The 67,986-nt window shown below is 34.3% G+C and overlaps 3 protein-coding genes and 2 long non-coding RNA genes across 9 annotated transcripts; all 5 read left to right on the top strand.

Annotated features, from left to right (window-relative positions):
- Positions 1-719: 719 nt before the first annotated feature.
- LOC132632331 (transcription factor BC1-like) lies at positions 720-4,230 on the top strand. Its single transcript, XM_060348218.1, has 7 exons — positions 720-1,395; positions 1,500-1,643; positions 2,003-2,068; positions 2,219-2,287; positions 2,376-2,465; positions 2,587-2,751; positions 3,440-4,230. Exons 1-7 carry the CDS (start codon positions 991-993, stop codon positions 3,530-3,532), a joined length of 1,032 nt encoding a protein of 343 aa, XP_060204201.1. The 5' UTR covers positions 720-990; the 3' UTR covers positions 3,533-4,230.
- Positions 4,231-4,335: 105 nt separating this feature from the next.
- On the top strand, positions 4,336-6,040 carry LOC132632332 (uncharacterized). The gene has a single exon (XM_060348219.1). It carries the CDS (start codon positions 4,336-4,338, stop codon positions 5,194-5,196), a length of 861 nt encoding a protein of 286 aa, XP_060204202.1. The 3' UTR covers positions 5,197-6,040.
- Positions 6,041-33,949: 27,909 nt separating this feature from the next.
- LOC132632330 (uncharacterized) lies at positions 33,950-41,515 on the top strand. 4 transcript variants are annotated; one of them, XR_009579313.1, is made up of 4 exons: positions 33,950-38,763; positions 38,850-39,077; positions 39,168-39,844; positions 39,929-41,514. XR_009579313.1 is itself a non-coding variant. In XM_060348216.1 (2 exons), the coding sequence occupies exons 1-2, from the start codon at positions 34,128-34,130 to the stop codon at positions 39,517-39,519; spliced, it is 459 nt and encodes a 152-aa protein (XP_060204199.1). In that variant the 5' UTR covers positions 33,950-34,127; the 3' UTR covers positions 39,520-41,513. The 4 variants fall into 4 exon arrangements, 1 of the variants encoding a protein (XP_060204199.1); XR_009579314.1 differs by having other exon boundaries at positions 33,950-34,234; positions 39,168-41,515; XR_009579312.1 differs by having other exon boundaries at positions 39,168-41,515.
- A 15,398-nt stretch (positions 41,516-56,913) lies between these two features.
- On the top strand, positions 56,914-58,572 carry LOC132634134 (uncharacterized). 2 transcript variants are annotated; one of them, XR_009580050.1, is made up of 3 exons: positions 56,914-57,408; positions 57,702-58,014; positions 58,114-58,572. It is a non-coding gene; the product is annotated as an uncharacterized LOC132634134 (long non-coding RNA). The 2 variants fall into 2 exon arrangements; XR_009580051.1 differs by having other exon boundaries at positions 57,692-58,014.
- Positions 58,573-60,606: 2,034 nt separating this feature from the next.
- LOC132634133 (uncharacterized) lies at positions 60,607-62,709 on the top strand. The gene is made up of 3 exons (XR_009580049.1): positions 60,607-60,832; positions 61,595-61,666; positions 62,393-62,709. It is a non-coding gene; the product is annotated as an uncharacterized LOC132634133 (long non-coding RNA).
- The last annotated feature ends 5,277 nt before the right edge of the window (positions 62,710-67,986 follow it).

The raw sequence follows: 67,986 nt of genomic DNA, 5'->3' as shown, positions 1-67,986 counted from the left end.
AATTGTGTATCTATTTAATTAACATGGTAAAAATTTTAACGACGGGGTGTCAATTAACACTCTTTGAACAAGACTCCGTCATTGGAAGACATAGTTACTGTTAATAAGTTGCACATTTAAACCCGATTTCATTTTTAAACCTGCTCTATTTAAACCCGACCCAACTACATAAAAAACCCATATGCGACCAACTTGTTCCCGAGTCCTACATCTAGAGCCACTAGACACAGGAGCCGGTAACCCATATGTGTCTTTTATTTAGTTGGATCGGGTTTAAATCGAGCGAGTTTAAAAATGAAATTGTGTTATGTTGGGGATTTCGTTAAGACAGGGGTATATTTGAAAACTTTAATGACTGGAGGGGTATTTGTGACCCAAATTTGTAATGGAGAATATTTTTAGCCATTTTTCCAAAGTAGAGGGGCATTTTTGACCATTTTTTCTACTTTTTATGTAGTTTTCAAATATGCAAATTTATTATAAAATACTCGAAGAATCTATATTTAAATTTAAGTCAAAGAAAAATCTGTTTGACTCTCAAACTGATCAACTTTCAAACAAATTGGGACGGAGGGAGTAGCACTATTCTGACATCATTAGCTGCTTAATTAGTTAATACTTATACTAGTATATGTCAAACAGAAATTTCATTTATTTATTTTCTTATATAAAAAGAGAGTTCTATAAGCTACTAGCCTACTAGCATATTTAGAAGCCCCCACCTTCCCCCAAACTTGATAAGACCAGTCAAATGCAAGGGAATGAGCCAGAAAAAAAGATTTAAACTTTGGCCAATTTTTTTTTGTCATATCTGTCTCTTCATATTTATATAAACCTGGCCCTTTGGGATTTTCATTTTCTCAAACCCAATGTTATTTTCTCTCTTGGCTACATCCTAATATCATATATTTTTACGATTTCTTTTGAAGCCTTCCACTGGATTCCAAAACAAATCATAAACTAAACAAAGAAGATATATTTAACAAAAAGATGGCTGCTTTTTCATCATATCAATTACAGCACACGAACTCTTCTCTTCTTGACACAGTATTTTTGCCAAGTTCTCCCATAAAGATGTCTGGCTTTTTGACAGAACAAAACAATTCTTGTACAATCCAGAATTGTTTTTCTCAATTTTACCAACCAGAATTCCCTGCCAATGTGATTGTTCATGAAAATAGCCCAAATGTTACTACTACTACTGCTGCTACTCTTAGCCAAAATGAGCCTTATTCTGTCACCAACAAAAGTAGCAGCAGTAGCAGCTTGGATATGGATTCTTCCTCTGTTACTGATAAAATTGAAAGTGAGAATAATAAGCCTAATGTCACTCCTATGGACAAGAAAAGAAAATCCAGAGAAGGGTCTCCTTCTACTAGTTCTGCTCATTCCAAGGTAATTGAAATTTCCATATATGTCCTCCAATTTTTCATCTTCTTGATCAATTTCTTGGATTTGAGATTAACAATACTCTGTTTTTTTCCCACAATTTAACACAGGGTGATAATGGCAAAAAGACGAAGAGCAATAGCAAATTAGTAGTCAAAGAGGAGAAGAAAGCTAATGAAGAGGCACCAACAGACTATATTCATGTTAGAGCAAGAAGGGGCCAGGCAACTGACAGCCATAGTCTTGCTGAAAGGGTACAATATTTTATTTTCCCCTTTAGCTCTAACTAAAATTTACCAATGTGCGTATGGATTTTTTCTTTTTGTTACCCCGTGTTCGCTATCACATTGGGCTCGATTAAATCCGATTTCGCGCCGGAAGGTCCCTATTGGTTTAAAGCACTTTTCATGAAAGACGATTTCATAACCGGTTCTCGTTGAACACGAGACTTATGATTAAGAACAAAGGAGTACTTACCATTTCATAGTATTTGCCGAATAGAAATTATCAATTCTATAATTTTTTTTTTTTTATCAATTCTATAAAAATTATTACTTACTACTGTATCACGTGCAACAGTTTTCTTACTGTTTAAATTGTGATATGATCTCAGGTGAGGAGACAGAAAATAAGTGAAAGGATGAAGAAATTGCAATCTCTTGTTCCTGGTTGTGACAAGGTGAATAACAAATTTAGTTCAGTAATTTTGTTTTCTTTTTGTCTTTCCATGTAAGGTGGAATGACACTTTTTCAAGGTAGTAGTATTTAAATCTTTTTTTTTTTTTTAATAATTCTTCTGAAAAATTTCATGTGACTTGAATGAGATCAGGTAACTGGGAAGGCCCTCGTGTTGGATGAGATAATCAATTATGTCCAAACTTTGCAAAACCAAGTTGAGGTAAAAAGAGAATAATTAATATTTTCCTTTAATTAGCATTGTATAATTAAAATATTACTAATCATATTATGTGTTTCCCATGTTTCAGTTTCTCTCAACGAAACTTGCTTCTTTAAATCCAATGTACAATGACTTTGGCATGGACTTAGATGCACTCATGGACAGTCCTGATGACCAGGTATATATAAACACAGAAAATGGGTTCAGTTTATGGATTTCCTTCAAATATTCACTAGTTTCATTTAATACTATTGGTTTTTTTTTTTTTTTTTTAAAACTATTATGATTTTTTTTTCCAGAATTTGAGTGGCTTGGAGATACCACTGCCAAATATTCAGCAAGTTAGCCCTACTACATCAAAGGCAGCTGAAGTTATTCCTAACACTAACAGCGGGTATCCTTTTTTGGATAATTCAGCATCACTCATGTTTCAACAAGCCGATTTCCCTAATTCCATTTCTCAGGTAATGCAATATTCATTGAATATGGTCATGATGATCTATAAGACTAATTAATATGCATAATCACCAAATATATAGGGAAACACCTAAAAGACACACTATGATTGAATTGGTATCAGACACTTCGATGACACATTATATATAATGACTAACTTTGTAAAGATTTTTTTTATACAGTTAGTAGATTTTAACATGTGATAGTTGACTAATTATTATTATATCGAGTTATCAACTACTCCCTCTGTCTCACTTCATGTGACATTTTTCGTTTTTCGATAGTCAAACTTCTCAATTAAAAAGCGTACATTTAGAAATAGAATCTTTTAGTTTTTCAAAATAAAATTTACATATTAGGAAACTACATAAAAAGACATATTATATCTAAAAATTTACATATTAGGAAACTACATAAAAAGGCATAATTATACTTAAAATTTACAATAATTAATAATTCAAAATATTTAAAAGGCATATGAAAAAATTGTTATTAAGGAATAATTCGTTTGACTCTCGAAATTCGTGTCATATAAATTGGAACGGTGAGAGTAATACTTATCATAAAGATTTATCTGTAAGTACCACTAAGTCATTGAAAATACTGTAGAATATGATTGAGAAATTAGTATATAGCTAATATACATGAAGTATATTTTTTCTAACATGGAAAAGCACATACTATATCTTTTGTCAGGGTAATGGACAGCTCTTATGGGGTTTGGATGACCAAAAACCAAAAATAATACATCAGTCAGGATTCAGCAACAATTTTTGTTCTTTCCATTAATATAACACCAGGCCCTGTCCTACACAACATCTGGGAAACAGTTCCTAAATATCTTGGATTGTGCAAAAGATATTTAAGGCCAAGGAATACTAGAATATGCAGGATACAATTGGCTAGGTGCAACAAATGGAGAGGTTCTCAACCAAAAAAGTATACCAGAACTGCAAGAGTTACCCGGAGGAGACTTATATGCAATAATCATAGTGCCCAAAAATGAATATTCATTCTCAGGTTGGCTATACATGGAAGATTGTATACCAAAGACAGGATTGCACAATGGGGTATAGATACAAGTTTTATTTGCCCACTCTGTAATGTGGCAAATGAGACCCTGCAACATCTATTCTTTGAATGTTCTATTAAATTACTGGAAACATATGGAGGCAGTTGCTCAAATGGTAGGGCATTCACAGAAGCAACTTGGTATGACATGATGAATTGAACTGGGCTGAAAAAGTGTGCAAAAAGAAGCATTGGAGATGGATATACAAGTTCGCTTTAGCAGCAGCTGTGTACTACCCTGAGGCAGGAAAGTGATAGATTATGTAAAATATTAATTAGAATATTTTGTAGTCTACTATTTTAGGTTAGCTATTTTGTATATTGTGTAATCTCCTATTTTAGGTTAGAATATTTTTCTCCTATTTTGTATGTAAACCAATTCAAGTAATGAAAGGATTCAGAGAAAATATTTCTTACATGGTATCAGATTAGGGTTTCTTTCTTCTTCCTCCTTCTGCTACGCCCTAAATCCCTATTTTTTTCCTCCCTAAGCCGTCGCCCCCTTCTTTTTTTTTTTTCCCATGGCCGACGCACCTACCACCCCGGCTAAGCCCACGTTCCACCCGGCTCTCGCGGTCTCCAATATCAAGAATCACATCTCTGTTACTCTTGAGATGGAAAACTCACAATACGGTACATGGGCCGAGCTTTTCAAAATTCATGCTCGTTCTCACAAGGTCCTTCATCACATCATTCCTCCACCTAAAGGTAAGGAGAAGCCGGCTCCCAAAACTGATGAGGAAGTTGAATTATGGACCACCATTGTCGCCACCGTGCTTCAATGGATTTATTCGACAATTTCGAATGATCTGTTAAACACTATCATCGAACCAGACGCTACTGCCACGGACGCTTGGGATCGCTTGCGTGATATCTTCCAAGATCATCAAACTTCTCGTGCGGTGACTCTCGAACAAGAATTCACAACGACTCGTATGGAGGATTTTCCGAATGCCTCCGCCTATTGTCAACGTCTCAAGATCCTTGCCGATCAACTGAAAAACGTTGGGGCTCCCGTGGCGAATAGCCGCCTTGTCCTTCAACTGGTCTCGGGTCTCACTGAAGCGTACAAAGGGGTTGGGACACAAATTCGCCATGCAAAGCCGCTCCCCCCATTCTCTGAGGCTCGGTGTTTCCTTATTTTGGAAGAACGTGAACTTGCGGCTATGGTGTCTCACGGGTCTGGTTCAGCTATGGTGGCCTCGGTCGACGACGCGCCACTCCCCTCGGACAACACAAGCTCACGCCGAGGGAAATCAAAAAATTCCGGTGGCCAAAATTCTGGAACTGGCCGTAAGGGGGGCTCGGGCCGCGGCTCGGGCAGCGGTAAAACCACGGGTGGCCGCGGTAATTCTGCCCGAAGCAGTGGCGGTCAGCAGTAGTGGACTGGCCATTGGCAGTGGGTCCCCCAGCCCCGCTGGGCTGCTCCTCCCCCTGCCCGTACCCGACAGCTTCTTGGGCTCGTCCGCCGCCAGTCCCGCCATGGCAGCAGGGTACTTTAGGCCCTCCTCCAACTCAGCAGCTCTACACGGCGGCAGTGGCCCCTCCCGGGTCGTATATTCCAACCGACATTGAGTCCGCAATGCACACCATGACCTTGAACCCGCCCGATCAAAATTGGTACATGGACACCGGGGCCACTTCTCATATGACATCCTCGGACGGTAATCTCTCGTCTTATTTTAATTTGAGCAATCAAAATAATGGTATTGTTGTGGGAAATGGTCATTCGATTCCAATTCGTGGTTGTGGTCATACTAGTTTGCCTCCCCCAAACCCCCATTTATCCTTACGCAATGTCTTACATGCTCCTAAACTCATTAAAAATTTAATCTCAGTACGGAAGTTCACTACTGATAATTCTGTGTCTGTTAATTTTGATCCATATGGGTTTTTTGTGAAGGATTTTCAGACGGGGATGCCACTAATGCGGTGTGATAGTCAGGGAGATCTTTATCCGGTCACCACCATCCAATGTCCAACCACCACTCAATCAACCTTTGCGGCGTTGTCTTCTCCTTTTTGGCATGCTCGCTTGGGTCATCCGGGAAATTCTATCTTAGATTGTCCTAGGGTTAATAAAAGCATTAAATGTAATAAATCTAGTCTTTCTAGTATTTGTCGTTCTTGCGTTCTTGGTAAACACATTAAGTTGCCGTTTGATTCTTCTATTTCCGAAACTTTGATGTCATTTGATATTATTCATAGTGATTTGTGGACCTCTCCCGTGTTAAGTTCATTGGGTCATCGATATTATGTTCTTTTTATGGATGATTTTTCGAAGTTTTTATGGACTTTTCCTTTGGCTAAGAAATCCGATGTTTATCCGAAATTCTTAGCTTTAAAAACCCACATTCATACTCAATTTGAACGTCATATTAAAAATGTCCAATGTGATAATGGGAGGGAATATGATAATGGTCAATTCGGAAAATTTTGTGAGTCTAATGGGATTTCATTTCGTCTTTCTTGTCCACATACGTCTTCACAAAATGGGAAAGCCGAAAGAAAAACCCGTTCTATCAATAATATCACTCGGACTCTTCTTGCTCATGCCTTTCTCCCTCCTTCGTTCTGGCATCACGCTTTACAAATGACAACATATCTTCTTAATATTTTACCAAGTAAATTATTAGGTCACGTTTCTCCTCTTCAAGTGCTATACCAAAGAAAGCCATCTTACTCTCATCTTCGAGTTTTTGGGTGTTTATGCTATCCCCTCTTTCCTTCTCCGACTATCCATAAATTGCAAGCCCGGTCTACACTGTGTGTCTTTTTGGGGTATCCTCCGAATCATAGAGGGTATAAGTGTTATGATTTATCGTCCCATAAAATCATTATTTCTCGTCACGTGATTTTTGATGAGAATGTCTTCCCCTTTTACAATTTACATTCTCCCACTTCTATTACTTATGAGTTTTTGGACGATGGCATTTCCCCATTATGGTTGCATCACCTGGCTTCTACTACCCCCTCCCACCGTGACCCAGCCCGGTGCCCAGTCCCCTCCCACCGTGACCCAGCCCGCTGCCTAGTCCCCTCCCATCGTGACCCAGCAGCCCGCTGCCCAGTCCCCTCCCACCGTGACCCAGCCCGCTGCCCCTCCCCCCTCCACTGGCAGTCCCCTCCCACCGTCACCCCAGCCTCCCCCTTCTACCAATCCATCCCGAATGGTGACCCAGAGTCAGCATGGTATTTTTAAGCCAAAACACACGTTTAACTTGAATACCATGGTTACGAAATCCCCTCTCCTCGTAACCCTGTGACCGCCCTTCGCGACCCGAATTGGAAAATGGCTATGGATGATGAATTTGATGCTCTTATTAAAAATAAGACGTGGGAGTTGGTGCCCCGTTCACCTAATGTGAATGTTATTCGTTCTATGTGTATTTTCACTCATAAAGAAAAATCTAATGGTGACTTTGAGAGGCATAAAGCCCGTCTTGTAGGTGATGGTAAGACTCAACAGGTTGGCATTGATTGTGGTGAGACCTTCAGTCCAGTGGTCAAGTCGGCTACGATCCGTACCGTTCTCAGTCTTTCCCTATCAAAGAAATGGCCTATTCATCAACTAGATGTCAAGAATGCTTTCTTACACGGTGAGCTCAAGGAAACAGTGTATATGCATCAACCTTTGGGTTTCAGAGATCCCACTCATCCGGATTATGTATGTTTACTCCGTAAGTCCTTATATGGGCTTAAGCAGGCCCCGAGAGCATGGTACAAGCGTTTTGCAGATTATGTCTCTTCTCTTAGTTTTTCAAACAGCAGATCTGACAATTCTTTGTTCATCTACAAAAAGGGGTCTGATATGGCATACATGCTACTTTATGTTGATGATATTATTCTTACTGCTTCCTCAGATCCTCTCCGATGCTCTATTATGGCTCTCATTGCCTCGGAATTTGCTATGAAGGATCTGGGTCTTTTCAATTATTTCCTTGGCATTCATGTCACTCGACATAAGGATGGCATGTTTCTTTCGCAACGCAAGTATGCCGAAGAAATCATTGATCGAGCTGGGATGTCTTCTTGTAAGGCTACTTCTACTCCGATTGATACTAAACCGAAGGTGAGCGGCACATCGGGTGCTCCTTATGATGACCTGACTCACTATCGCAGTCTCGCAGGTGCCCTTCAGTATCTTACTTTCACGAGGCCGGATATCTCTTATGCTGTTCAACAGGTATGCTTACACATGCATGCACCGCAACAGGTTCATATGCATGCACTTAAGCGTATCATCCGTTACATTCAGGGTACACTTGACTATGGTTTGCATCTTTATCCGTCCTCAGTTACGGACCTTCTTTCCTACACTGATGCGGATTGGGGGGGGGGGGTGGGCTGCCCTGACACACGTCGGTCAACGTCTGGTTACTGTGTCTTTCTTGGGGATAACTTGATATCGTGGTCTTCGAAACACCAACCTACCCTCTCTCGTTCGAGTGCTGAGGCGGAGTATAGGGGGGTTGCTAATGTTGTCTCCGAGTCCTGCTGGCTTCGCAATCTTCTGTTGGAATTACATTGTCATATTCATAAGGCTACTATGGTATATTGGGACAATGTGAGTGCCATTTATCTTTCGGGAAATTCGGTGCAACATCAGCGCACCAAACACATTAAAATGGACATTCACTTTGTTCGTGAGAAGGTTGCGCGCGGACAGGTTCGTGTCCTTCATGTTCCTTCACACTATCAGATTGCCGATATTTTTACCAAGGGACTACCACAGGTCTTATTTGAAGATTTTCGGGACAGTCTCAGCGTTCGTAAACCTCCTGTTTCGACTGTGGGGGTGTGATAGATTATGTAAATATTAATTAGAATATTTTGTAGTCTACTATTTTAGGTTAGCATATTTTGTATATTGTGTAATCTCCTATTTTAGGTTAGAATATTATTCTCCTATTTTGTATATAAACCAATTCAAGTAATGAAAGGATTCAGGAAAAATATTTCTTACAGAAAGGAATAATAGGATCTTCCAACACAAACAGAGGTCTGAGGTTGTAATTGTTGACATGTGAACCTTGTTTTGAAGGAATTTTTTATTTGTGTGATACATGAATTTAGTTAGTTCATGTATTTACGATATTGATGTAAGGATACATGCATATACATTTATTTGGGAAAAAGAGGAATGAATAAAATTAAATGAGTGCATTAGGTACAAGGTAGGATATGATAGTGGCGAAAAAGTATGTCCACTTGTCTTCAAAGAAACAATCATTGATTGAGAAAACAAGTAAAGTGAAGTAAAAAAGAATTATTTTCTCCACTTGTCTACAAAAAAGAATTTGAGTGCTTCTCCTCCCCCGATTTTTCAACAGTAATCACCAGAATGCTGGTTAGTCCAGCAGGTTTAGTACAAAGCTAATTTAATACTAACCGTGCAGTTAAATAGATTAAACCATTATCCAGTCTAGTTTACTACTACTAGTATTTTTACCAGAAGAGGTCATGAGGTAGAGAGGTTTTGTGTAATGTACTGAATAGTTGGGGTTCAAATCTTCACTGTTGTCCTCAGCTTTTTCTTGTCTTTGGGCTGTAAATATTCAAATTTGGTAAATAAATTTTCTAATAACCTACAAAAAAAAAAACAATCGAACTGATTCTCAAAATGATATTAAATGATAAAGGAAATAAAAGTTGCATGGATCTCTTTACTAAAATTAAATACTTGCTGTCGAATTTTTGAAAAATTATTATCTAGTTTGAAATGCACTCCACGCATTCAAATTGAAACTTGTGTACATATGTAACTTCACATCACTTCTCCATTCCATTATGGGCTAAAATCATGAATAAAATAGGGCAATTTACACAAATGACTATATTTTGGGGGATTTTTTTTTAGGCATAGCTACACTTTTGCTAATTACATTACGTAGCTACAGTAACATATATTCAAATTCGGGTGTATTCCAATTCGGATGTGTTCAATTCGACTATATTCACTCGTAACTACTTTTACATTATATTCAACTTATTGTATTTTACATTCGGTTGTATTCAAACAACATAAGTGCAAAAATATAGGGATATTCAACTATATTTAAATTAACTGTATTTATTTGTATATAAAAAAAACTCCTTCGAAAATATAGGAGAAAAATAAATAAAGAAAAAATGTATTTTATACCAAAAAAACAATACACTGAAATACACTCATATTGAGATACAAGAAAAAAAAAATACACTCAAATTTGTGATACAAGAAATAAAATACACTTAAATTTGAGATACAAAAAATAAAATATACTCAGATCTTAAATACACCACTAGAAATTTTTCCGAAACAAACCGTGAGGCAATCTGTGCTTTATGCAGATTGCAAGACATTTAATACAGATCTGAGAATAGATCTGTGCTTTATACAGATTTGTTGAATACAGATCTTAAACAAACATTATTTGCTTTATGAAGAAATAACGCATTTGCGAATCCGTGCGTGGTGTAAGGTTTCAGCCAAACTTCGTGAGGCAACTGAGCGTTAAAGCTCATAGAAAATGATGAGGAGATGGCGGCAGTGGCGGTGTTCTCAGATCTGCGAAGGGGGAGTAGTGGATTTTGCCGGAGCTCCGGCGGCAATGTCAATAGCAAAGAGAACGACACCAGATCTGAGAGCAGTGGGTTTCATCGGAGCTCCGGCGATAATTTCGTGGTGACCGGCGGCGGAGGGAGAAGAAAATCTCGAAGCTAGCCCTAAGATTCTCTATCACAAATAAAAATAATAAAAATAGATATTCTACTTTAAATATATAATGTAACTGTGATAGGTAATTCATATACAATATTTAGTTACTAAATGTAATTAAAATAAAGTATAACTATTAAATATAAATAACTCCTAATAATCTCTACACCATGTAGAATTTCAAGCTCCATCTTCCGTCACACTACGGCCCAAAGGAGAAATCATTTTTCCCCCATCCGATGTTCGTTATTCACATTGAGATCCAACTAAATCCGTAGTCCAGTGGGCCCAAAGGAGAAATCATGATCCTCGAACACATTGATAAATTCCCTTGATACTTTCATTTAAGGCATGTTTGGAAAGCCACCCAGGTAATTGGAATTGGATGTAATTGGGTGTAATTACACAGTTTGACCTGTTTGTTTAACCAGGTAATTACACAGTTAGGTGAGAATTGAGAGGGTGTTATTATTCTAATTTTTGAAACTACATATCTTAATATTAGAAAGAATGAGTCATTAACAAACTTGGCATATAATGAGTGATGTTATTAAAGTACAATTTCGTTGTGAATGAGGTTATATATATACTTATATTTTCCCTTTCTTTTGAATTATAAAAGTATTTACTTATGTTACGTTGAAACATACTTATGTAATGTTGGAATTTGACATAAGAGTATTATGTTAAATTTTTTTCTTTTGGATTTTGAATTTAGGTTAAATTTTCTATTTTAATTTATTTATTTTAGTATCATTGACTTGTTATTTCACATTGCATGTTGTTTATTTTTCACTTAGTTGATAGAATTTTTGGCAAATATTTGAATAATGCTATGGCATTATATTTATAAATATTCCTTTTGTGTCAAACATTCAATCACATGACCTTCTCACAAAAAAAAGTATGCTTTTAAGTTTTATAATAAATTAAAATTAAAATATTATTAATTTGAATTTATATATCAATTATTTTTTACAATGTTAGTTACAAATATGTGATTATTTAATTAACATATTTTCAAGAAACAATGTGTCATTAAATAACTAATTTAATATCTTTTATAAAGGCACATATTTTTTAAATTTTAAATTTTCATTTTTTATAATTAAATTTTATTTTTAAATTAAACTAACTGTGTAATTACACTTGTGCAACCAAACAACAAGCTTGTAATTATACTGTAATTACATTATGACAAACAAAGAGGTCGTTGTAATTACAACACTGTGTAATTACTAGGCTGTGTAATTACTAGGGTAGTAATTACACCAATTCCAATTACCAGGTGGCTTTCCAAACAGACCCTTAATTTACATTGCCGAGAAGTAGTAAAACGTTTTGCCAATACGTGGTGTACGTCTAACATACGACCGCTAAATTCCCCACTGTCGATTTAATCTCCTTTTTCTTAGTCATACGAAAAGGAAAAAGTTTCAATGATGTGAATTCGTGATATTATCTTTGTGCATAAATTAGCTAGTTAGAATATGGATAATTTATATAACCGATCTCAAACTTATATAGGACCGTGACACAATTGATTGATTGATGTATTTATTCATAATATAGCTAGCAAGTGTAAGTGGATATGGCAGCTGGTACTATATATTGATCCAAGCTCTTCTCGTGGAAAACTACACTTTCAAATCCAAGCTAGCCCTTCTTCGTGAAAGCACATATACTGTAGAGCAATTGTGGTTAAAGCTTTATTAGCTTGCTACTAAGAAATACTATAAATAGGGTGTCCATGAGGCGGTTTGACTCGATTTTTATTAAAACTAAACCAAACCAACTATGTATATCGGTTTGGCTCGGTTTGATTTTGTTGGTTTTTTTTTTTATAATCTCATGACTACTATTTCAATCTTATTTTTTGAGTTTTAATAAATCAATATATGTTTAGTAATAATTGACAAACATATGTACTATTCAAGTTATACACTTTGTTTAATTGACGACATGACATACGTGTTCAAACTTAATCAAATTTAATATTAAACACGAAAGTCAACATGAAACCTAAAAAATTGTACACTTTGTTTAATTTTACAAATTAACGATGTATTTGAAGAAAATATACTATTAATTTAATATATCTTGAAATATGAAAATGAAAATGAAAATAACATTTGATAATAAATGAAGCATTATATGAAGTATATAAAAATGGATACACTTTATAGTTCTATTAAATATCCAATGAGGGAATCACAAACATTTTTTGAAATATGTCTTAAGAAAATCAGGTATAGAATTTTAAAAAATATGTAAAACTTATGTTTGGTATTTTCTTGCTCAATACCGTACCAAATTAAACCAAGTCTAATCGGTTTTTTTGTCGGTTTGGTTTGACTTTTGGGTTCGTTTTTTACACCCACTATAAGTATTTTTTTAGTTTCATATAAACTCATATTTACATAATTTAAGTTATATATACTACTAGTCGGTGACTTTACTACTTACTAGAAGCACGAGTTTGGGGCACTTTCGTCGTCCGTTGATGGGCCTCATAAAAAAAAAATTATGGGCCCCATATATATTAAACAACAACTAATATTAAAAAAATAGTGCAAATTAATAATGTCAAAAAAAATAAAAATGCACCCCATATTAAAAAATCAAACAATATTCATGTAATTTTCAAAGTATCTCATTAAGTCAATAATGATGGATTCATTGCCACGTGCGTATTCGTAGCAAACACTAATATAATAAGGTTTTAAATACGGAGCACAAACTACAATGTTATATTAGTAGTAATATATATATATATATATATATATATATATATATATATATATATATATATATATATATATATATATATATATATGCATAAAAATAGTGCAAATTAATAATGTCCAAAAAAAAGTGCACCCCGTAATAAAAAATCAAACAATATTCATGTAATTTTCAAAGTATCTCATTAAGTCATTAATGATGGATTCATTGCCACGTGCGTTTGCTACGTGAATCCCATATTAAAAAAAGTGAATCCCATATTAAAAAAATAAACAATGTCAAAAAAAACAGTGCAGACTTTATATTCATAGCAAACACTAATATAATAAAGTTTTAGATGCGGAGCATAAATTACAATGTTATATCAATCGTGTTTTGAATATAGTATATATATATATATATATATATATATATATATATATATATATATATATATATATATATGCATAAAAATAGTGCAAACTAATAATGTCCAAAAGGGTGGGCCCCATACTAAACAACACCAAGCAATATAAAAAAATTAAAAAAAAAAAAGAAACTATATAAGCATGGGTTTAGACCCATGCTTCGTCGTCCGTTGTCCCTTAAAAAAAAGGGTGGGCCCCATACTAAATAACACCGAGCAATAAAAAAAAAAGGAAGAAAAAAAAGTGTAACTCACCATCTCCGAACTCATGGGAAAAAAAAAGTGCACCCTATATTATCAAAATCAAGCAATATCCAAAAAAAAAAAAAGTGAACCCCATATTAAAAAAAATATAATGTTAAAAAAAAAAGTGTTGGCTTTGTATTCATAGCAAACACTAATATAATAAAGTTTTAGATTCGGAGCACAAACTACAATGTTATATTAATCGTATTTTGAACATAATATATGTATATATATTATATGCATAAAAATAGTACAAACTAATAATATTCAACAAAAGAAAGGGTGCACCCCATAAAGGGTGGACCACATACTAAACAACATCAAGCAATATAATAATAATAAAAAATTGGAACCCACCATCTCCAAACTCACTGTAAAAAAAAGTGAACCCCATATTAACAAAATCAAGCAATATAAAAAAAATAGTATTTCTTCGTCTAAATAGAAAATCAATTTCTACTTTGTTTCGTTTTAAACATGTGAAATTAATTTAATAATTTGAATTAGAATTATCCAAATCAAAATTTGGTAAAAAGAAAAATAGTTTCCTTTTAAACAAGTCTTCTCTTTTAAAAAATATTAATAAATTTGCCGATTTTATATTCGTAACAAACATTAATATAATAAAATTTTAAATACGGAGCACAAACTACAATGTTATATTAATCGTGTTTTGAACATAATATATATATATATATATATATATATATATATATATATATATATATATATATATATATATATATATATATATAATCACTATTCAAAGACAACTACATATATATAGATGAACTATAATCCGAAGTGTTGGGCCCATACGCAACACGGGCATAGGCCGTCTAGTTTAATATATAATAGAGGGTTAATTGCTATTTTTAGTAGGTTACCGATTAATGTTTATCAAATGATTTACTTGTATTACTTTATAAAAATTAAAATCCTAAACACCTTTCAGGTTGTTAATGCATAGAACTTGAAGTCTTTCACTTTAACATGTACGCTTTATAGAAGTTGTAGCCCACACCATACAGGACGATATTAGAGATGAGAACCAATGCAGCATATATTGTCTTTTCAAATCAAGTTAATAGCAAAAGACTTCAATCTTATCACGACATTAGTTACTAGTAGCAGAAAAAGCTTATTTCACCATCAGCTAATTAAATAGCAGTCAGCTAGGATCAACATCATGATCCAGCTGATAAACAACACTGTTTTAAAAGACAGTTTTAGGACTCGCCTCGGGGCTCACCCCGGGGCGGAGCACTAGCAAAATGCCTCAGGGCTCACGTGCTGGGCTTAATTTCTGTGAGGCTTACGCCCTAAGCGCCCGATTGTACGCCCCAAACACGCCTAACGCCCAACGCTCGGGGCTCGCCTAATAGTTGTTACACAGTTATACGTTAAATTCCTTAATTAAAACCGTTGACCCTCATAATTCTTTAATAAATGATTGATACTTAATAATTTTTCATTTACCGAAATAAGAAGATTGGGTATAACTCAAATAACAAGTCGTAATATTGCATATTTACTATATGAGAACATCGTGAGGGTGAATATCACTTAATATTTCTTTTAAGAATACCTAACCGAATTGTGAATTTTCACTTGTCATTGGTCTTTTGTCCTATGTATCAAAATTATCATATTTTATTATTTCTCTATTTGAAAGTAATTTTATTTTTATTCATGAAGGAGTTACGTTTCAATTATAATACTGATAAAATTGTTTATAGAGAGATACAATGAATAGTATGATAGTAATATTGTTTTAACAAATTGTGATTTTTTCATTGTTTGAAAGTTAAGATGTTAGAGTTGATTTGCATTTCATAATAGCTTTTATTTCATTGTATTGTTTATAATTGTAAGGTTATATATATATATATATATATATATATACTTTTCTTTTATTTTTTATGTAATTTTACCTATTTAAAAATATTTATTATAATTATATTATTTTATGAAATACAAAAAATTAAATACCCATGGGGCTTATGCCCCGTGCCAAGACATATGTAAAACGCCCCGCCTTACGCCCCTGCCTTTTTAAACGCTGATGAACAAATGAAGTACGTAACTGTACTACTGCTTCTCTTGTACTGCTACTCATGTCTCTGTCAATGGTTATTAATATTAACGATGGAGACCTCTTAATTTGTCCAATTTATGACAAAATACAACGTACGGCTAGTGGCTATTCTTTTTTGGAAACTTAATAGTCCTACAAAATCACGGCAATATATCCGTTTTGTGTTTTTTCTTTACTTTTGATGAAACCTGTAGTAATCTTCTTTCTTTCACCGGATTGACGTCTCATCTGATATAAAATTGTCATTTTACAATATTGTTTGCATGCAATTTGAAGTACATATACATCAGGCTTTAATTTATTTGCGCGTAAATGGATAAGTGTAGGAAACTGATTTCTGACCATCGGTGTTCAATATTGGTTTGACCTCTCTTGAAGATTAAAATTCATTGTCCGATCTATTGTATTCTTTTGCATGGCTTTGTGGAAGTTTCCTAGTTCAGAAGAAACACAAAGTGAAAAATTCTACTAGGACGGCGAAGTTTCTTTCTTTCTAAAAGAATATTCTGATGGGCTGTAAGTTTTTCATGATGAAAACACCTCCCTGAAGTTTCTTAGTTTAATTCCCTTGTAATTTACTTATCGAATTTAACTTATCTTTACCTGTAGGTAAGCTAGTAATTCATCTTATTTTTAAGATTATAAAATTAACATTTTGAAAAGACTTACAAGAAATATTCTATAGATAATTTGATAGCCTTTTTTTTTTGCACTAACAATGTAGGTAACTTAAAACTCTTTTTCCGTTCCCTATCGTGAGTCCATGTTTCATATCACGACCTACTAACGATTGCTATTTTCCATATGTATAATTATATAAGTAATTCGTCATATGTGGATTTAGAATTTTAAATTTACAAGTTTTGGACATTAATCTTTATTACTTAATGGGTTTTTAATAGATTATTTATATATTAAATGCACTTTTAACACAAATATATACAAGTTTGAGCCGAAATTATTAAGTTCCGCTAAAAAGGTGACTTCAACTTGTACATCCCATAATAACTCCGTAAACTTAAATTAAATATCAAATATCTTGCTTTGACGTTTTAGTTCATGATGATGGCGGCTCTCTATCCCTTGATTGTGATATAGAGCATTACTAGCTAGTAGCCCAAATTCCTCATTTCAAAATTATGCGCAAGTGCTTCAACGTAATTTTAAGAAATGCTTGTGCTATTGGGTTAGATAGTCAGGTGAATTGTTAATGAGGAGCCAAGAATACAGGAAAATTATAATGTCAACATAAAATTGTAAAATAACTAAGGGATAATTATATTTTTGGATCACTCAAAAGAATAATAGTCAGCAAATGTATAGGTTTTGTATATTAAGTATAAATATATATATATAATATGTACATCATATAGATAAATTATACATATAATATACCCAGAGTATACACCAGAGTTAAAAACACATCATTTCTCGGATGCTCGCATATATCTGTTTTGGAAAAGGTTTGTAACCTTTCAAATATGCAGTCTCAAATTTATTTCAACTATATATGTTCTCTATAGAAAGAGACGCCATTTTATATCTTACATTTTAGGTTCAACCGATAACAAGTTTGTTATATCCCAAATTAGTTGTTGTCTGCTAACTCCATACACAGACAATCACTCTTTTGAGACCGTAATGTTATATATAATAACTCCTTAAGCCTACTTTTCTCAAATCAAATTTTCTAACAGTTAAATCCCCATCAAACTGCTAGCTGTTTTTCCCCCATCAGTGTCTTTGTGTTGTAGAATTTCATTCCGATTTCTCTATCAAATTCTCTTCACATGCATAGAAGGGTGGATGCATATGACTCGAAATTTTCTGATACTATAGTCTCAATATGCGTTAGTAGCGACAAAAACAGTACTACATATTTTGGAAATTCAAAGTTTGTAAATGTCGTCTGCCCAGGGTCCGTCCATTTTCAGAAGAAAACAGGAAGAAAAAGGAGACCTTCTTATGAAGTTGACACGAATTTACATTTGAGAGGTCGCAAATATATTGCATTAGGGGACCAGTAGATAATTGGTGTGATTGGAGATATTTCTTTCAGATTTTCGTTACGTCGTTTTGCCTATTTACAAAATGTTAGTATTTCAGTTTGGTGCATAGCTACTCCCTATTAATTCTTGATCTTTTCCTGTCAAGTTGTTGTTTATTTGTTATTACCAAGCAAATTCCTAATATTGTAAAACGAAAGGTGACACATTAAATTTACCTGTTGCTACAACAAGAACAAGATCAAGATATGAGGAAATATATTCTTATCTTTAGAAATAGATATCCAAATAGTTTAAATTAAGAACATTACCTCTAGTTTTAACATTGGATTAGCGAAAAAGAAATCAACCCATAAATATATGAAATTACTTAACCTATATTAGGCACGCCATGAAGTATTTTTCTATATAAATAGTCTATGTTGTTAAATTCTTGCCTAGATTGTCTATTATTTCTAAAAGTAAAATACATAGATTTCCATTTTCATTTTCCTTTCTCCAATAAGGTCGAAACAGTCTATTCCGTAGTTCATTTGTGATCTTGATATTAAAAACAGCTGGGAAAATTGACCCAGAATTTATTGAACCTTTGCATCTCTCCCGTCGCTATTTCTCGGGTCTCTGTGAGTTAAGATGCTAATTATAAGTTGAAGCTAACTGAGCCTAATAAATGAATTTTATTATTTGAGTAACAAATACATAACTCAATCAAGTAATTAAATGGGCTGAAATTAATTTTACCGAAACTAAGCGGAGTCTAGTCTACGTACGACCTCTTGTTAAAAATTCTGATGAACCGAATTAAAATTGTAAAACCAAGCTCAGAATAACAATATAAAGATGACCACATGCAATAGAAACAATATAGGATAACTTTCTTCTTTCTTTCAATTGTGTAATACATCACATATTTTACCCCTATTTATACTACTACATAGAGAGTGGTTACAAGATTGTCTTAACATGACTAGGAATGTACCAAGGAAATCGACTAACCGCACTAAACCGATAATCCGAACCAAACCGAGAAAAAAATCCGACTAGTAGTTTGGTTTTAAAAAAGAAAAATCCGACCACTATTGATTTGGTTTGATTTTAACTTAAAAAAGTCAAATCGAATCAAACCAACCCAACATTACATGTATAAAATTTTAAAAATATTTTATGTATAAAAATAGCTATTATAATGTAATTTATATGTATTTCTCAAAAAAATTCACAGGTTTTTGTCTTTTAACATATTATTTCAAGCTTGGAATTAGAATTTTGAATGGTCCAATAAGTTTTATATGGATAATAATAACTCAAATAAAACCAACAAAAATCAAATCAATACTAATACTAACAAAAGAAATTCAATTCTAACACTAGGAATGACAGTAATTTTGGATATCAATGATCTTTAATTTATATTAGTGGTGAAAATAAATAGCTTAATTTTATTTTTTTCTTTAATACTTATTCATGTAATTAATACTTATTAGCCGTGCTTATTTCAGCACGACTTAGTACTTTTAAATAATGATCATTTTCTATATACATTATAAATTAGCCGTATTTATATAGCAGGACTTAGTACTTTTAGAGTATGATCATTTTATTTTACGCAGTTTCATTACCTTTTTTTTTTTTTGGTTAAATATTTTGGTGCAATAATGTCATCTCTCATTTCACATTTTGTGTCATTTTCTCAAAAACTATCTTAATTAGATAGTGTATCTTACTAGGAATAAAGAAATATTTGAAGTACAAGTTAGATGTTTTGTATGAAGACTTTATCGAAAAAAATCAGAAAAATCCGAGCAACCCGAAAAAACTAAGAAAACCCGAGGTTGAAAAAGCCGACTTTTGTTGGGTTGGTTTGGTTTATAGATTTAAAAACCCGATGTAATTGGTTTGGTTTGGTACTTAAAAAACCCGAACCAACCTGATCAATGTACACCCCTAATCATGACATTAACCTCTTGAAAAGCTGGAGAAGAATATGGGGTTGTGGGAGATGAATGAGAGAGTAGTGGAGGTGTGGCTATAACTACACCTAATGGTGGAATAAGTCCTAGAAGTTATGGACATCCACATAACTTACTAAGAAAACCTTGTAGGAAAAAAATTCCAGTGAAGGAAAAAAAGTGCACATAGTTTGTAATACGCGTTATTTGCTGCCTCGTTAAAAACCTTGTCCCAATAGGAAAAAACCTTGACCAAGGGAAAAAGAGTGCATCGCGTGTCTTTCTCCCGCTGATGAAAAGATCATTTTATTTTTCGGAGACGACGCATCCCAATCTTGTATATCAGCTTCTCAAATGTCGAGATTGGTAATGCTTTAATGAATAGATCCGTCAAATTATCAATCGAGCGAATTTGTTGAACATCTATCTCACCTTTCTTTTCAAGATCATGAGTAAAAAAGAACTTCAGTGAAATGTGTTTTGTTCTGTCTCCTTTAATGTATCCTCCATTCATTTGAGCAATATATGCAACATTATCTTCTTACAGTGTAGTTGGAATATCCCTTTTCAAAGAAAAATCACACATTTCCTGAATATGTTGAGTCATTGATCTCAACCAAACACACTCCCGACTAGCTTCATCAATGGCTATTATCTCCGCATGATTTGAAGAAGTGGCAACTATTGTTTGCTTCATTGAATGTCATGATATAGTTGTACCTCCATATGTAAATAAATAGCCTGTTTGAGATCGGGCTTTATGTGGGCCAGAAAAATATCCTGCATTTGCATAACCATATCATCTCTGACTTGGATTAATTAAAATAAAATAGTCCCATATCAATTGTTCCGTGAAGATATTTGAATATATGCTTAACACCATTCCAGTGTCTTCTTGTTGGAGAGGAGCTGAATCTTGCCAATAAACTCACTGTAAAACATATATCTGGTCAGATATTATTGACTAGATACATTAGGGCCCAAATCGCACTGAGCTATGGAGTTTCATCACCTATGAGCTCTTCATCATTTTCGTGAGGTTGCAATTTATCTTTATTTATGTCAAGCGATCTCACAATCATCGGGATACTTAACGAATGTAATTTATCCATGTAAAATTGCCTTAAAACCTTTTCACTGTATGTTGATTGATGGACAAATATTCCTTTTGTTAAATGATCAATTTGTAGACCAAGACAAAATTTTGTCTTACCTAGATCTTTCATTTCAAATTCTTTCTTCAAACACTTTACAGCTTTGAAAGCTCTTTAGGAGTGCCAATGATATTCAAGTCATCAACATACACAACTATTATGACAAATTTAGACCCAGACCTTCTTATAAAAACACAAGGACAAATAGGATCATTTTTATATCCTTCCTTTAGCAAATATTCACTAAGGCAATTGTACCACATCCGCCCTGATTGTTTCAATCCATATAAGAATTTCTGAAGCTTTATTGAACAAGTTTCCCGCCAACTTTTGTATGCCTCAGGTACTTTGAATCCTTCAGGAATTTTCATAAAAATGTCGTGGTCCAATGAGCCATATAAATAGGCTGTGACAACATCCATCAGCCGCATATCAAGCTTTTTACGAATTGCCAAATTTATTCACTACAAAAAACGCGGGATTTGGCCACACGCAAAACCGTACAACTTTGCCACAGCAGTTTAGCCACGGTTACAAGCGTGCCCATACGGGGCGTCGCTCGCGCATTAGCCACGGTGTTAGCATTCGTGGTTACCTTTATTTAGCCACGGTTGGTTTTACATTTAGCCACGGTCGAACCATGGATAAATTTGGCTGCAGGGAAAAAGAATTATATTTGAAAATTTTAATTACCCATATGAGAACCATGGCTAATTAAGGCATTATGCAATTTGCTTACAAAATCATCATATTTATTTAGCCATGGTTGAACCGTGGCAAATGTGCATTTTATTTTTATTATTATTATTATTATTATTATTTTTGCAAAGCACAATTACGATAGGCATTCACAAATTACACTGGTCATAATACAAAAAGTATTGCTATAAAGATCAAAGTTTCAATTTCTACTTATCATATATACCAAAACATAAGTTTCAAGCCTTGATTATACAAAAAAGATACCACTATTGATAGCATAATGGAAATGCAAAAAGCTAGAGGTTCACCACATAATTAGTGGTTCAAATTCAAAAACATACTATGCACAAAAGGCTAAGAAGAATCTAAGGTGAACTTAGGCAACTCACTACCAAATTTAGCTTGTAAAAACCTATGAAGAGTTGTCAAGTGATTCTCATTTTGCACAAGGCGTTCCTTGGTCTCCACAAGTTGTTCCTTGGTCTCTTCATATCCGGTCAGCTTTCCTTCCAAGGTTTCTACATGCTTCTCTAGGTCTTCAACACGTTGATGAGACATATTACTAGAACCACCAAGATTCACATGACTAATTGAATGTTTAGACATTCCAAAAGCAGTCGAGGGGCAAACATTACCACCTAAACCACGCACACAACCAGAATGTTCAGCTCCATATGCTTTTCCAATGGCGTCATTAGGATGAGCCAATATCTTCAATGGAACATCTAAAGTGGCAGCATGTTCTTGATCTTTAGATAGATGCTACATTATTTTATCCTACAAGTAACATAAAAGAAATGACACATTCTCATACTAACGCTGCTAACATCCCAGGCGAAAAGAAAGCATTATCACTAAATTATAATTACATTGAAGAGTATAAAATGATACAGAGACACAAGCCGGAGTCTCATTGTGCAATCCAGGTGACCACTATTGTGCTTGTTGGGAGAAACTTAAGCATAGAAATAACTGCTTTTCATAATAATAAGCACAGCCATAGTACTTATGATTATGAAAGGTAGTAATGTTACTACTCTTTAATCTCTAGGAATCAAAGGCAGTAATGTCAACACTCTTTAATCTCTAGGAATCTATGTGTAGCTAAAGCAATCCTTACAATATAAGTTTAATATTGTAATGCTTCTTGCTGTTCAATTCCTAATATCTTGTTTTATTAATGATCATATTTCTGAGTTTGGATTCTTCAGTATCTTTAAAAGATGGTAGATCTGCTAGTTTTTATTTCACGCAGTCACAGGAGGCATACACTTAACAGTTAACAGTTCGGCATATCAATTATCGGCTTTTAAATGTACTAATCCGCTAGCCAGCCGACAAGATATCGGTTGGTTTGATATTCGGGTTAACAATTATCGGGCGGCTAGCGGGCTGTGTATTGGCTAGATATAAGAGACAATGAAAATTAAATGTAGTCACAATGAAAATGTCCTAGTTAAAAAATGCTTCCACACACTAAATGGTATTCTTGACCCTTTAGTCAAGAATACCATTTAAAGCTATGGAAAAGGTATTTTGGGAAAAAGAGTCTGAAATGCCAAAACGACCAAATGGGTCGTTACATAAAATGATTATAAATTTAATCAATCAAATTGCTTGAATTAAACGGAGTAAAATATTTGTCAACTTGACACTTGATAATTTGAACAATTAATTGATTAATTGTTTTAAGTTATTCCCTAATTAAGCTTGACAAATGCTTTAAGTAGAGTGTGTTGACACCCAATTTTGTCCCGTCTCCCCCCCAAAATATTTATTTACGCTTTTGATATTTTGGCAACTTTAAAATAATTATTTATATTTTACTATAATTATTAGCTTTTATTAATACCGACATTTCTTTATTCTATTGCAGTCACTAGCTGTTATTATTTTTGTTACTTATCCTTATTATTATTATTATTATTATTATTATTATTATTATTATTATTATTATTATCATTATTATTACTATTATTATTATTATTACCAGTATTATTATAATTCGCAGTGTAGCTATTTCAGCATTTTTACCGCATTATGCACACGCATCGCATTTATTTCCGCACAACTAAATAATAGCCTTTATTTATTGTTGAACTTTTAAAACATTATCGCACGATTATTACGACGTCTTAGTATTTTATCTGAGCACTAATAAATACGTATTTTTATATTAGGTAATACTTTGGCACATGTTAGCATATAGTTAATTAAAGTAGGCCTTTTACTTAAATTTAGAAGTCCATATTTAAGTCCTAAAACCATTTGGGCTAAAAGCCCAATTCGTTGACACCGGCCCACTACAATCTGACCAGCCCACGTCTTTATTCCTCAGTCCACTAACCCACTACAACCCGATCCAGCCCATATTTTTAATACCCGGTCCATTAACCATTCAACCCGACCCGACCCGTGCACTCAACAAAAGAACCATTAGGGTTCCTCTCCTTCTTCTGCGCCGCTCCCCTTCCTCTCTCCTCTCTCTCTCCCCCTTCGTTTCTCTCTCCCTCTTTGATCAAAATAGAAAATCCACAGGTCCCCTTTCGGTTCTCGCAGGCCTTGCACGGTCAAATTGGGAAAGGAAATTAATGCCCTGTACTCCCTCATCAGTGTTCAACCGTTGAAAGAGATGGATTCTTGTCTTTTTCTTGGTGGTCTGTTGACAATCTGAAAGGTTTTTAATTGATTTTGTTCATTTGCGAAATTGAAACCTCTTTCTTATCAGTTGCTTTTTCACTTTTCGGGTACGAAGTCTTAATGGATTTTGTCCATTTTCTTTCTTTTTCTGATCGGGTATTTGAAATCCGAACGTTGATTTGAACCAAAATCCCGCCCAATTTTCAGTTTTAAAACCCTAGCAAATCCTAGAAATCCCATATAAATAATCCTTTTCGGGGTTCATTTGATTAGGTCTCTTAGCGGCGGAAATCCCCCTAAAATATAGATTCTATTGGTCACCGAAATTCCCTAAAAAAATATTAAAGTTTTCAGCCACAAAATTCCCTCTAAACAAAGCATAAGTTTAGCCGCCTAAATTTCTCTAAAATATTAGTTTTCATAATTCCTTTTGATATTGATTCAAAATACTACGTATTTTATTCCCGCTTCGCTGTTTCGAATCCGAGTGCGTGCAAATCCGGAGGTTTGTAGTGTTCGAGTGGATATCGAAGCCCCGCACCCACTTCGCTGCACCCGAAGAAGGTCAGCAAACTTCATACCCTTTTTACTTTCTAGTTCTTATGTCTAGTGTGTTTTCTGTGCTTAATTAGCTGTTTAGTTCAACTGTCATTAGGATGTGCTCAAATGCTTATATGACGTAGTTTGTTGTTTCATTTGGTTATTTGATTGTTAGTTTACTTTCGTTCTGTTTTAGTTTAGTCTAAGACATGTTTGGGTGCTTTTGATTAATGTTTAATTTGCTTTATACGCATAGCATGCCTGCTAAGTTTAAATCTTGTTTATGCTTAGTCCTAATGGTTTTCTTTTTAACCTGTTTTGGCTTTATGCTTGGGCAGCCGAATGAATAATTTAAATGTGGGATTTATCGGATATTGTTGTTTTCTTATAAGCCCAATTATTTTAATTTGGATTAGGCAATTGCTATTTGGCTAAGTGTATGTTAGTTAAACATTGGCCTGTTTTCTTTTGTCACTTAACTTAATCTTTGATTCGTCATATTTACACCCTTATAATTAAGCAAACATGTATATGTGTGTGTGCGTTATTTGAGTATGTTGAAGCCCATGACAGTGTTGTTTTCCTCTGTTTAAAATGGTTCCTCTAAAAAATTGAAGCATTTTGGTACCCTGCTACTTTGCTCGACATATACCCTTGCCATCAAACAAATCTCTGGCCGCGCGTGTTCATGTTCAGTTTGGTTTAACTTCCAGTTTGGTAGTTGGATATGTGTTAGCTTACTTGACTTGAGAAACTGTACCAATGTGAAGAGTAATTGATGACAAATATGTGTTATCACGTATTTGGTTTGGCATTAGTTAAATTAGTTTAATCATAGTTAATAGGTATTAACACCTGAATATATCTGCTCAGCATCGTGTAATAGCAAGCATATGCTCTAAGTGTGCTTGGGATTAGTCTGATTACGACGAACACATGATAGCATGTATTTAACTTGATAGGAATATCTTGATTGCTTTATGATAGGTTGATTAGGCATTCTGAGATTTAAAATAAGTGGTAAAATGCTTACTAATTGTAATCCTCCGTCCTCTCTTTTCATTTTCTATTCTAGCTATGATTTTATTATGATTTGATGTTTGGTTTGTAGTTTTCAGTTCCCGTTTCTGTTTGTCTAAAATTAGTACCAACAACACAACAACAACAACAACAGTGATATGCCCAGTTGGCTGTCTAAAATTAGTATGGGTTAGTTAATTAAACTTCATGGATGTCTAAGCTTTACATTGGCTATGGTATGAGTATGAAATATGAAAGCTGTTCTTTTTCAGTCCTCCATTTCGTTTTAGCTGTCATATGAGTTCAGGACAAAGGCATATGTTGAGGTCTGCTTTAATTTCAGTTGGTGTGACTTGTTATTTTTGATATCGTTTGTATAAGCTAGACTATAGGACTACAATTGTGTTAATTGACCAACTATGTTTGTTAAATCTTGTTGAGTGTGATCCAGCGCATACTTGTCCTGTTTTAATTCAGTATAATGTGATAGCATATCTTGTTATGATGTTTTAGTGTGTTACCGAATCGTACAGTGGCATTCCACCCAGTCATTTGCATATTCCTAGTTTGCTTAAAATGAGTCAGAAGACTTCTGAAATCAGCCTCTATAGCGTGAATGAGTCTGTTTGATGACTTTGTGTCTATGCAAATCTCTATATTCGTACATTACGATGTAATGTGTTGGGATTATATATATTGAGTTTATATTTTTTACATGCTTAACCTTATGAGTTGATCGCATACTAATCCTTATTTCTCCTTTTTATGCATGACCATCGCACACGAGTCCGAGGGACTCGTTTCCTCAGCATTTGGCGTTGGGCTAAAAGCCCAACATAAATCTTCTCTCGGTCCAGCCTTGTCCGCAGCAAAAAATAAAAAGCATAAAATTTTGGGCCAAAGCCCAATAGGCATGAATAGCCCGCAGCAGCAACACATGAAATTTACTGGGCCGAAGCCCAATAGTGGGCAGATCCGCAGCAGTCCCTAGAAAATGGGCCGATCCGTTCGCTCTTCTTTCCCCTCTATCTTATTTTTCGTTGTGTATTCTTGATTCACCTATATGACTAACACTTTATTTTGTCTCTTAGCTTAGATGAATTATAGGAGAATTAGTAGAGTTAGTTTCGTGTAATGGGTAGTTAATTTAAGGAAAACCTATGATTATTATATTTTGCAAATCTTATTTTAAGTAGCATTTTTATTTAAAGCCTTAGCAATATTTATAAGTCTTATTTTAAACAACGTTATTATATTTCCCTTTAAAACCTTAGTAACATTATAACCCCTTTTCTTAAAATTTAAGCACCCTATTTAACATTAATTAATTAACCTAAGTTTGGCCGGATAACCGTAGTTAACGGATCCTAGAGGATGCCTAACCTCTTCCCTTTAGGATAATTAGAACCCTTACCTAGAATCACATTGATTAAGCATACCATTAACGGAGGTTTAGTTAGCTTTACCTTAGTTAATAATTAGGTGCCCTAATTCACCTTAAAATTAATTAGGTGGCGACTCCTTAAAACAAAGCAAAAAATAGGAATCTCCAATATGTTGTACTCCAACTTTAACCCGGTTTAAATGGGGTATAACAGAGTGTACGCAGACCTAACCCCTACCTTGAAAGGTAGGGCGGCTGTTTCCGAAAGACCCTCGGCTCAAGAGAGCTTGAAAGGAAAGATAGCATGATAAAAACTCATTCTTTGTTCTATTTCATGAATGCCATTAAGAACATAGGTGTGGATGAAGGTTGTGCTAACTATTCCCTTGTTGATGTGGACCTTTATCTCTTGAAAAAAGATGAACCTTTGGTTGAGGAAGAATTTGATTTGCTCGATTATTTGCGAAACCCTAAAGATTACTCTTACAATGTTGACATTGATAGTGAGTCCTTGTATGATTCTCCTCCCATTTATGATGATGATATTCATGCTTGGCTTTATTCAAATGACCCATTTCCCGATGAGAACGCTAGTGAGGAAAGTTATCTTCATGCTAAGAGTATACTATCATCCTTGAGTAGCCCTATGTCAATCGATAAGCTTGACTTTGATGTTGTGAGTGATCTCCATGATAGCTATGTTGATGGTATTGCTTTGGTAGATACTTTTCTTGCTAAATTGTTTTCATGTGAAGTTTCTTATGATGATCAAAAGGCATATGCGTCCAATGGGGATTTTACAATTGAGTTTGAGCTAAGAGACACTTTCCTCTACTACTTGTTTGCTTATGATGATTGTCATTATGGGATGATCCTTGCGGATCTCTCTAGTACTAATGAATTTTGTAGTGGAGGCATGTTGTCTTCTTGTTGGATGTGTGTAGGTAACCCCTTAAATTTGAGGACAAATTCTCTTCAAGATGGGGAGAATGATGCAAGCCCATTTGCCTCAAGGCCATTCACAAGGAGCCAAGTCCAGGAACTACAACACTTGCAAGGTCTATTTATGAAGCAGGAGGCTCTTGAGTATACTTTTGATGAGCATCTTGGATCCCAAGTCCATTTGTTTATGAAGATTGCTTGTGGAGAAGAAGAGGAAATAAAAAGTCATCACGATGGCTAAAAGATGAAGAGTTGGTTATTCTTGCAAAGGAAATTTCAAGATTTTGAAGAAGGAAGAATAGCCAAACAAGGCCCTTGTCTCATTAAAAAGGGTGTTTATGGAATTTTACTATCTTTTATTTCTAGCATAGTATAAATAGTTCTCTTCTTTTTCATGGAAGACTTAGATTATTTTGATGAGATATTGAGACTTGTAAAAACTCTAGTATTGAGTGTTTTGAGAGCTTGTGTAAGCTTTTTGGTTGTTTGACTTGTTGAGAAGGTGGTTAATTGGGAAATCAATCCCTTTTGGTCTCCTTAAGAGTTTGGTGTTTTTGAGTAATCTAGTTGAAGGTCTTAACCTTTTATGGTTATTGTTGTCTTTTAGTCTTATTCAATTGTGTCAATCTATTCTATCCTTAGTTTCTTGTCTATTTCTTGTATTTCCGTTTATGTTTATATCAATTTTACACAAAAATATTGTCGACCACAATATCATTTCGGTTCCACCTTTTCACCGCCGAGACATAACTTATTGAGATCTCTTCACTCTCATTGTTATCAAGTATTTAGACCTCATCTGTGGGGATTATCGTTTATTATGTCTCAAGGCTCTCGTTGAGAAATTGCTTCCACATAATGATCATCTTGATCATTTGTTTTTTTTTTTTTTTTGAGGATTTTTATCCGCGGAACCGATTGGTCTTACAACGTTTCAAATATGGTGTAGACTCATTTGCATTAACCATTTGTTCTACTGGGACATCAACTCGAATTGGAGCATTTGCAGCTGGAATATGAGATTTAATAACCCTTGGAAGGTTAGTAAATGCATCTGGTAGTTGATTTGTGACACTTTGCAAATAAATCATCTTTGGAACCTGTTGCTCACATTGATTTGTTCGAGGATCTAAATGAGATAGTGATAATGCATTCCAATCTATCTCTTTTTTGCAACTACTTATGTTCACCCCTAATCTTAGGTATGCTGATTCATCAAAATGACAATCAACAAATCTTGCTGTAAATAAATCTCCAGTCATCGGTTCTAAATATTTTATAATAAGAAGGAGATTTATACCCAACATATACCGCCAACCTTCTTTGGGGACCCATCTTTGCACGTTGTGGTGGAAAAATTGGAACATATACCATACATTCAAAAAATTTAAGATGGGAAATATTTGGCTCCTGAGCAAAAGCCACATGTAATGGGGAGAATTCATGATAACTGGTTGGCCTTATGCGCACAGGTGCTGCTGCATGCAAAATAGCATTCCCCCATATCAAAACAAGAAGTTTTGTCCTCATTAGCAATGGTCTAGCTATCAATTAGAGGCATTTAATCATTGATTCTGCTAGACCATTTCAAGTATGAACATGAGCAACCGGATGTTCAACTATTCCAGTGGCCATACAATAATCATTAAAGGCCTGATGCTCTTAACTTTATTATTTGAGCAAACAATCTAGCAAAAGCCATATTGCGAGTTGATAATTAGCACATGTTGACCACTAATTTTTGACCTCCTAATAAATTGCCCAGAGTTCTTGGATCTCAAACAGAGTGAAATATGCATTGTTTAAATCAAAATGATTTTTTGCAAAATTAGTTCGATATTATTTTGCCAGGTCATTTGGCAAAATAACCTCGAATATATATATATATATATATATATATATATATATATATATATATATATATATATATATATATATATATTGTGAGTCATTTAAAAATATTTTGCCTATTAAGGCATTTGTCAAGCTTAATTAGGGTCAAGCTTAATTAGGGAATAACTTAAAACAATTATTCAATTAATTGTTCAAATTATCAAGTGTCAAGTTGCAAATATTTTACTCCGTTTAATTCAAGAAATTTGATTAATTAAATTTATAATCATTTTATGTAACGACCCGTTTGGTCGTTTTGGCATTTCAGACTCTTTTTCCCAAAATACCCTTTCCGTAGCTTTAAATGATATTCTTGACTTGCGGGAATTGATGACACGGTTATTTAATCGGTGGGTACTTTTTGGAATATATCTATTTAATATGTGTGAATATTTTATTCCTAGGAATTTTATTTGCACATATATAAGATATAAGTTAGTGAAAAATGTAATTGATTAGTGGGGCTAATTTTTACCTTATACATATTGGTTGAGTAAAAAGTTTAATGGGCCAAGCCCATAACTCACTTAATGCCGTATATTACATAGTCATATACAAGAATCAAGTAAATTAGGAGGGTTTGACATTTGGGGGTCATAGCATCAAAAAAAAATTAATCAACAGAGAGCCTTGACACAAAGTGTACCGACCTCAGACACCAAATCCACGGAGAGAGAGAGCACCATTGCTTCAGTTAAGAGAAGCTTAGTTACAAATTTAAATTTGGGTCTAGATTAGTGCTTTGAGAGATTTCTCTTGGCTTTGAATATTATAATATTTTGTTTGTGGGAAAAGAAGTCAACTCCTACTTATTTGACATTCCATAATCTATTTGTTATCGGTACTTATTGAGTTAGGTATCATTCTCGAAATTAAATTCCATAAAAAGGAAAGCTTTTCACACTTCTTTTAATTTAGAAAATTTTATATGACCATGTCTGAATTCAGAGACGTTTCTATTTCGTGGAAACTAGCATTGTACCTCAATTATAGACAAATGAGAACACCTTGGAAAAATTACAAGTCAATTTGATTTGGGACACTAGAATATTCTTAATATATACCTATTGTTTTCACACTTTTGGATGTCATGACGGGGTAATGATTATGAGATGATTAAGAGTAGAATGCTTTTTAACAAATATTGTAGCCATGACCATTAATTTATAAAAATCAGTGGCAAAACGTGAGGAGCAATTGTTGTAATGTCCAATTTCTAATGTTGGGTACTGACGGGAACAATTAATGGCAATAACGATCTTCTATAATAAAATTGTGATGTTTCTCTTTGAGATACATGTGCACTCTTAAACTTATGATATTTGAGATTTGCAAGTAGGATTTATTTCTTAAGTTGCAACTTTGGTTAATTGATCATTTGCGGGCTCACTTTGAATTGTACGGAATGATAATATTTGGAAAGTGGTTTATTTAGGGTACTTAATTGTGCCGAACCCATGATTGGTAGATTTCGATCGTTCAGAGGCTCTCCGCAAAAGGAAGGGGTTGGTTTGATCGTTTGTGGCATCTGCTCGGCATTGAGGTAGGTTACGATTTACTTTATGTCTAGACTCCGGTTAGCGAAACGTATGTAGATAGTAGTGATTGACGGGGAAAGCATGATAGGCCTTGGGGCATGGTGTGAAGGTAAATTCCATCTAGGTTAGTATTGTGAGTTGTTATGTGCGCTTCTCGTCATTATTGTGATACTGTTATGTGGGCTTGTCGCCATTATTGTGATACTGTTATGTGGGCTTGTTGTCATTATTGTGATATTGTTATGTGGGCTTGTTGACATGGTTGTGATTTCATGCACTTGATATAATTGTCTCTCTCTCTCTCTCTCGCTCTCTCTCTCTCTCTCTCTCTCTCTCTCTCTCTCTCTCTCTCTCTCTCTCTCTCTCTCTCTCTCTCTCTTGTTATCTCACTTGTCATATGGAAGATGAAGGTTATTACTTAGAAATTGAATATTGAATTGCATTTCATAGTATGAATCTGTGGAACCTATGATTGCGGTGATTATTGAGGTTGAATTCATGCGAGGCATGCATCCCATATTCCATGTGTTATTTGATGTGATTATCACCTAGTTGTATCTCTGTCACATACTAGCTCACTCATCTCTTGAAAGGGAAGGGTAATATTCATAATTAAACCATGGACAATAATATGACTTGTACTTGTTGATTGCATATTGGTGATATTGTTGGGATTGACATCCTGCATGACATGCTTCCATATTACTCTTATGTTGTCCTGATGGTGAGATGAGTGATTGAGAGATTCCGGGGTCTTTGCCGGAGATTGAGAGCGACAGAGGGACTTCGAGGTCTTTGCCGGAGATTGAGAGTGACAGAGAGACTCCGAGGTCTTTGCTGAAGATTGAGAGTAATTGATAGCCTTCGAGGTTTCTGCCGGAGAGCACGAGTGGTGCATGGACTTCGCGGGTCCCCCATGGGTCATGACTATAAGGCATTGCCATATCATGTGTGTATGAGAGTGGAGCGTGAGCGGTGACTACTGCATTGCACAACATTTGCATAGCACGACATTACACTCCATTTGAGTTGTTATTCATGTCATTGCATGACACATTCTCTGATTGATTCTTGATTGGTGAATTATTGAGTTGTTGTTGTTGTTGTTGTTTGTAAGTATTAATTTTAGAGGCTTGATGGACTCGAGGTTTAGAGATTTCCACCTAGGTTTATAACCTGAGATACTAAAATCCATTGTGACTATCGTTACTGCAAGACTTCCTTATTTACTAGAGTTGTGATTGTGTTTGATAACTTATTTGCTTACTTGTTAGTTGCTTCTTGTTTATATGCGTGAACTAACCATTGTCGGCCTATGATACCTACGAGCCTTGTGTTGTGCTCATACTACTCTTGCTACACACCTTGTGGAGTGTAGCGCTGTTTTCAGGTGATGTTTGGAGTCTCGCGACCGTTTTGAGGCATTCATCAGAGGCGTTTGGGTGAGCTATTTGAGATCTTGCAACCCAGAGTCTCTTTTTAAAATTTTGTTGTTCTTTATCCTTAAACAGAAGTCGTATCCTGTTTGAGTCTGCTATTTAATTCAAATTGTAAACTTCTTAGAACTTTTTGTACAAGTCTAGACCAGGTTTTGGGAGTTTTTCTTATAAAAGTATTTCTTCCGCATTGGTTTTAATAATTAAACTGTTGGAGTGTATTTACATATTGTTATTCCGTATGTTGTATCAAATTGAGGTAGTTAAGGGAAGGGTTCGCTCACCAGGAGGGTTAGTGTGGGTGCCCGCATGATTCGTGATTTGGGTCGTGACATTTTACCTTTTAGTTTTTAATTGCTTGCATAATCAATTTGCAATTTGCAATTTTTAAATTAATCATAATTAATTAAGTGTTTGATTGTGGTTATGTTTGGAAATGTTCAATTATGGCTACACTTGAAGTAATTAAATTGCTAAGTAATTATGGCCAAAATTAAAATAGCCAATTTAATGGTTTAAGTCAATTAGGGCCATATTCGCAATTTAAGTCCTTTCATACAATTTGCCGTGTCGTTAGTTTGATTAATTGGCTACTTAGTTTCAGTTCGGCTATAATTAAAGTGTTTTATTAATTGACATGCTTTTTAATTTTCGCTATTTATTAAAATTTGCATTTTTTCCCCTCCACACACACACACACACTTATATATGTATACATATGTTGAACAAGGCCCCTTTCCCCTTACTTAATCGATCGAGCCCAGTCCAATAGGACTGACTTGACCCAAATCTCAAACGACCCCTTAAGTTTGCAAAAAACACAAGCCAAACGACCCTTATAGGTCTTATTCGTTTGAGACGAAACCCTAGCCGCTCTTGTTTCTATACGATGCTTCGGTCATCAACAGCCGAGAATGACAAATTTTTCATGCGTTTTGCTTTTACACAATCTCTGCGTGGTCATTTGGGGTAAAGCATTCAATGCTTCACCCTCTCTCCACCGCAGCTCAATCCAAACGAGGTATAACCCCTTTTTTTTCTTTCACTTTTTTGCATTTCTAAGGTCAAACGAGTACAACTCTTGATGAGATTTGTCTACTTCTCATTTTTGAATACTCAATTTTTATTGGTTGCTACTAGTTTGAGAGGGTATTCAAGAGAGTTCCCCCAAAAATCACTAGTCCCACATCGAAAATTAGGGTTTAGATTTTTAGATTTGGGGTTCTATAATAGAACCCCATATCTTACAATTTCGACACACCTTCACTGTATACATACACAGAAATATATCTACACATTGACATATTCAAAAACTTGAATTATCTAGGATTTTAGCACTTTGCTAAGATCTTTAATTAGTCAAGTTATTTAAAAAATTTAATATTTGTTTTGTTGATTGTTGTGTGGCTGAGTTGGGGCTTGAGGAGCAAAAGAAGCTTCAATTTCATTCTCAACCAAGGGTTGCACTCCAAAAAGATAATTGCTTATCCTTCGTAGTTTAGTTTTTTAGTTGTTTATGTGATTATGTCGTCAGTCGCCACACAACTGCTATAACTTTACAAATATATGTTCTTAATTTCCTTATATTCCTTAATCCCTTTAATTGGGCCAAGAATATTTTCGTATAAAAAAAAATATGAGCTAGAAGACAAATGTAGAAAACCCTCAAAGTTCATGATGGTAAGTGTACCAAAAGAGAAAGGGAGAGAAAAACAGATAAAATGTACACATGTTATAAGATAGGAGTAGTGTAATATAGGCCCTGATCGACGACATTGCTTCAGAGTTCAATAACATGCATTTTATTTCCTTGTGTATGATTTGATTAATCGCTGGTGGCTTTTCAACGTAGTACTCTCTCTACGCACTCGCTTATGTCCAATATCTTCATTTAATGAAAAAAATTCCTTTCTACAAAATAGAATCGAGGAGCTTGGAGGCATAAGTACTATTACTGCGCCTTTTTATATGAATGCCTTGAATCTTGATATACAAGTACTATAGCTTTATTGCACAAAGATGATGTACAATAAAACACATTGCATTCTGCCAATTATTATTTCTTGATCGATCATCTCGTCCTTCCTTGCCAAGAAAAAATGAAATCCATGTTCTTTAATTTCCAGCTAGAATATTGACCTTATTGTCCATGCATAGTTCAATTCGATCGATCCTAGCTAGCTATAAAACAAGTTCAATGTTTTTAAAACTCCAGTATCTATCCTACGATTTTGCCTATATACATCCAATAGCTTCTACCTAATTGATAATTTTTATTTTTGTGCTAGCTAAGTTCACTTGATTTCTATTTTTGTGACTTCACAAAATGGACATGCAACTGCAAAAGAATTGAGGAATATATATTTTATATCATAGATCTGCCGTCCAGTTCCAGTATAATGCTTCATTAGACAAACTGTGTGACACTTCAATTTTCTCTTCATAAATAAAATAAAATAAAATATACAAAGATATGAAAAGATTCAATAGAAGATATAATTACGTAGACAAAATTATGACTCGTTTTTCTTAATACAAGAAATTGGCCAGCATAAGTTAAAACTAGGATTTCCAGTAAGTGAAATGGTGCTGTTGTTTTCCGGTGAAATCGGGTTTAATCAAAAAATCAGTTAGAGATTTGTTTTATAAGGGTTTGAAGACAAGTGAGATGTATCTAACCCCGAGAAATCCTTTTATGAGCCCGGTCCGGAAAAGTTTAGATCGTGATCCAATCTAATGAACAACAAAAGTAATATAATATGACTAAAATAGATAAAAATGATCAGAAAGTAATGATTCCGTGTATATACTAAGTTCTTTTAAGAGTAGAATGATGTTTACAAGAATGAGTGTGGGAAAAAAGATGCTCCCTTTCTTCTCTCCAAAGATTCCTTATATAAGCCACAACAAGTCTTTTCAAACCATAATGTTCGGGTGATGTGATGCGACGATGTGGCCCAATGTGTGCCTCTGCCACGACACACTGATCGAGGTCTGCGGACATGACCCGAGTTGGTGGGAGTGGAGGACAGTTGTGTGGATACCCCGAACTCTCCAAGCTTCCAGTTCCGAAGGCTCGCTCGGATACGCATTTTATCCATTGTGCCTTCCTTCTTCCCCAAGCTAGGTCTATCTAAGCCACTCCTCCACTTTTCATAATTCCCAAGGTGCAGTGACGTGATCTTTCTGCCATCCCAACGTATATATATTCTTGCAGTGGCACTCTGACCGATGATTGCTGATGTGACGGGAGTTGGTGAGAATGGGAACCAACTGAACAATGCTTGTGACCATAATGAGTACCCGGGTCCGAACACGCTTTTAACCCCATACAATAGTAGTCAGGTATTGTAACAGATTTTTTTCCTATCTAGTAGCTAAATAGAAATTCTTCCATATAAAATTAATGCTCATGCTGTGTTTTACTACTTCTACAGTACTACTACTCTATAAATTTAATTACTCTCTTCGTCCCAATCTGAGTGTTAGCATTTGTCTGGACACAAAATTTAAGAAAAAAATGTTTTTTTTTAAAAAATTTGTGATCTAAAATTAGTCTTAAATTTGTATAGTTATAAAATATCATAAGTATTACTCCTTCTACATCAAAAAGAGTGTCCACTTATTAAATCAAGAATTAACCTTATCTTTCCAGATTTACCGCTATTAAGTGCTATGTGATCAAATCCCAATACCAATTTAATTAGGGGCAGTTTAGCTAAATTACCTATTTTTGTCTAGGAGTTGATATTTTCTTAAGGGCTGTACAAATGACTAAGTGAACACTATTTTTGATCCAGAGGGAGTACTTTATTTCAGGATAGATTAAAATAGAAATTGTATCACATAAATTGCTCCGAGGAAGGAGCCCGGAACTTTTTTAACCCAAAAAATAAATTTTGGAACCAAACTAACTCTTTTAAAAAAAAAGAACCAAACTAGGCTTCACACACAGAATCTATGCGTGAAAGGGCCAAAGTGTATGAAATCCTCTATCCCCTGACCCCAACCTTTATTCTTTGGAAATCAAACTCAAAATTAAGCTTTTTTCCGTACTTTGACCGAAGATTAGTCACGTTTCAAAACACCGGAATATAAATATTTTATATAGAACTTTTTTTTAGCGTACAATAATATCGGCTCATTACATCAAGTATAGTTGTTTGAATTTAATTCATATTGCGCAACATTTCAATGCGCAATATAACATGATTTGACAACACATCATAGTTGAAAATTACAGCTTTTTTATCACACATAAAGGACCGATTTGACAACACATCATGCATGCCAATTTCAGTTTTTTTGTGACACCCATGCTTGATTTGACAATACATCATGCATGCCAATTTCAATTTTTTTATGACACATAAAGGACCGATTTGACAATACAATGCTGCATGTTTTGACCGTTTTATTTGAATTTAATTCATATTGCGCAACATTTCAATGCACAATATAACATGATTTGACAACACATCATGGTTGAAAATTACAGCTTTTTTATCACACATAAAGGAACGATTTGACAACACATCATGCATGCCAATTTCAGCTTTTTTATGACCCCCATACTTGATTTGATAATACATCATGCATGCTAATTTCAGCTTTTTAATGACACATAAAAGACCGATTTGACAATACAATGCTGCATTTTTTGACCGTTTTATTTGAATTTAATTCATATTGTGCAACATTTCAATGCACAATATAACATGATTTGACAACACATTATGGTTGAAAATTACAGCTTTTTTATCACACATAAAGGACCGATTTGACAACACATCATGCATGCCAATTTCAGCTTTTTAATGACACATAAAGGACCGATTTGACAATACAATGCTGCAGTTTTTGACCGATTTGACAATACAAGGCATGGAATGACGAAAATAGTGACTATTGCGCAACATTTCAATGCGCAATAGGGGTCAATATGAATTTATTTAAGAAGAATGTTGGACGAGGTAAAAACTCATCCATTTCATAAGTCTCTTAAGTCATTCAAAAAAACCTCTCTTAAGTCATTCAAAAAAAAAATAAAAAAAAATCAATCTTCATTCAAAAAATGGCTCAAGATATTCCACCAGTTAGTGTTTCACTACATTGGGATGGTATTATCCTTTATGACAATAGTACAGTTTGTTACAATAAAAGACCAAACGTTCATGTTAAATGTCCACTTGAAATGTCTTATGAATCACTAGTCACTTACATACATGAAAAAATGAACATTAGTCCAGATGAGTATGAAATCTCTATAAAAGGCAGATATTCACAATCAGTTTCCCATGGTATAGTGCTTTATGGTATGCATTATATCAATGGTGATGATTTTTTGAGGGATTATTTGAATGCGCCAGAAGAATATAAACATTTAGTCGCCATTAATGTTCTTGAGATGTATGTTGAAAAGATACCCCAAGAGGTCCCCCAAGAACAGCCCAGTCAAGTTAACACTTATGGAGATATTAGTTCTTACGGGTACATTTTGAGTGGCCAGGTGTCGCTGGAAAATCTTACCCAACAATTAAATCAAACTTGGTAAATATGCATTCTTATAGTATTATTTTGTAGTAGCACGTGTTTATTGTATGTATTGATAAATAACCATTTTAAAATCTTTGTAGGGGTTATAGACCTGATACGAGTAATATTGAGCAATCATCCCAATTTAGTGGAGCAGCTCATTATTATCAAAACTCTCAGTTCAGTGGAGCTGATTATTATAATAATTCTCAGTTCGGTGCAGCTGATTATCTTCAAAACTCGCCAGTGGTACCAACTGTGGATGTTGGGCAGTTCTTTTAGTTTGGTGGAGTTGATCATTCTCCACACCATGCTCATTCTCAATATGTGTAGGTTCATCAATATATATATATATATATATATATATATATATATATATATTTGAATTTGGAATTTAACATATGTTTTTTATCGTGTAGGAGGAGGCCTTTCTTAGATGGCGCTGATTGTCCAAGTTATGTGGATACATCAGAGAGTGATGGTGATGAACCAGCTAATAATGCAGAGGTAACCGATGATGAAGAAACGGATGATGAAGATAGTGAACGGGATGAAGATACACATTTTAGTCCCCAGAACCAACCACAACCAACTCACCATCACGTACCACCTCCGATGGCGGAAAACCCAATTCCTGACAGCCCAATGCAGTGGCATTCTGACTATATTCCATATCTTGATAGTCTACAAGGTCGTGAGGATGCATTTGTCTTCACAAGAGATGATGATCAAAGTCGCCAAAAACGTGGATTGAACCAAAAAATCTCATGACTGATGAATGCGTCCTTGCAAAGGGAATGATTTTCACATCAAAAAAGGCGTTACAATGGGCTGTCAAAATGTATTGTATAAAGGATATGAGGGAGTTTAAGGTTGACGACTCAAACAAATCGGTATGGAGGCTGGTTTGTAAGCGAAATACTCAAGGCTATTGGTGGTTGCTTCGGGGAATTGTTAAGCCTGATGGTCTGTGGGAAATCACAAAATTCCACCCAAAGAAAACTTGTGATATGGGACAAACTCGAGCAGATCATTTTAATTTAGATATAAACCTGATTGCTCATGTGTTACTTAAAGACATTGAGGAAACTGCGAGGTAACTTATCTGACCTAGTACGTTATATATCTTATAGCAATTAAAATATCATTGCTAAATGTTATTTGTTTAAACTTATGCAAGATGCCCATCAAAACTTGTATTAGCATGGTCCACTCCAAATATGGTAAAATCATAAGCAAGAGAAAGGGATTTCTTGGGCGTAGACGTGCTTTTGAGATGATCTTTGGAACTTGGGAGTCCTCTTTTAAGGCGTTGCCGGGGTATATGACAACTCTACAACATGCTAATCCTGACACTGTTTTACAGTGGCAGCTTTTAGAGGGCAGAATTTTTGACTTCGTCTTTTGGGCATTCAAACCAAGTATTGATGGTTTTGCTCACTGCCGGAATGTGATATCGATAGATGAGACGCATGTATATGGCCGATATGACATTAAGCTTTTAATTGCAGTAGGCATGGATGCCAATGAGTCAATATTCCCTCTTGCTTTTGCAATTGCCGCCAATGAGAGCAACGAGACATGGGGGATGTTCTTGACTCATCTAAAAACTCATGTTATTATGGGTCGTCAGGGCATATGTGTCCTATCGGATCGCCATAAAGGCATATTGCACAATATGCGTACTCTGGAAGGGTGGCAGCCTCCACATGCTTACCATCGATATTGTTTAAGGCACTTAAAGACTAATTTGCAAACAAAGTTTGAAAATGGCACTGTAAACAAATTGATGTGGGGGCTGCGATGCAACATCAACAAAGAAAATGGGCTGCAAAAATGGAGCTACTAAGGGAAGTGAGTGAAGAGGCATATGTTTGGTTGATGAAATTAGAAGTTGAAAAATGGACGGTTTATGCTGATGGAGGAAGGAGATGGGGCATGCTCACAACGAACAACTAGGAGTCTTTCAATGGACTCCTCAAATCTACTCGAGGACTACCTGCCACCGCAATTATAAGACTAACTTTCAAGCAGGTCGTGGAGCGATTTGCGGATAGGACAAGGCAGGCCAGAGCCATATTAGCCGAGGACGAAACATAGATGCCAAAGCCCTACAAAAAGATGGAGCACTATAGAAGAAAGGCGAAGGGTCACCAAATGGCCGAGTATGACGTCGTTCAACGAGTGTATGAAGTTAGAACGGTTTATTACGACTGTAAAGGAGGAAACACACATATCGTTATTGAGCGTACAAAATCATGCACTTGTGGTAAGTGGCAAATGTTTCACATGCCATGTTCTCATGCAGTCAAGTGCTTTGAGAGAATGACCAGAAATGTAACTGATTATGTGATGGGGGAATATAAGGTCGTAAATTACCTTGAAGCATATTCAAGCCACTTCCATCCCCTTGGTAATCAAGCTTATTGGCCAGCCACGTTGTTTTCTATGGTTGCGAACAAGAACCATATCCTTTAATTGGGAAAAAACAAGCTAACCCGTTATCACAATCAAATGGATGTTAGCGAAAAGACTTACTCTCGCAAGTGCTCGACATGTAAGCAATTTGGGCATGATAAGCGTTTATGTGGGCAAAACTCCCGTGGTGGCAGCACATCTGGAAGTAGAAGAGTGTCTAAAACTTGATTTTTTTTTTAAGTCTATTGTAATTTAATGATGTATTTCGTTGCTAATGAAATGTAATATTTTTCAATTATTATGAAACTCTCGTATTAGATGAATTATTTTTAAATATTATATTTATTTTTGCACATTCAAAAGGTGCGGATTACACAATACAATAACAAAATAAAAAAGACATAAAAGAAAGAAAAAAAAACCTAATACAAAGTAGAGTAATTTTTTCTTTTCTATCTTTTTTGAACCAAAAAAGTACTTTCATAGCTTTGGGATTAAAACAAAAGAGATTAATCAAAACCCTATAAAATATGACACTTAAACTTAAATATAACAAGTTTTCAAACTTACTTCGGAGCACTTTACAACCTCTAAAACGACGATCCAAATGTATATGTATACTTGATGTAATGAGCCGATATTATTGTACGCTAAAAAAAATATTAAGTTCTATATAAAATATTTATATTCCGGTGTTTTGAAACGTGACTAATCTTCGGTCAAAGTACGGAAAAAAACTTAATTTTGAGTTTGATTTCCAAAGAATAAAGGTTGGGTTCGGGGGGAAAGAGGATTTCACGCACAAAATCTGTGCGTGAAGCCTAATTTGTTTTTTTTTTTAAAGGTTAATTTGGTTCCAAAATTTATTTGATGGGTTAAAAAAGTTCCGGACCCTCGAGGAAGTAACAAATATTGTGTACGTTGTTTTGGGGAACATTTGCGGACGAGGTTCCTCTCCAGTGAGGATCCCCTCCATTTCGTCCAGTGCCCTTTTAAATACCCGACACTTGTCAAATTTGAACTTCAATGGTTCAGATTTGAAGTTTAAATTTGACGAGTGTCAGGTATTTAGAAGGGCACCAGACAAAATGGAGGGGATCCTCACTGAAGAGGAGCCTCATCCTAACATTTGGTATTCTTATGTCTTTGTCACAGTACATTCAGAAATAAAAATGAGAGATCCAAATACAATGACGATTGAGAGGATAGATACCGGAAAAAGAAAATGGACCATCATCAGTACTCAGTACACTACTATACGAAAAAATACTGACCAATCTTCAATATGACCCAGGCCTTTTGGCAGCTGATTGATTGACGTTGCCATATTTGATGTGTGTACAAGTTGTGCATAGCAAAAGTAACCTCACACTAGATGAAAATACTCACTTCCCAGGGCCAATTACCAAGTGAGTTAAGATTTTTTTTTTTTTCCACGAGTGAGCAAGATAATAAAAAGTCTTTTGGTTGGTGAGCAAGTTACATTGATATTATAATATGAGAATTAAATAATAACATGATTAATAATGCCGACATTGTAATGCAAGGATTAGAATACATGGATTATAACGCAAGGATTATTTATTACTATTACATATTTGATTTGTTGTAAGAAGAAACTAAAATATAGTGTACAATTTAAATTAATTATTCATTTTTAACAAAATAAATATTGTTTACCATATGAGGGTCATTTTTGTCATTTTAATAATTTTAATCTATATAGTATTAATGCTCGTATTCTTATTCCACATTATATCATGCATAAAATGATAGATTATCGCATAATTTATGCGTGTATTAATTATGTGAAAACGAAAAATATAAACCGAACATTATATTAATAATATATTTTATGTGAACAATAAAAATCGTTACTAAACATTGTATATTAAACAATGCTGTCGTTCCTATCCTGTAACCAAACGACACCTCATAGCCAAAAATTTCAACGGGCAATGATCCGTGGGGTCGCGATGGGGCCAGTAAGCGGTTGAAAATTTTCAAGAGAATGACTTAGATTTTGAAAAAGTTACTGTAAAAAATAGTGAAGAAAACTGAAAAATGCTTTTCAAAAATGGTTTAGACAGCTAACTGTCGAAAAAGTTAAAGTACTATCACAATGATTCTACGTTTCTATGGCCATTGAAAGGTTCAAATATGAGAAAGGAGTATCACTCGCAATACACTGATAATACAAACAAATTACGGAAAATTTCAATAAAGTTTTCCCTATTATTGGGTATAACTCCACACAACAACTTGTAACAATTCTCCAATAACTCAAAACTCAAGTCAAACTACAGACATTCTGCACAAGCATATAGTTAAATTCCTATACTCAACATTCATATAACTCGAATCGCGTAAATTTCCAATCATATTTTTCTTACTTTAATCTATTTACACATACTAAAAGCACGAATAATTTTCGCTAAATGTTGAATGACAAAAATATTCTCTAAATGTTGATCTACTTTTATGCTCTTAAAAAATTAAAATATTTGTCAAAAAGTTAGGTTCATATTGGATTCAATCGTGACATTTAATAATTTAATCAACTTGAATCCATTTAACGATAGGATCTTAAACTTTAATTGACATTGGGTATAATTCTAATTCTGTTTTCCTACTTTAAGAGGTTCAGTTTGAATAGGAATAGATTAACTTAGCTTTTATATTGATCCGAAGGTTACAATTACACAAAGATACACATCCATATCGATCAATTGCATATCATATGTTGTTTTAACATCTTTAGACCGTAGCTAGGTTACAATTTACACAAAGATGCACATCCATATTGATCAATTGCATATCATTTGTTTTAACATCTTTAGAGTTTAGAGTTTTATTTGCCTCTAATTTATAATGCTTTGTAATTTAGTGAAGTTCTTAATCGATGTTTAATATGTCATGTGATTGATGATTTACGGCTTCTCCCAGCATTTTACCTCATGATAATAAATTTGTATTGCGGGTGATTTCATTGAAGAATTTCGTGTTCAATTCACAATCTCATTCAACTACATTCACTAGTCTTGATCAAGAATAATAATCTTCAACATGTAGCCAACCAACTGAGGTACGATTAGTGAAGCTTTTTTTTTTTTTTTTTTTTTATAACTAATATTTTAAATGTTATTGGTTTACTTTTAGACATGATGGTACATATACATTATATTCTTTACAGGTTAATTGTTTAGGTATAAAACAAAAATCAACACAATTGATCAGGGAAAGTTGTTTGATATTTGTACTTTTAGACACGATACATACATTATATTTTTGTCAGGCTAATTGTTTAGGCATAAATCAGACATCAATATAATTGACCGAGAAAAGTTGTTGGGCGAAGAATTTAGTGTGATTGTCAATTGGTGGAATAGATACTCTATATGGTCCTAGCTATGGTGAAATTAGCAAAAGCTATCTTTTTTTTTTTTTATAGTACTTTTTGGTTTAGAAGAGTTTTTTTAGTATTTTGTGATTGTATATGAAATTAACTAGATGCTCTATGGATTTAGAACCTCAAATGTTTGCTTTAAAAATATAATTATTTCAGCATTCAGTTTGAATTAATATTGTTTATATATGGTACAATATCATTAATGAAAAAAATAGACCACGACACAGTTGTATAAATACATGGTGATGATTAATTTGGAGACACTGGACAATTTCGGAACGAGCAAGTATACTTGTGGATAAACAATATAGATGACTCCTGTGCTTTCTGAAAGATTGGATTGATCAGAGTTTGAGTTGAATGATTTCCAAGCAATGACTTTTTGTATAATAGGATTTCTTCAGTATAACCAAACAAATGTGTTTTGAATATTTCTTTTGGATGGGGTAGTAGACAGGAAAAAAGAACCTGTTTCTTTACTCTATGTAAAAAAATGTAGTAATATTAGGTATATTAAAGAGCTAAGGCATTGTGAATTGCTAGTGTTAAAAGACAACATATGACAGTGGGTAGAGAGCACATGTATTTACCGGATTAATACGACATAAGTTTTTGCGTAGTTTTAAATTACTGATTATGCAGTGTTTGAATTGGTTTTTTGGTTTATTGTGGTGTGAGTACAAGAAAAAGGGCGACATTCAAAGTTGCAACAACTATAGAGGTAGCAAGCTGCTTAGTCATACTATGAAAGTGTGAGAAAGGGTGGTGGACATGAGGGTGAGGAGTAGGGCTGGGCATAAACACCGAAAACCGAAAAACCGGATCGAACCGAATTAATTCGGTTTTTCGGTTTTTTTATAACAAATTCGGTGTTTGGTTCCGGGTCAACGGTTCTTCGGTATTTCGGTTTAACCGTTTTTTTTTTTTTTAAGATTTACTACATGAATACAATTTTTTTTTGGGAAAAAAACATAAGTAGACAATAATATTATAATATTTACATACTCTTAGCAACTAAATGTTATTAAACATTACATTGCAGGTTAAGTGTTTTATAGTAAATCAAATTGCTATATATAAGGAAACCCTTCAGACGTGAATAACTCCAATACCTATTTGTTGTTCATAGTATAACTGCTTTTATACAATTTCATACTTCCTCCTTATTCTGCAAGATTTTTTTCCAGCGTTTTTTTCTTACCTTTTCTACTTCCTCCTTATTCTCAACTTCTTTCATTGTTCCATAAAAAATAAAATCTCAGTTTTCATTTAACACTATAGGATATTGAACACAAGTATAATAATAATTTGAGTGTTGATTTTTATTATATATAGTATAATAAAAATGTTATACATAGAATAATATTCATATAATTTATTTCACCTATTATAATAAATTAGATATAACTCACATAATTTGATTATACACTATATAAAATTTTATATACATCGTATGATTTTATTATACGTTGTATAATACATTATATTTTTTGTATATAGAAGATATTATCTTGTATGTGTGGATGATCACTATGGTTGGATTCTAAAGTCATCAAACCTTCAAACATTTAGTCTAGCGTAAACCTCTGTAACTCGAAGCAATCAAGAAGGAAAAATGGAAATAAATGGAGAGATGTGTAATTGCTAAAAAAACCCGAATTAGAAAAACCGAAACAGAACTGAACCGAACTTCAAAAAACCGAACTGAACTGAACTAATTCGGTGCGGTGTTCGGTGTCCACTTTCAAAAAACCGAAACCGAAAAACCGAACCGAACTTTGAAAAAACCGAACCGAAAAACCGAACGCCCACCCCTAGTGAGGAGAGACGTGTCTATTTCACAGAACCAGTTCGGATTCATGCCGGGGCACTCGACTACAGAAGCCATTCATCTTGTGAGGAGACTGGTGGAGCAGTATAGGAGAGGAAGAGAGACTTACACATGATTTTCATCGACCTAGAAAAGGCTTACGATAAAGTGTCAAGAGAGGTTTTATGGAGATGCTTGGAGGTTAGAGGTGTACCTGTGGCACACATTAGGGCGATCAAGGACATGTATGAGGGAGCCAAGACCAGGGTTAGAACAGTGGGAGGAGACTCGGAGCACTTCCCAGTGGAGATGGGGTTGCATCAGGGATCAACTTTTAGCCCTTTTTTATTTGCCTTGGTGATGGATGGTTTGACGCGGCAAATTCAAGGTGAGGTGCCATGGTGCATGTTATTCGCGGATGACATAGTCCTGATTGACGAGACCCGCAACAGAGTGAACACTAAGCTGGAGGTTTGGAGACAAACTCTGGAGTCTAAAGGGTTCAAGTTGAGTAGGACCAAGACAGAGTACATGGAGTGCAAGTTTAGTGATGAGACACATGAGGCTAGCGTGGAAGTGAGGCTGGGTACCCAGGCCATCCAAAAGAAAGGAAGTTTTAAGTATTTTGGGTTTATTGTACAAGGAGATGGGGATATTGACGATGATGTCACGCATCGTATTGGTGCAGGGTGGACGAAATGGAGGCTCGCTTCAGGAGTGCTGTGTGATAAGAAGGTGTCACCAAAGCTTAAAGGCAAGTTCTACAAAGTGGTAGTGAGACCGACTTTGTTGTACGGGGCAGAGTGCTGGGCAGTCAAGAACTCGCACGTCCAGAAGATGAAAGTTGCGGAAATGAGAATGTTGTGATGGATGTGTGGGCACACCAGGCGAGATAGGATTAAGAATGAATGAAGATATCCGAGATAAGGTGGGAGTGGCATCAGTAGTGGACAAGATGCGGGAAGCGCAGCTGAGATGGTTTGAGCATGTGAGGAGGAGAGACACAGATGCCCCAGTGTGGAGGCGTGAAAGGTTGGCTATGGACGGTTTCAGAAGAGGTAGAGCTAGGCCGAAGAAGTATTGGGGAGAGGTGCTTAGACAGGACATGGCGCAGTTCCAGCTTACCGAGGACATGACCCTATATAGGAGGCTATGGAGGACTCAGATTAAGGTAGAAGGCTAGTAGGTAGTCCCATGTATCCCGTCGTACTAGTAGTCGCAGTTTTGATCTTCATTTTCTTTTCCTTTGATTCCCGCAACTATATGTTGGTCCGTGTACCACAATTATCGTATTTATCTGTGGTAGCTACTGTTTCTGTTTTCTCATATTGCTTTATCATGGCTTTTTCGCTTTCGTTAGTTTCATTTTCGTATTGCTTTGAACTATTTCTGCTTATCTGACCTTTTCTCATCATGTTTTCTTTTGAGCCGAGAGTCTTTCGGAAACAACCTCTCTATCTTCCGAGATGGAGGTAAGGTCTGCGTACATTTTACCCTCCCTAGACCCCACACTGTGGGATTTCACTGGGTATGTTGTTGTTGTTGTTGTTGTTGAGTAGAATATATTTATTGATTCAAAAGTTCGGCAAACCTAAAGATGATGCCTTTTTAAGATATGTGAACAAGAATAAGAAGTCTTCAATAGTATATCTTTCCAAACGTAAAAACTTAATTTGGTTCGCCTTTTATGGTCGGGCAGTATTTTAACTGAGTTCTACTTTTGATGCAGGATAAATCTTATAGTTTCTGGGAATTTCAGTCTCGTCTTATATTCCAGAGAAGTGCATCCATGTTTCCTTTATCCAATCTTGCAGTTTCATTGATTTCTGCATATATTACGGAGGTTATTATAGATGAAACGATGACACTTATATTTCTTCCAGCCTTTTTGTTAACAAAAGAGATAATAGTTGGACATCAAATATCCTGACATGAAAAGGATACAGCTGAAATTATACACATTTGGATGTAGAGCTTTAGTAGAATTGGAACATAACCGTAAAAATCGTTAATGAAAAGGCTATTTTTAGAAGTCAGCAAACTCAAGGCTTTGATTTGTATTTCCAACATGCTAAACAAACAAAATGTCTTTCGTCAAATATAGTATGTAGCCCATTATTAAAGTACTAATGTCTCATATTTTTCTTATTATACCTGAACTCATATTACGTGTAGAATCGTCGCAAATTTTTAAGTTGGTTAGGCACTCTGTAAATGTCTTAATCTAGAGTTGAATTTGATGTTTTTTATTTTTATTAAGTATAGACCTCACAGATAAATATTATGAATATGATCTAGAATAAATACTAGGCAGATGAATAGATATTGGACAACTGGACCTCTAGATGAGGCTGAAATTTGTGGGAAATGCTTTACATTATTTTAAGAAATTTGGTCAGACAGTTCAAGAAAAAACAAAGATTACATTTTACAAGACAAATTTATGAAAAAATAAGACAACAAAAGGGAGTTATAGGAAATAATTACACTTTAATTAATTCTCGATTGATGTTGAGCTAACTATAGCGCAACCACTAATCTTTTTGGTTAATAAAATCCTGCAGATTTTATCGCTTCAAAAGGCTGCAGATTCATAATAGGCATATATAAATTATTGTACGTCAAATAACATAAAAAATGTTGCTATTAGAAGATGGAATGTCTAATATTTTTCATTTGAAGAACTTATTGAATGTTGCGAGCAGAACAAATGGGGGCGCTTTGGAGAAAGAGATCTTTTATCGAGTCGACTTATTGGGAATCACAAGAGCATGCATCTGTTAATTAATACTCAAAGTTTCATATGCGAGTTTTAGCGAGTTTTCAAGAAATTGCTCGAATTTTTGGACTATATTTCTATTTTCTATGACATATTTTCTCAGATGGACAACTATATGTTGCATATTCAAGAGGACTCTCAATGACAATAAGAGTACTGATTATGACAGAGGAGCCAAAGTGACACAAAAGAACACACCAAAATATCATTTACAAAAAGTATTAAGTAAGATACGACCATATTATATAATTTTACGTTATAAATGTAAATACTATCTAAGTAACTTAACTAAATTGATCATTTTTCAGGTTTAGACCATATTCAATCATTTCAAATTCAAGTATTGTGTTAATGCAATTATAATATTAATTTTCAACACTTAAAATAATTGTTACATTTTATCTGCATTATATATAAATTTAATAAGTTTAACCGTTGCTCTCTAAAAATATAACTTAAGATTTACGTACAACACACATACATAGAAACTAGTAGATATACTATGTTAAAAGCACGAATGACCTTAGAAATGTTGATTGAATTTTTTGTCCTTCATTAAAAGACTCTACAATAGACAAAATTGTCATTTACTAATTTCCTCAAATTAATATACATAAAAACTAATAAAATATATATTTCCTTTCACAATATAATCTAAGGATAATTTCAGAGACCTCCCCTCAGGTTTGGCCTAATCACACTCACCTCCCTTGTGGTTTGCAATATTACGCTTATCTCCCTTACTTTGAATTTTTTGTAACAATACGCTTAACCTATTTATTATTAGTGTAAAAATTTACATTAGACCAATTTACCCTTTTAATATGATTTTTTTAAAAAAAATTATTTGTATAAACAAGGAGGTTCAAACTAAAAGCCTAAATCGGTAGAAATTGATTAACAACTTCTCACCATTGTCTGTTGTAAATTTATCACCCCTATCCATTATCAATTTTAATTTTTTTCACAAAGATACATAATACCATCTAATAAAATCCAACCAAAAGGTACGAGTCGACATTAGTTTTTCGCCAATCTGTTTGAGCTATTCATTTGAAATCTTCGGTTGCTGACAAATGGCAATGAAGGTATTATTTCTAAATATATTGACTCCAACCTAATATCAAGAGTAATCTTTATGGATAATTGGGCCAAAAAGGAACAGTAACTAAAATTCCTCTAATAGTTGTTCAACTTCTCATCTAGTTCATAAAGATACTAAAAATTCTATTCATGAGTTTTACTTCCTTGTCATAAGAACAAGAAAAGAATATGGCCAATGAAATTTACAAATCCATTTTATTGCGATATAATATCTTTATATTATTTGATATTATTTGGTAGCATATTTGTAGGGAGATAATTACCATATATTAGTTAGTTTCCTTGTTTCACTAATTACCATATATTAGTTAGTTTCCTTGTTTCACTAGGATCTTAGTTTCCTTATTTCACTAGGGTTCAAGATTGTATCCTATATATATTCTCTCTTGGTGAATGAATGGAATAAGTCAAGATTGTATAGTTTCTACATGGTATTAGACCACACGTTTTTTTCTTCTCTTCATCTTAAGTTTCCATGGCCGGTGACACTGTACCTCCTCCACCACCACCCAAAATTGAGTCTAATTCTCCCTATTTTCTCGGTCCTCAAGACCGACCGGGGACTATATCACGCCTACTCGTTTCAAGGGCGCATCAAATAACGCTGCCGTCGGTCAGCACTTTACTTCCGATCAATGGAAGGCTATTACGAGATTTTTTGGTAATGCTACAATTCCCGAAAATTGCTTGAATGGTAAGTTTGATGTTTTTTCTTGGATTATTGACACTGGTGCTACTCATCATGTTACCGGTGAGAAATCTTAGTTGTTTGATGTCCATACTGTTGATTGTCCTATTGGTTTGCCTAATGGTGAAAAGGTGCTTGCTTCTTTGGAAGGTTCTGTTCGACTGTCAGATAAAATCACCTTACATCATGTCATTTATGTGCCTTATTTACGTTGCAACTTACTCTCCGTCCCCTAACTTACTGATAATTTACATACTATTGTCTCTTTTAATTCTTATATGTGTGCTATTCATGACCCACTGAAGGAGCTGATTGGAACGGGAGTTAGGAGGGACGGACTATACTATTTTAGCAAACCGGACGTGGTGCAACATGTGTCTACTATCGTGGCAACGTCCGCATTGGAATTGTGGCATCGACGATTGGGGCATCCTTCCGAGAGAGTAGTTAAGTTGCTTCCTCATGTCAGTAGTGATAAGAGTAGTTTAGCAAAGGATTGTGAAGTGTGTTTACGTGCTAAGCATCCTAGAGACAAATTTCCTTTAAGTGATAATAATGCATCTAGAATATTTGAGAAAATACATTGTGATTTGTGGGGGCCATATCGCCATGTTTCGTCGTGTGGAGCTCGTTATTTTTCAACAATTGTTGATGATTTTTCCCGAGCTGTTTGGATTTACTTGTTGGTTGATAAAACAGAAGTGTTTCCGATGTTTATGGCTTTTGTTGCTATGGTTGATCGACAATTTAATCAAACAATTAAAGTTGTACAAAGTGATAATGGTACAGAATTTAATTGTTTGATGCTGCATCTCATCTCATAAATCGTACCCCCAGACCCAAATTGGAAAATAAAACACCTTTGAAAATTTATTCAATAAACCTCGTTCTTTTGATGCTATTCGTACTTTTGGGTGTTTGTGCTTTGCTCATAATAAAAAAACGCAGGGTGACAAATTTGCTAGTCGGAGCAGAAAGTGTTTGTTTGTGGGATATCCATTTGGTAAGAAGGGGTGGCGGTTGTTTGATCTTGATACGAAGGAATTTTTTGTCTCTCGTGATGTAAAGTTTGTGGAGGATGTGTTTCCTTTTGCTTGTCCGGAAGATGTTAATATTTCGTTTAGTTTTTTTGATGAGGGTGCTGAAATTGATCGTGATTTTATGGTGTACGGGGATGAATTAGGGGGCGAAGTTGATAGTTCAGAGGCTGCCGAGCAGCAGCCGCAAACCACTGCCCAACCAGCGCCTGCTGGCAGCCAGGCCGAGCTACAGCCAGCGGCCACTATCCAGCCCGCTGGGAACCCAGCGTCAACTGCCAGCGAGGCTGAGCGGCTGCCAACAGCCACTGCACAGCCCGCTGGGAACCCAGCGCCCGCTGGCACCGAGGGGGGGGGGCAGCAATACTATATCCCAGTCACGAATGTGGAAGGTGGCTTGGGGCGTGGTTTTCGGGAGAAATTTCCCTCTGTTGTGCTTCGTGATTATGTGACACACTCAGTTTTTGCTAATAGTATGTCCCCTACAACTCTTGTTAACAATCAATCCTCAGGTACTCCCTATCCTTTGGCACACTATATTAATTGTGACAATTTTTCTGTAAATTATCGTAAGTTTCTTGCAGCTATTATTTCGGGTAAGGATCCTAAGACCTTCAAAGAAGCCATGAAACATGAAGGTTGGAGACATTCAATGAAAGAAGAGATACGTGCATTGGAAGACAATGGTACATGGACTTTGGAACATCTTCCTCCGGGTAAGAAAGCACTTGGTAATCAGTGGGTGTACAAGACCAAGTTTTTGTCAAATAGAGATGTGGAACGGCTCAAATCGCGCTTGGTTGTGTTGGGAAATCATCAACAAGCGGAGATTGACTACAATGAAACTTTTTCTCCGGTCGCCAAAATGACTACTGTTCGAGCCTTCCTAGCCATTGCAGCATCCAAAAATTGGGAACTTCACCAAATGGATGTTCATAATGCCTTTTTACATGGTGACCTTGATGAGGTGGTGTATATGAAGCTCCCTCCCGGGTTTGAAAGTCCAGATCCTACGTTGGTGTGTCGTTTGCGCAAATCGCTGTATGGGTTGAAACAGGCCCCTAGATGTTGGTTTGCAAAATTGGTGACTGCTTTGAAAGGGTACGGTTTCCTTCAATCTTATTCTGATTATTCTCTTTTTACATTTACTAGAGGGAATATTCAGATTAATAACTTGGTTTATGTTGATGATCTTATTATTTCTGGGAATGATTCCGCTGCACTTGCAACTTTCAAAGCCTATTTGAGTGATTGTTTCAAAATGAAAGACCTTGGGTCTCTCAAATATTTTTTGGGTATTGAAGTAGCTCGTAGTTCATCAGGGTTTTTTTTTTGTGTCAACGCAAGTATACTCTTGATATTATCTCTGAAGCAGGCTTGTTAGGTGCAAAGCCAAGTGGGTTCCCTATTGAGCAAAATCATAAACTTGGCCTTGCAAATGGAGATTTGTTGTCGGATTCGGAGGTCTACCGTAGATTAGTCAGGCGTTTGATTTATTTGGGGGTCACTTGACCGGACTTGGCATATTCTGTTCATATTTTGTCTCAATTCATGCAAGAACCCCGGATTGAACATTGGGAAGCGGCCTTACGAATGGTCCGTTATTTGAAAGGCACACCAGGACAGGGTATTTTGTTACGTGCCGACAGTGAGTTGACTTTGCAGGGATGGTGTGATTCTGATTGGGCGGCTTGTCCGCTTACTCGTCGTTCGTTGACAGGTTGGCTAGTATTTCTAAGTCAATCTCCCATCTCTTGGAAGACAAAGAAGCAGCACACAGTTTCTAGATCTTCTACAGAGGCTGAATATAGGTCCATGGCTGCGGTCACTTGTGAGTTGAAGTGGTTGAGAGGTCTCTTGTTGAGTTTAGGTATACAACATCCCAAGGCGATCAAATTGTTTTGTGATAGTGAGTCCGCTTTGCACATCGCAAAAAATCCAGTTTTCCATGAACGAACAAAGCACATTGAGGTAGATTGTCACTTTGTTCGTGATGCAATTAATGAAGGTTTGATTTCTCCGTCACACGTTTCAACATCTTCACAATTGGCAGACATTTTTACCAAAGCCATCGGCAAAACTCAGTTTGACTTCTTGCTTTCCAAGTTGGGCATTTTTGATTCCCATGCTCCAACTTGAGGGGGGGGGGGGGGGGGTATTGCGATATAATATCTTTATATTATTTGATATTATTTGGTAGCATATTTGTAGGGAGATAATTACCATATATTAGTTAGTTTCCTTGTTTCACTAGGATCTTAGTTTCCTTGTTTCACTAAGGTTCAAGATTGTATCCTATATATATTCTCTCTTGGTGAATGAATGGAATAAGTCAAGATTGTATAGATCAATAATGATTTGTAATGTAATGGCAGTGGATTTACAAGGATCTCATCCAAAGCTAAGATGAGAACTGATCCCACCACCAACAGAACTCTTCCTATAAGAATTCCTTGCTAAGATTTTTATACAATTAATTTAATAAAAGGGTAAAATGGTCAGAATATAATTTTTCATATCAATAATAAATAGATTAAAAGTATTGTTACAAGAAAATCAAAATAAGGGATGCAAGCGTAATATTGCAAATCACAAGGGAGGTGAGTGTTATTATGCCAAACCTGAGGAGAGGTCTCTGAAATTATCCCTATAATCTACAATAAAACCTTCCGTTATTTTTGGTAAAAAAAATTCCAAAGAGGGGAACCCAATTATAAAATATAATCGAAATAGAATTCTAAGGTCGTGTTACTTAGGAATTTGGTCCCTAAACAAACTAAAGATTGTTTGCTAATTTTCTACTTGGGTTAGAAAAACCCTAAACCTCCTGCACATCTATATCTATATCTATCTATCTATCTATCTATCTATCTATCTATCTATCTATCTATATCTATATTATTATAAAAGCATGAATATAAATGTTGATTGACCAAAATATTCTTCAAATATTGAACGACTTTTATACCCTTCAAAAGCTAAACTACTTATTCAACAAGATAAATCTATGTTGGATATAACTGTTGGATATAACTGTAAGGGGTCGTTTGGTGCATGGTATAAGTTGGGATATCCCAGCACTAATTTTTTGTACCATGTTTAGTAGGAGATAAATTTATACCTTATACCAAACAAAGCACAAAATGCATCCTGGGATAAAAGATGGGATATCCCATCTTATCCCACTTATACTGGGATTATTTTATCCCATCCAGAATATGGGATAAAATAATCCCAACTCTTGGGCTAAAATTAGTCCCGGGATTACAATCCCGGGATAATTTTGACTATCTACCAAAAGACCACTAACATTAGAAGCCTCTTTTTAACATAAATCTGCGTGGATTTTTATACCAATTAAGTTTCCAACTAATGCTTGACAAGAATTTCCAAAGTATACGAATGCTATGTTGATATAACTATGATTTTCTCCTTTCGGCGACATCTGGTCAAATTAAAATGGTAATTACTTTATCCTATTACATTTATTAGCATTTACAATTTAGTTAGTACAATACAAATTTCTAATAGTAAAATTCTTCGTCATTTTAGATGATGTCATCCTCATCTTGGATTCCTTAGTCACTATCTCTTACCTATTCCCTTCTCCAAAACTAGAGTTGTCCAAACGGGCCAGCCCAAGCCTCGTGGGCCAAGGATTTTGATGGGCTGGGGCGGGCTGGCGCTTCACTTGTAAGGGCCTTAAAATGGCCAGCCGAACCCAGCCGGTCATGGACTGGGGCAGGTCAGCCCTTCATTTTTTTCTAATTTTTTTTTTTATAAGAAAATTTATTTTGAATCTAAATTCAAACCTCAAAGTATACCAATTTGTTATATTTCTAACATACAATTATATGGAAGTACATAATTTTACGACAACTTATATAAAATAAACACCTATACATCGTCAAGCACATTTGAATCCGTTTGTCATAAAGGTGCCTTAATTAACATCTCCATCTTCGTCTACATTCATATGCAAATTAATTAGTTAAGCATTATCAAATAACTAGATTTTAGAAACTAATACTTAATATTTAAATTCGCTTAAAATATTACCATTTTGAATTTAGTAAAGCTCTGCAATTAATTTCGAGTAACAACAAGTTTTTGACAATTTCATGATAGAACTTTTATGCTTGGTGACTAGAAATTTTAGTAGATGTACTTGGACATTAGGAATTTAGTACTAGGGATTTAACGCTAAATGAGAAAAATACGTAAGATACTAAGACTAATTCAACAATAGCTATTCCTATTATTTTACTTTTTTTTTCCACAATTTTCATTTAAATTTCAATCTTGAATACAACTTCTATACTTGGTGATTAGGATTTAACGTTAAATGAATAAAGTATTGTATAAGATACTAAGACTTATTTGGTAATCACTATTTCTAGTTTTTACTTCTTTTTTTCACAATCACCTTTTAAATTTTTAATTAATCTAAATAGCATTTTGGCCCACGGGCCGGCCTCAGCCTAGCCTCGGTCAGGCCTCAAGGGCCAGCGGGCTGACTTGGGCTGGGCTTATAAGCCTCAGTTGAAATGGGCTTAATTTTTTTTAGCCCAACCCTACCCCAGTAGCGGGTTCGGTTGGGCTGGCCTCAAGGGCCAAGCCCATTTTGACGGCTCTATCCAAAACCAATAGGGAAAATGACCTAATAATACTACTTTAAGACTATATATTACAAAACATGAAGATACTTTTCCTTATTTACAAAATATAACAACTTAATTACTAAACATACCAGATTTGAGATTAATGTGACTTTCCATGATTTTGGGCCCTTTTTTTAGGAAGATAATCTGAATTTTAATTGTTGGCTCAATAATAGCATAATACGATTTTTTTTAAGATTCAATTTAGTACAATTTAGTTTCTACTTTTAAGGTCTTTATCAAAAAAGATTTTTCGCTCTCTTTCATTCTCTCTCTCTCTCTCTCTTCCCCTCATTTTTATCAAAAAGATTTTTCTCTCTCTTTCATTCTCTCTCTATTCCCCCATCTTTATCAAAAAGATTTGAACTTCACCATGAATTCAATCTTCATCAACCCACGAATTTCTCGTTGCTACGTTATCTACCATTTTCAGTTTAGTAAGAGTCCACTTTCAACAGTGGTCTAGTTTATTTCTGTTTTGGGTTTCATTTGTTGTGCGAAAAATCTAAAAAAAAAAAAAAACCTCTCAACTTCACCCACGATTTCATTCAGTTCTCACTTTAAGTTTTTTCAAGAAATTGAAAAGAGAAGAACCAACTTTTAAAAAAAAACTCCATTGTCAGCTATTAAAGGAGATCGAAGCACGAGTTTGAAAAATCAATTTGCAGCAAATTAACTTAGTTTTGAGTGGGTGATATGTCAAAAGAACTAGAATGTTGAAAGGAGATCAAATCTAAAATTTGGGGCTTTTTGGGTAAGATTTGAACTAATTTTGACTGATTTTCAGTGCTAGTTCTTGTATAATAAATTGTGGTAATTGTGTAGTTAATTTTAAATCTGTATGAAATATGTATGGATGTTGTGTGTGTACATATATATATATATATATATATATATATATATATATATATATATATATATATATATATATATATATATATATAGGTCCCTGAGAATATATATTAAATTGTGCCTTATGTATGTAATGTGTGTGAAATTTGTATGGCATGTGGTTTTCTGAAATCCGTGTATTTAAGCTGCTTGCAGGATCGCTTGAGATTGCTTATGCCGATTAATGTAGGCAAGGAATATCATTGGGTACTGAGTGTTTTGTCTATAAAAAGCATGTGTCTTTATATCAATGATTCATTACCGGGAGGTGCTGCGCACACTGATGTGGTTAGAGAACTTGTTGACAAATTGACAAAAATCATACCCCTCTTCTTCAACAGTACTGAATGTTATGCAAAAGGAATGGCATAGACTAGAATACTAAATCAGCCTACATTGAGAAGGGCATTTGTGATTCTTTGGGATACATCTTGATAAATGTTTTGCTAGAACAACATCCTGAATCGAAGTATGTTTTTTTTTCTATGGAATAAGATTTTTATGTGTTACCAGTTTTCATACATAAAAAAGAAATATCTCTTACATTCTATCTTCACTTTCTTTTCAGTGACTCTAGAGTCTATGTATGTGCATTTGTTGAATATCAGCCCAAGACATTTCGGAAATTTTGAAGGACAGCTTCGATCATAGTCTTCACCGTTAGTAGGTATGGTGCTCTGTTGTGGGATTACGCAAGGCAAAAGTAGGCTTTTGGAGCTGTTAGTGAGAGTGAAGTCACTGGAATGGTTACCAGTAAATTACATCACATGGGATAAGAATTTACAAGGAAGTTATCCCGCAATGAAAGCTATTATCTAGATCCAAAAGACAAGTGCAAAAAAAAAAAAAAAAAAAAATATTTAGTAAGCTAATTGTAGTGTTTGATGTAAAAAGATAGTTTGTTGCTGACCTTATTATGCTACACTTTAATTGCTTCTATCTTTATTTTTTATTTTTTTCTTTCTTATTTAAATCTTGTAATTCATGAATTTCTAAGTTTAATAAATTACATTTGATACATATTGCATAAAATTTGGCATCACAAGATTATCTATATTTTGTACTTGTTTCTTATATGATTAACAGAATGTAAGTTAAATATTTGTATTAGGGCAATGCACTGGTGTGTATATAATATAAGATGTATTGATATGCAGTTATGTTTCTTAAATATGCATGGATTTGTTACATATATTTCTGTGTCCATACAGATTTCATACAACAAACAGTTTTTATTAAGTCATACAATAACAGACAGTTTTCATGCGCATATCAGTCAATTTAGTATAACACTCAGTATGTTTAATACATTATTCATATAATATTAATACACTAATCATACATTTTCAGATAAACTGTAAGATCCATTGAAACCAAACATGTATTGTTGATAACCAAATTTATATAAACTTTCAACATTATCGTTATTATAATTGTATCCAAGCAATAAGTTTCTGTCCTCACTAAACAACAAACAACATTCTCGACTTTTAATTTTCTTGTGGAATATTGTCAAAAGTCTTCTTATTTTTCCCTTCTTTACCATATCTGCTGCATGTCAACTTCGATTGCTTAAATTTTCCCTCACTTATTGATGTAGTGGGACAATGAATAGTCCTTTCCATGTTGGTGAATATATACTATGGCAGCCATATCATGCCCACAAGGTATCTAATCCAGTTCAAATCTTCCACAACTACATGTCATAGCTCGAAGGCACACTATGAACCTCTTGATACCACCAGTCACTGTATGTAGAAATTCATGGAAGCTCGTACCTGCAATCAAAAATTATATTTGAACTAGCAATTCAGAAATTACACACTAAACATACAACATATATACACATATCTTACCACTTTTATACAAATGACAAAATAAAAGGAGTAGGTAAGTTATCCGGATAAACTACTATCTGAATCAAATCATTTTTACACTACAAAAACAAAATTAATACCACACTCATTCAATTTTCATACACTATTCATACATATAATTTTTGGAAAAATCTATTGTCTAAACCAAATCACTTTTACACTACATAAACCATATTTAGACCACATTCATTCAACTTTCATACACTATTCAAACATACATTTTTAAAAATCTATTGTTTGAACTAAATCACTTTTTCTCTAGATAAACACCATTTATATCACATTCATTCAACTTTCATACACAATTAATACATATAATTTAGGAAAAAACTATTGTCTATATCAAATCACTTTTACACTACATAAACTACATTTATACCAAATTCAATCAACTTTCACACCCTATTTATACATATATTTTTTTATTAATAATTTATGTAAATGGGCACATAGACCTTTAAGTTATATGAGATATTCAACAAAGTACTGCCCAAAGGACAAAATTGTACCCTTTTCCCAGTTGATGGAACCAAGACAATTACAATTTTTTCAGTGTGAATACAATGTGTTAAATACGACTCTCCAGTTCTACGTAGCTGTCTATTGTGAGATTTTCGGGCAAAAGCAATAGCCTTCTGCACATGCCTTCACAGATTCAGAATTTAGTGGCACTATAGACCAATGTTTATTTGACATCAACAAGTGCTAGTTGAGATGGAAAACCTTATCACCATTGAAAATGGTGTGGTGGTTGGGTAAGAAAAGGAGGGAAAAGATAGAGGACAGACTGATTCGTCAAAGTAGTAGATTAATTCGATGGATAATACTTAAAAGTATAACGAAAAAACAGGGGAGAATTGTTATATCCCGTAATTTTGCATATTCGGGAAATTTGAAACAATTGTGACTTGTGAGAAATAAGGCCATATTTTGACTTTAATTAATATATATGTTGCTCATGAAAAATATTGATGTGAAAATATCGAGGAAGGCTAAGGGCAGAATTGGGAATTTTGGAAATTAGTTTCGCGGATTACAAAATATAGACCATAACCAATTGGGCTCAAAAAAAAAAAAAAAGAACCAAGAGGCCCAAATTAAAAGGGGTGGCCGGCCATGGCTATCGGAAAAGGCCCAAGCCCATGAGCCAATTAATTCAAGACTAACCATTAAATAAAGGGCCATTCATCTTTTTCATTTAGAAGTTTCAAGAACACAAAACTTGAGCACAAAAGAGAGAGGGTTTCGGCTAGAGAGAGGAAGAGAGAGAAAAAAAATTTAGCTCATCAATTCTTGGTCCAAAAATCATAATCTTCTAGTATTCCTATTAAGTTGGAAACCCTCTTCAATGTGATACAAATTTGGAAGCAAAAGAGTACTTTTTTTACAAAGTGGAAATTCTTGAAAAAGGTAAGAATTCTACTCTTTTTATCTTGGAAGAAGTTTATATATATGTTGTAGTATATGGAAGTGAATGTAAAGTATGAGAATTTTGTGTTACGGGTATGTGGGTGTGTGGCCGAAAATGGGTAAATGGAGAGGGATGATCAAAATTTTATTTATTATGTTAATTGTGTTGTAATGACCTTTTAATGCAAATGGAAGAATTCTAATTTAAGTTGGCATGAAAAATTGTTGTTAAGTTGTTATAGGAAATTTTGTGATTTTATTGTAAATTTATGTAATTATGGAAATGAGATTGCTAAGGTGTAAATTGTGGTTGTTGTTGATGAAATGGGAAGATGAAAAATGTGTTGTGAATGTTGTGTTAAAGGTTGGAGATTTCGGATGAATTCTAGTCTTGGTGGATTTTTGTATACTTTGTAAAATGGTATGAAATGCGCTTAAATTGCACTTGAATGGTCTTGAATTGGTAATGAATGTGTAAGTGTCGATATTGGCTTGAAAAATCCGTAGTTGAATGGAATGTCGGTGAATTACGTTGGAAAGGAAGGTTACTAATGTGGAATGCGTTTTAAATTGGTTTTGATGTTATTGGTTTGGTTGTTGGTATTGTTGGTATCGTTGTTGATGAATTTGGCCGAGTTTAATTATCGGGGATGTTGAATTTACAGGGGAGGTGCTGCCGAAATTTCGGTAGACAAATACTGCTTAGAATTAAAATTCTAAGTACTTGTAGCTAATTTTTGGAAATTAATAATATTATTGTAGATATTGGAGAGCCCGAGACTTGAGTCAGGATTTTTTTGGCGAGTGATCGAGATTTGGTAGTGAGCGATCGAGGTATGTAAAGCCTATCTTTCTTTCTTTTGGCATGACCTTTATGAAATGAACAAATGACATATATGTATGCTTCTAAAGGAAAATTCTATTCTTAGAGCCATTAGGATGGCCGATGTCTTTGATCTCCCCAAATTATTTCATATGATTTGCTACGAAATTATGATGTCCAGAAGATTCTAGTTGGTATGTTCCGAATGATGTCCGAAAAATATTTGAAATGGCCAAAGTTTGGATACATGTATTTTGATATGATTCTTAGGCTCCATTTGATTTGCTCCATAAAGTTCCTTGGAAGCTCCTTATTATAAACGATACTTGAATTTATAAGTATGACTTATGAAATATTTTTAGAAGGTTCAGTACTTCGAAAATTTGTAATTCTCTCATACTAATCCCAATCGATTGGATTTGGATATGATGTTTCTGTACGGGCGACCGCTTAAGATGATATTTGTTTTCAATATTTTGCTTAAAATGACGTATGTTAAGTTTGAATGAATTTTGCTATGTCGATCTGGTACGTAAGTCAGTTTGGGTGTCCAAATAGGGCACTAGTCGCGGCCCACGGGGCTGGGTCGTGACAAGAATACATGTTCGTAGTTTTAATTCTTCCGTGATTATTTCTGACACTTTAATGCTGCGTATTTTGCAGATTTGTAACTTATCGGTGTTGAATTCATTCGTATAATCAATCACACTTGATCTGATGATTTTTTTTTTTTGCAGAAACATGGGATATTTTTGCGTATTGATTTTGAATATAATTTGGTCGTTTGAGAAGAAAAACCGCTATATGGCTTTGATTTGAGTCTGCCACAAATCTAGAGAAATTGGGGAGAGGATTTTTGGGAAGGAGATTTGGAGATGTTGATAAATCAGTTACCTTGTTTAAGGGATTCCAATTTAACTGTGTGTTTTATTTTTTTTACTACATTTGTGTATGGTTTGTAAGTATTCTAATGTTATATTTTGTAAACTGAAAAGTATCGTTGCGTTTTGTAAATATCTACTCTAAATATGTATATATTTGTATTTTAAGTTGAGCAAGTTTGTTTACATTAATTTCTTAAATTGTTATTATGTATGATAATTATGACATTATGGCACATAGTAATTTACGGAAAAAGACATAGTCATGACTAATATCTATACTCACCACTACAAGACGCCAACTATACCAATAATGTCTTCGTCAATGTCACTATTTTTCTGAATTCAAACTCTTATGTTTCTCAAATTAGACAAGTTCTCTATTAATATGAGGTCCTTTTTTCTTTATAACGGAAGTTAAAGAGCTCTCTCTAATGCTTTTCAAAGAAGACAGTTTAACTACCATATTACTTTTTTACATTTTATTAGTGTTTCTTTCATCTTCGATTGGGTTTGGGTCTGTTTGCCATGTGTTTTGGTCAGTAAGATTATGATGTCGAAACTTTGTATGCCATAACAAATGTTATAGCTAATAGGTCTTTGAATTAATTGAAAGACTTCAAATCTTTACATAGAAATAGAGTCCAAATAAATATTCACTTTACCTTACTTCGTCATTTTTTAAAAAAAAAATAGAAATTAGTTGAATTGCGATGATTAGTCTATGTTTTTTTTTTTTTTTTTTAATTTTTTAATTTGTTAGTCTTTAGGGTAATGAGTACTGGCCTCAATCAAATAATTGCAATGTTGATTAATTGATTACGTAAAATATCGATTTAATGGCAAAACTATCGATTCAGTTTTCTTCCATCATAAATTTCAAGTTGTCATCTTCTATATACCCTACCATTCTTCTTTCTGTTATTGTTATTTGTTATAAGTAGTTGTGTGATTTTATTTGCTCATATATAATGTAGTTCCTTTTTCCTTTACCTTATTCTTTAAAGTGTATTTTCTTGTATTAGTACTAACTTAATTTTGACTTCTGCTATTAGTGGCGAAATTTTGTTTGCTCCTTAATTTTTAGGGTGTCTAAGGAGGTGAGTTATCACGTTCGTCTTTAATTATAAACCTAATATTTAGGACTTTAAAATTAACTAAAATTTTGATTATTAAATATTTCGTTATTTGAACTAAGTAAGAATCTTTAATATTCAGAAATTCAGAATGGAGCAAGATTATCCTTAATATTCAAAAATTCAGAATGGAGCAAGATTTTTACTTAAACAATTTATTGGTAAAATAAAATTTTATAAATAACAAGGATAAAACAGTAAAAATACAATAATATTTTAAGTGAATTGTCATTATTTTTTCTTTTACATTTATTCTACCAAACGAAAACTATTAATATTCTTTTGTATATTAAGTTAAATCACTACTAAATAAACATAATTAACGACGGAAAGATAAACAGTAAAGTTCATTGCTAATATGTCGGTTAGTGATGAATTATTAGAAAAATTGTTAGCTACGAAAAATTTAGCGATGGATTAAAGATGAAGTTCGTAGCTAAGTTTAAATTTTTCTTTATGTTTGTTGTCAAATAGCGTATGCACTTTGATCACGCGCAAAGCTCATATGCTTAAACTAGTAGTGTATATAATCCCTTTGAAATCATATTGTTTTCCATATCAATCATTTAACATACGAAGACAATACGGGATATTGCAAAACGGACAATGATTGATGAACGCGTTGAAAAAATATGCATCATATATAGCTAGGCTTTGACCACGATTATCACATTTGAGTCGTGGAAGCTGATGAATAGTAATGGTCGTACAATTTCTTCAAATCCAGGAAGATAGAGGTCGGTGCATATATACAGTAACAACATTGCTGGAAAGTGGAATACATGCATATATGGTTGGATTCAAGTTGACCAATCAATATTCCTTGAACGTAGAATATGATCATAATAGCAAAAATTAAGGCACCGTTGGACTCATTCGACATAATTTAGTTATGATTTCATATACTTCACTGTGAAGGAATATATTAGCTTCAAACAAAAATTCAATTAAGGTAATAGTTGGTAGAGTGGTCCAAGAACATTATACATGAGTTTTTGGCAATCCACAGGTTGGGGTCAGGCCTCAACCCCTCCATCAATAAGATGGATTTGACAAAATAAAAATAAAAATTAAGATAATAGTTGGTAGAGTAGTGCAAGAACATTATACACGACTTTGAAAACCTTTATATAATTGATGAAAGACTAGCTCATTATTCTCTTCTTCTTTATTTTGACTGATTAGTGAATTATTTTCTACTATCCTTTGTGTGAGAGAGGACTAATTAAGAAAATAACGAGCTTACCAAATTTTAGTTATACATATTACTTGATAATAACGGGAGCATATACAATCGGAAACCATGTAGTGATGATAAGTGGAATGGCGGTTACCGTTATAACCTTTTCCGGGAACCTTTACAGAACAAATAACGGACAAGTATTGTATTATTATCGAACATCATGATCTAATTAGTGTTTATTGTAGTTTGTCAAATAGGTCTATTCACTATACCTTAGTTTTGGTAACATCTAATTTTACCAAAATCTTAATTGATGACTAACAAACCTTGCTACACTGATATATTTATGTGAAAGTTAAGGAGTAAAGAAGGTCCCTTCGAAAAGACAACACTCCAGAAATACTAACCGAATCCGTAGTAAAAAAGATCCTTATTTTCTTAAAATGTTGAATCTTTCTAAAACCTTACATTGAAAATTAAATAACTTGACGAGACGAGACGTGCTGATAATTACTTTCTTTTTTTGTTCTTCTAGAGTAAGTACTTTGTTACGAGCAACCCTTTGTTATATTAATAATGTACATAATTAAACTTGACATTACACAGTGATTGTAAACACAGTCAAGAGCTGTAAGTGCGAACGCGTTTCATGAACATGTTTGATTATCGAAAAGCACCAGAAACCACTCTATAATTAGTCAAAGGGAGAAGGCAATAAGTACGCAAATAGCTGGTTTTTGTATATATGGAACAAGACCTTGCTCTTTCAATTTTAGTAATTGAAACAAGTAGTCAAGTAAAATACAAAAACTGCTGGAAATTAAGGAGCCGTTTGGCCATGAATAAAGATTTGGAAATTATTTCAAATAAGCTTTTGTTTATAAAATAGGCTCGCTATTTCAACTCTAAATTTGAAGTTTGAGAACAACAACAAACCCAGTGTAATCACACAAGTGGGGTTTGAAAAGGTAGTGTGTACGCAGACCTTACTTCTACATTGTGGAGTTAAAGAGGCTGTTTTCGATAGACCTTCGCCTAAAATAAAGAAAAATAAAGCAATTCAAAGTAGTTTTGGAAAAAGGAAATACAAAAGTGAAGAAGTTAAAGAAAAGTATTACATAGCATGTTGAAAGAAAGGAACAGTAACTAGAGCTAAAAAATACGATAATCAAAGTACAAGAAATAAAAATTTAAGCTATTTCATGTTCAAATACAACTTCAAATTTTAAATACGTATTTTCAAATTGCCTATTATACTTTATAATTTTTTAAAATAAAAGATCTCAACCAATTCATGACCAAATACGTATATTAAAAGAAATCGTATTATTACTGGGGCCAGGGACTCCAATAGGTTATAAGCCTATAGAATTTTGCATTTACCATTGCCGTGTGTTATGTGTCGTTTAGTTACCTGATGAGAGTGAGAGAGATTATGGTCCCCAAGCTGAAATTCTAATAGGCCAAATTTTGACTCACATTGACAACTGGCACAAAATTTATTTTCTAAAAGGTGAGTAAATTTAGGGCGTTAATTATGCTAAAGTGTCACCTTAGAAAATCGAGACATAATTGATTTGTTTTTTCCGACTCTACACTTAGACAAAAACTGACAAGTTAAAGTAACATGTAAATGGTGATTGGGAAAAGCTACATAGTAACTTGTTATTGTTGGATTCCCAATGTCAAAATGATTACAACTTGTGCATACTCTAATTAAGAGGAAAAAGAATTTATTTTTATTATATAGGGGTAATTTAGTAAATTTCACATTGCATTATTGGTTTCTTAATATGCGTGTTTTTACTAAGGTGACACTTATTATGGGACGGATGGAGTGGTATACCAGCATAAAATGTTCTAATCGCAAAATATTGGAACTTTGGGACACAAAATGTTATTGACTCGTGGGGCATTGCGAACTTGATTATAGAGATGATTTGAAATTAATCAACTAACACAGATGAGAAATGTAGAGTCCATTAGGAATTGATTAGGTGGATCCCTAGGTGCTAAAAACAGAATATGCTAGCTCTACCAACTAACACTTTATAATTTTGTGTGCAATGCATGAATTTTCAAACTAATGAGTTGTCAAGGATTAAAGGTAAATTCCGTTTTTTTCTTCGATGTGTCAGTGTCCTGTCCAGTAAAGAAAACGATAATTGTTATGCTTAAAGGTGATATTCAGACGTTATAGTAGTAATCAGAATTAATAGTACGATCTTTTTTTGTTTGTGGGGGCTGGATCAAATATTGTAGTTTCACGTTTTAAGATTGATGAAATGAGCTTGAGGAAAAGTCTGGACCTGGCCACAAAGACAAAAGTGAGCCCAACAATGGTCAATACGTAAGGATCAGTGGTGTGAACTGCCCTATAATTCTATTTACAATTGGGTGAAGAATGAAGATCGGACGTCCTCAAATTTCTTTTAAGTATATGAATTGACATTACTCTAACGACAAAATATTCAGAATAGACAGTACATGGTCGCTATTAAGTCCCACATTCATTAAAGGAATGGGTTGTGCTCTCCTTATATAATTTTGAACAACCATTATCTTATGAACTAAATTTAGAGGCGAGCTTGATTCAAGGTCCATTTCTTTTATAAGATATCAAATTCGAAACTACCGATCCTTATTGTTGAGCTACGGTCTTATGTTATTCACATTCTCGTTGCGGTGGGGTGTTAACTCAACATCACTTAGGATTAAGGCTATGGTCTCCTAATATTATATTTGAGCAAATTCTCGTCTTAAGAATTAGCTTTTGAGGTTGAGTTAAACGCATACTCCGTTTTATCACAATTGTCCCAAAAAGCTAAAGATTTGTTTAAGGGGTTGAGCTCAGGGCGCGGGCGGAGCCAAGAAGGGCCTAGGGGGTTCATCCGAACCCCTTACGGCGGGAAATTACACTGTTTATACATGACCAAAATTATTTTTTATGTATATATAGTAGATGTTGAACTCCCTTTGGCGTCTTCGTGTATTTTCTTCTTCATATTTTGAACTCCTTTAGTGAAAATCCTGACTCTGGCATTGGTTGAGCTATATGTTTGTATTGATTTTAATAAAATTTGTGTAAAATATATGTTTGGTATTATTCAAATAGTATTTACAAATTCGGA

The sequence above is a fragment of the Lycium barbarum genome, chromosome 3, assembly GCF_019175385.1.
Source record: "Lycium barbarum isolate Lr01 chromosome 3, ASM1917538v2, whole genome shotgun sequence".
NCBI lineage: Eukaryota > Viridiplantae > Streptophyta > Magnoliopsida > Solanales > Solanaceae > Lycium > Lycium barbarum.
Note: the sequence above shows the minus strand (reverse complement) of the source record. Positions and strands in the feature narration are given on the sequence as shown.

Coding starts and splice junctions, on each gene's coding strand:
- LOC132632331 (XM_060348218.1), top strand. CDS start 991: ATGGCTGCTTTTTCATCATATCAATTACAGCACACGAACTCTTCTCTT. Junction 2,069..2,218: donor TTGTTCCTGGTTGTGACAAG/GTGAATAACAAA, acceptor GAATGAGATCAG/GTAACTGGGAAGGCCCTCGT. Junction 2,466..2,586: donor TGGACAGTCCTGATGACCAG/GTATATATAAAC, acceptor TTTTTTTTCCAG/AATTTGAGTGGCTTGGAGAT.
- LOC132632332 (XM_060348219.1), top strand. CDS start 4,336: ATGGCCGACGCACCTACCACCCCGGCTAAGCCCACGTTCCACCCGGCT.
- LOC132632330 (XM_060348216.1), top strand. CDS start 34,128: ATGACAAATTTTTCATGCGTTTTGCTTTTACACAATCTCTGCGTGGTC. Junction 34,235..39,167: donor CGCAGCTCAATCCAAACGAG/GTATAACCCCTT, acceptor TTTATCGTGTAG/GAGGAGGCCTTTCTTAGATG.